We start from the raw sequence: 72,089 nt of genomic DNA on the forward strand, positions 1-72,089 counted from the left end.
TTCACAGTGTCCAATCAACATCGCGTACGATCTCACGAGAAACATCAATTGGGAAGAATAAGCGAACGCGGTCCGTGACGGTTCAGAATCGGTCGACGTTCTCTCTCCGTTGGATGAGTACTCCTTCCTATCGCGGCTCATAGTGGATTGCGCGCTTCAAGCACAAACGAAGCCTGTTCCTGGCACTACCATTCGCAAACGTCCTCCCACTGTGTGGTGGGACCAGGAATGCACCGACGTGAATAAAGAGAAGTCTACCGCGTTTAAACAGTTTCGTAAATACGGTTCCCGCGAATACTTTGAGCGGTATACGGAGCTAGAGGAAAAGTTTAAGAGCTTGGTCAGGGCCAAAAAACGCGGTTACTGGCGTCGGTTCGTCGAAGGGCTATCGCGAGAGACTTCCATGCAAACGCTCTGGAATGTCGGCAGGAGAATGCGTAACGCGGCATCGTCGGTCAACGAGGGCAAGGAGTACTCTAACAAGTGGATTTTCGACTTCGCGCGTAAGGTTTGTCCCGATTCGGTTCCGGTCCGATGCAACACTCGCGATCCGCCGCTGGAAAACGATGACATGGACTCCCCGTTTTCGATGGTAGAATTCTCAATTGCTCTTCTTTCATGCAATAACTCAGCTCCGGGAATTGATCGAATCAAGTTCAACCTGCTCAAGAACCTCCCAGAAGTCACAAAGAGGCGATTGTTGAACTTGTTCAATCGATTCCTTGAGCTCAACGTTGTTCCGGATGATTGGAGACAAGTGAGAGTTATCGCCATCCAGAAGCCCGGTAAACCCGCTTCGGATCATAATTCGTACCGTCCCATCGCGATGCTGTCGTGTATTCGGAAGCTGTTAGAAAAAATGATTCTTCTTCGTCTGGACAAGTGGGTCAAGGCGAATGGCTTACTCTCAGATACGCAATTTGGATTCCGTAGGGGCAAAGGAACGAACGACTGCCTTGCGTTGCTTTCAACTGAAATCCAATTAGCCTATGCTGAAAAACAGCAGATGGGTTCAGTTTTCTTGGACATTAAAGGGGCGTTTGATTTTGTTTTCATCGACATCCTTTCGGACAAACTCCATGCGAGTGGGCTTTCTCCTGTTTAATTTGTTGTCCGAGAAACGAATGAGCTTCTCTCATGGCAACTCGGAAATTGCACGAATCAGCTACATGGGTCTTCCACAAGGCTCATGTTTAAGTCCCCTCCTGTACAATTTCTATGTCAAAGACATTGATGAATGTTTGGCCGAAAATTGCAAGCTAAGGCAGCTTGCAGATGACGGCGTGGTTTCCGTGGTTGGACCAACAGCACCGGACCTGCAAGGACCATTGCAAGATACCTTGGATAATTTATCTACTTGGGCAATGAATCTGGGTATCGAATTCTCTCTGGAGAAAACAGAGATGATTTTTTTTTCTAGGAAGCTTTATCCAGCACAGTTTCAGCTTCAACTTATGGGTAGAACAATCACTCACAACACAGCGTATCTGAGGCAGAGATGCCAACAGCGAATCAATTTCCTTCGTTCCATTACCGGCACTTCATGGGGAGCCCATCCGGAAGATCTGATAAGACTCTACTAGACTACCATTCTCTCGATTTTGGAGTACGGTAGCTTTTGCTTTCAATCGGCGGCGGGGACGCACATATTGAAGCTCCAAAAGATTCAATATCGTTGCATTCGAATCACGCTAGGTTGTATGCAATCGACGCATACCATGAGTCTTCAAGTTCTTGCGGGCGTCCTCCCCTTAACAAATCGTTTTGCGGATATATCGTTCCGGTTCCTCATCCGCAGTGAAAGTCATGAACCCGCTGGTGATCGAAAACTTTGAGAAGCTGCTAGAGCGGAATCCTCAAACACGATTCATGAGCTTGTACTGACATCGGCCCCTCCTCGTTCAACCCCAATCGCGCTGTCTCCCATCATTTCAGTGGTTCTTCCGTGAGATTCGATCTCACAATGAGGCAGGAGATTCAAGGAATTCCAGAGCCTCACCGTGCCCTGATTGTCCCAACTATTTTTGCGAACAAATACCGCCACGTCCCCACCGAGAAGAGATTTTTCACAGATGGGTCGGTGATAAATGCGTCCACTGGTTTTGGAGTATTCCACGATCTTCATAGCGCCTCATACAAGCTTCAAAAGCCGTGTTCGGTATACGTTGCTGAACTAGCAGCTATATCGTACACGTTAGAGCGTATTGCCTCACTTCCACCTGACCATTTTTTTCATTTTTACGGATAGCCTAAGCTCCCTGGAGGCTATGCGTTCAATGAGGCCGATGAAGAACTGGAGGAAATACGGTCGTCATTGAGTGCTTTATCAAACAGCTCGCATATCATCACCTTGGTATGGGTCCCTTCTCATTGCTCTATCCTGGGAAATGAGAAAGCGGACTCGCTGGCCAAGGTGGGCGCTATGGAAGGCGATATTTACGAGCGACAAATCGCCTACCACGAATTTTTCACGATTTCTCGTCAGCAAGTCCTCGCCAACTGGCAACAAAAGTGGAATGATGGTGATCTGGGAAGATGGCTACATTCTATTGTCCCACAGGTGTCGATCAAACCCTGGTTCAAAGGGTTGGATATGAGTCGTGATTTTATTCGTGTAATGTCCAGGCTCATGTCCAATCACTGTTCGTTAAACGCCCACCTCTTCCGTATTACGCTTGCCGACAGCAACTTGTGCACCTGTGGAAACGGTTATCACGACATCGAGCATGTTGTTTGGTCCTGCTCCATGCATCATGAGGCGAGATCCGTTCTGTGTGATTCCCTTAGGGTCCGAGGAAAACAACCCTTTAAGCCAATTAGAGACGTCTTGGCTTGCCGTGATATCGACTTTATGAAGCTTATTTACGACTTTCTTAAAGCTGTTGATTTATGTGTTTAGTGTTTTGTGTTTTAGTCATCCTTTACGTTTAAGTTTTAAATTAGTTCAAAATGCTTTCCCTTGTCCTCCCTCCAAATGATAAATAAATGTAATCCCTAATCTCGAGTAAACCGCGAGTAATCGGCCCCCGTTCTACTAACATTAGTTGTAAGAAAATGATATTCACACACAATTATGTAAAAATTATCGGCTCCGCAAAGCTAACGCATTTGAGCCTTGACAAATAAATGGATTATAAAAAAAAAAAAAATTTATCAAAATGTCACTATTGAAAATCGCACGAATGTGCAACTGTTGCTATGATAGTTATAATTATCACCGATTGCCTTCAAAAAGCGATTTCGCTAACACATAATTCAATATTGAATTCTATCCGGTTTCACCAAACGGTGCTTATTCAATCACCGCGGGGTGAGTGGTGGTGTTGTCCAGTACACAACCAAAAGCTGCCTGCAAACAGTGAGCTGCAGCCCATATGAGCATCTAAAGAAGTAGTTGTAAAATAATGTTTATTTCTGTCGATTATGGTAGTACATTGATTTATCATTTTAATTGATTAGCCTACTTGGCTCATCATCTTTGTTTAATTTGATATTCTAATATAATATTTGCGTTTTTCAACTAGTTTACAGAATATCCCTTTGGGGATGTGTTTTATTTGAATTGAAAAAAGTGATAACCTACCTAACTACGAGTATAACTTAACCTAACGTGCTAGATCACGTATGATCTGATGATTTGATCTCATACAGGTGTCTCTGAACCTTTCCAGGATGAATACTCTCCGTTCTTCTAATGGCTGAACTCCAGCCAGGAGGTGGATCTCAGAATTTCTAGTCCACGGGTGACTGTTTAGGACCATCTTAAGGATCTTGTTTTGGATCCTTTTTAAGGTGATGGCATTTGGCGCAACTCTCCCAGATTGGCATACCGTACTCGATTACAGGAAGGATGATTTGTTTATAGACAACAAGCTTATTTTTCAGGGACAGGGTTGACTTCCTGTTGTCAAGTGGATACAACGATCTTATCAAGATGTTGCACTTGGTTTTGTTTTGTCAACGTGCTCCCTGAAAAGAAGCTTGCTGTCTAGTGTTAGCCCGAGGTACACGACCTCTTTGGACCATTCCACCACTGTGTCGTTCAGGCAGATCTTGTTATTCTCCGACGGAACAAGTCTGGGAGATTTAGAGTGTGGAAAGAGCTCCGATGACCCTACCCTTGTAGACGATGGATGTGTCATCTGCGAACAGAGACAACGATCCACCATCAGGGAGAGCCGGCATATCGGAGGTGAACAGGTTGAACAGGATGGGGCCAAGAATGCTTCCTTGTGGAACCCCGGCACCGATGTTGAAAGCATCCGATGTGATGCCATTCAGAGAGACTTGGAACGTCCTGTCTGATAGATAGTTGTTTATGATCCTCACTAGGAAGATTGGAAGACCGTACTGCTGCAATTTGAACACCAGTCCATCATGCCAGACATTGTCGAATGCTTTTTCAACGTCCAACAACGCCATGGCAGATGTTTTCGAAACAGACTTGTTCCGTCTGAGAATGTTTGTTACTCGAGTCAGCTGGTGGACGGTCGAACGACCTTTCCGAAAACCAAACTGTTCCTCGAGTAACAAGTTGTTTTCATCGGCAGATGTTAGGAGCCGGTGGTACAGTGCTCTTTCGAACAGTTTTGATAACCCTGATTGACTGATGGGTCGATAACTTGAAGGAGAGAACGGATCCTTCCCAGGTTTCCGGATGGGTATGACTTTAGCTGACTTCCAACACGAGGGGAAGTAGCCAAGTCTGAGGCACTGATTAAAAATCAGTGCCAGATGGTTGTAGAATCTGGAACTCAAGTGTTTGAGTTCCAGATTCAGGATGTTGTCGAAACCTGGGGCCTTCATGTTTTTAGATGATTTGATATAGGCCAACAGTTCGTCAGCCGTAATCTCGGATTCCTCTGGAAAAATGTTAGGAATCTGAAGAAGATTGGTTGCATTTTCAGCAACCTCAGATTCATGAGGGCTGACGATGTTTTGTCCGAGATTATGGGAGCTGACGAAGTGTTGACCTATCGCGGCAGCCTTCTCCTGCAGGAGTTATCAGATGAACCACTGGGTCGCCGGGACGATCCAGTGGGGTCAGTGGGGGAATGGGCCTAGGCTTGCTTTTAAGAATTTTTGTAAGTTTCCAGAAGGGCTTAGCACAATCTGGGAGAGAGCGGATCTTACTAGCAAAATCGTTATTTCTGAGATCCACCAACCTGGCCTGAATGATCTTTGTTAATCGATTACAATTGGTCTTCAAGTTAGGCAGGCCAGTACGCCTACGAATGGTGTTACGGAGTCTAATGAGATCTTTGGTAGGGCTATCAAGGCTCAGAGTGTTACTCACCTGTCTGGATACTGGCACGTGTTGTTCCCTGGCCCGGGAAATCGCCTCCTCGATGGTTTGTAGACACCGGTCAACATCTTCCGACGTCCCCGGTTGGACATCGTATTCGATGGTTGTATCGACGCAGTGTTGATATTGCGCCCAGTTGACTCGATGGTAGTTGCGCCGGGAAGCTTCGAATCGGTTTACCGAGGATCCAACTTCGGCCACCACCGGGTAGTGGTCCGAGCTCAGCTCCTGGAATGCCACAGGTTGCGAGACGTTGTGTCCCATGTTGCTTACGAAGATGTCGATGGTCGCATGGACCCCAGATCGACTCAACCGGGTGGGAGAGTCCGGGGCCAAGATGGTACAGTGGCCCTCTTGCAGGTCTTCATTGAGGATGATGCCGTTTCTATTGCTACGACCGTTGCCGCAAGCTTGATGTTTTGCGTTCAGATCGCCAGCGATGATAAAGTTCCCGCTCCTCCGGGTGAGTTTGATGATGTCTTTGCGGAGGGCCATTGACGACCCGTCCCTGATGTTGGTTTGCTTGGGGTAGTAGGCCGCGATGATGGTGATTGGGCCAAGTGATGTGCTCACCTCCACTCCGATGGCTTCAATTGTTTTCAGCTGGAAGTTTGGTAGCAGCAGGCAACTGATGTTCCATCTTGCAGCGATGGCCACTCCTCCACCTCCAGAGCAGGTGCGATCAAGTCTGACGAGCTGGAAGTCGGGAAGGAATACGTTCAGTTCGGGCTTCAGATGCGTCTCGGTGATGATAGCAATGTCGACCTCCTTGGTGTTGAGGAAATCGAGTAGCTCTCTATGCTTGTTCATCAGTGAGCAAGCGTTCCAATTTGCAATTTTTATAGCTTCACGGTCCATACTTGGTGACGAGTGACATGAAGCTGTTCAGATCGAGCATGAAGCTGTTCAGATCGAGTCTTGCAGGTACGCATGATGATGATGACCTTGGCCACGAGCGTCACAAGTTCCTCCGAGGTGAACGGAGAATCGTCGACAGATTCACCTGAGACAGCACCAGCGCGCTGCAGCGTATGATAAACCAGGGGTGGTGGATGAACCTGGAATTGGCTGGGCCCGCAGCAACAGCGAGACGATGCTGAACTGTCCGACTGTTGGGAACCATTTGGATACTCGCGGGATTGGCTTGTTGGTTGTTGAGTGGAAGCGGGGCTAGGTTCGGAACATGTCGACGGGGCTGGAGAGCTGGGTACTGGACTTCCGTTAGTACAGGAGGCGAACGATGATCACGAAGGCGACTGAGGTGGTTGTTGATTGTGGCCTTCCGACGGATATTAATGAACTCCACTCGCTTGGGACATCCACGATTGGAGGCTTGGTGGTTTCCACCGCAGTTGACACACGTTGGCTCGATGTCATCGACTTGCTCACAGGACGCAGTTGAGTGAGTTCCAGCACACTTGCCGCAGTTTGTCTTCATGTGGCAGTTTTTGGTGCCATGGCCATATGAGAGGCAGTTCATACACTGCGTTACATCACGATGTTGAGGTTTGTAATGCTCCCAACTGATGATGACCTGAAACAGGTCCCGGATTTTGGATCTCAGAGCCGCAAGACTGGTGGATCCCTTCGTGAATGCACCAGGAACAACTGATCACGGAAGCTGGTGTTTTGGTTGGGACGCCGGTTCATCTGGAACACGGCCTCAGGTTGGAGCCCAAGCCGCTCCAGCTCGGACTTCACCGCAGCAGCCTCGAACGACGGTAATCCACGCTAAACCACCTTCAGTGGCTTGCTCGATGGCAGATCATGCGTGAAGAAGTCCACGTTGTTGTTCTTCAGGAAACTTCCTATGTGTTTGTACTCCTCCAGGCTGGAGCACATGATTTTGGTACCGATGCTGCAAAGCTTGAAGCGAGGCAGCAGCTTGTGTTTTGCCAGTTCAGCACCCAGCTTGGCAACATCCTTCACCGGCGTGAAAAGCGGGGGAATCCGCTCTCGTCTTGCAATGGGAACGGCGTCACCATCGCCATTTTCTTCCGGGATTGGCTTGCAGTATTCGTTTTCCGGCGTCATCCGGCGTTTTCCGTGCTGAGCACCAATGCTACCGACGTGCCAGGAAGGCAGCTCCCACACCTGGACCGTACCGTTCAGCGAAGTTCTGCGGAAGTTCAGAGAAGTTCTGCTGAAGTTCAGGGAAGTTCTGCCGAAGTTCGGGGAAGTTATGCTGAAGTTTGTCGAATTACCTTAGTATCTTTAAAAATACCAAGATTTATCAGCATACCTTCATCAATAAGGCTGAAATTTTCACAGAATATCATGAAATACTTGTGATACAACTTGATAAGTTTTTTGATCAAATTGCTTTAAAAAATATTTTATTGATCAATGACAATATGGTGGATGATTTCTACAATTTTAGAAAATATAGTTCAATTTATCTTATAATCTTTAAAAATACCAAGATGTATCAGAATACCTTCATCAAATAGGCTGAAATTTTCGCAAAATATCCTCAAATACTTGTGAAACAATATGTGAAAATTGTGGAACCTTTTGATTTGAAAAATATTTCATTTAGCAATGGCAAAGGTGGGTGATTTATAAAATAGTTCCATTTATCTTTAAAAATATCCAGATTTATCAGCAAACCTGCATCAAATAGGCTGAAACATTCACAGAGTATCCTTCAATTAGCTGACACATACACACACTTGAATTGTTTTTTTTTATTTCACAAATACACGCGTTTCCAACACGACTTAGAAATACTTTCAATTTAGAAATATTTTTACTATTTACTTTCAAGCACTTTCATAATGGAGATCTTGCGATAGAGCAAAGATGACATTGCCGAATAGCATCCGTTTTCAATTATCAATAATTTTCGCAAAATATTTCGAATTGAAATACCAAAAGATATCTTACAATATGCATCCTACTGACGGTGCTGAAGGTTTTTCTTGCTAATTCTCAATGAACATTTCAAATGGTCCTATCTGCTTTGATCGATTCTCTTCATCGACTTTCTCTTTTCATAACCACTGTTATGCAAACAGATTTCGCACATAGTTTGATAATGGAGGTTCTTATTTAGCGTCCAAAACGTCAAATGCAACAGGGAAAGGTTCGGCAGCTGAGTTATTGATGAAAGAGAAAGTCGATGAAGAGAATCGATCAATGTGGATAGGACCTTTTGAAATGTTTATCTAGAATTCATTCATGGATCGCCCCGTCGTGTGGCTTTTTTCACTTCTCTGTGTTGTGCGAGCGTTCCAAATCACATTGTTCTTCAACCTGGAGCTTGCTTACGCACATATACATGCAAAAGCCAGTTTATTGCTTAGGAAAACGAAATCTAATGCTTGGAATTGCGTTACAAAAAAAATGGTTTGCATTGAAATAATGCATTTTACAGTAGGGTTACCATATGGTATCCTAAAGCAGGACATGTCCTCCTTTTTCGAATGTTACTACATGTCCTCCTTTTGCCTCAAAATATCCTCCTTTTTAATCCATGAATATTTTCAAGCAAAATGTTAATAAATAAATTTTCCATTTTATTTTGACGCAACCTCATCCAGGCTTTGAAGTTATACAACTGATGTTTTCGTGCAAAACAGTTCACTAGTTCATTTTCAAGTATGTACAGAACCGGTCATATTATAAAGGGTCTAGTATAAGAGAGGAGCGGACTGGCTGGTTTTGAGCCAAAAGGAACTGTCAAAGCCAGAGCCAGAGCTGGTAAATATAACGGCCGTCATGTGATGATGAGAAAATAGGTTCTCTCACTATCACGAGACGAAACTACCTATCATTAGCTTTCTTGTCATTTTTCAATGTTCAAGCACTCATGAGAATTATTCTTATGCGGTTTTGACATCAATATTTCTAACTGATTTAGATGAATTGAAGCAAACAACCGTATGTAATCGGTAGAGTGAATATATTATTAAGATTTCCTCGGTATAAAAAACTTTAAAAGCATTAAATAAGCTAGTAATTACGATGATCACAACACTGTCACGTTCTGTCATGACAAAAAAATCGATGAGATTTTGAAGAAAATCTCTATCATCATTTTCTCATGCAATGATAGTGACAGAAGTATCTCTGTAAATATCACGTGAGATCACCAATCGAACAGCGACTATCTTGATCTAAGAGAAGAGTACACAATAAGGGGACGAAAACGAACCACTTTTCTGTCAAACGCTAACCAGCTCGTGATTAGCCGATTTGAAGTCCGTAAGAGAGAGATAGAGGTAGAGAAAAAAAAAAGTAAGAAGCCAGTTGTATCCTCTTCCTCTTAGATCTGGATTGCATACCAGGCAGAGGTTGCCAAGGCAGTTTGTTTTGAATCTACTCCTCTCTTAAGTCATATTAAAGGGCTAATTGTAAAGTGTTTGACGCTCCAAAAACTGTTCAAAGAGCTGTAATTTTTTAGTATGTGCATTTAAGGTAATACTCTAAGGAAGCCTTAGTGTGAAACTTTAAAGGCACAAATGTCAGTTTCCACAAAACATACAAATTTGAAATTGCTACTCCTTGTTTGCTGTGCTACTACAGCTGACATTTGTGCCTTTAAAGTTTCACGCTAAGGCTTCCTTAGAGTATTACATTAAATTGCTGAAATTTGGGCTGCTGGTTGATTAAATATTCAAAATTTACCGGTATTTTTAGGGCGATGATAAGTTGACTCTGCATGAAGGATGAATGATTTCGGTAAAGTGGTAAAACGCTTCATGTTTGAAAACCGTTTTTAAAATTGTAATTTCTTGAAGCACAATCAATCAAATCAATCATACTTTTTTTTTTATAGTCTCGTCTTCTCTGATCTCAAAATACTCATAATGTAGTGTATTTTAACCAATTTTTTAAACATGAAAGTCACCATCATGGATTCAGAAATGATACTATTCGTTGACCATAAATTCTGATGCTTTCGAATAAAATAATGTTTCGACTAGAAAAAAATAGTAGTAGTTCATTCTGCTTGACGAGCGAACAATTTGAAAAATGGTAGCCAAATAAGATACGTTATACTAAAATCATTGGAAGTTTAAGCTGATTCAACTGTTAAGGCTCACAATAATTCCGTTATTTTTTTTATTATTTAACCAACCTGCAGTAAGAATTTCAGAATTTTCAATACTCATATTAAAAAGTTGCAGTCTAATAAACTTGTTTAGAAGGACAAAAAATCCAGCATTAGTACCCTAATTTTACCGGTACTGTATAATTAATTTTGAAGGCTAGGTAGTTGTATCCTTTTGAAAGGATTATTGCTTTTTAATATTACGTAACCCAATAGACAAACTGCCAATTACCAAAAGGGAAAGTCATTAATTTTCAAATATTCAAAATCAGTTTTTTCGTTCAAAACCAAAATAACGTAAACGAAAATTTGTTCATTGGATTCTACTTGGCTACTGAAACACAGTGAACACTTTATCATTGACAGAATTTCGGTTTTATTCGAAAAAACTGCTTCCCATGCTAAACATCGATTTCAGTGACAAGTATTCTTCGTTCGCTGTGTTTCATGACTTTGACTATTCGGTCAGCGACAACTTCAACCCCAGTTCCTGTTATGTTAAGTACTATCCACGCACTTAGTTTTTTCTACCGAGCTCGGCTGAGCAAATCTCGGCAGGCTATTACCACTTGTAACTGTATAACCTATCATCAATTTCCGGCCTCGGTATGTCGTCTCGGTTCCAAAATTATCCATTTTGTTGGCTATTTGACAGTTTTTCACAAAACCGGAAGCCGCCATCTTGGATTTCAAAATGGCGTGAATCATCGATTTCCAGCCTCTACACGTCGTTCCCGTTTCGAAAATATCCATGTCGTTGGTTATTTGACAGTTTTTCACAAAACCGGAAGCCACCATCTTGGATTCCAAAATGGCAGGAATCATCAATTTCCGGCCTCTGTATGTCGTCTCGGTTCCAAAAATATCCATATTGTTGGCTATTTGACAGTTTTTCACAAAACCGGAAGCCGCCATCTTGGATTCCAAAATGGCAGGAATCATCGATTTCCGGTCTCTGCATGTCGTCTCGGTTCCGAAAATATCCATATTGTTGGCTATTTGACAGTTTTTCACAAAACCGGAAACCGCCATCCAGGATTCCAAAATGGCAGGAATCATCAATTTCCGGCCTCTGTATGTCGTCTCGGTTCCAAAAATATCCATATTGTTGGCTATTTGACAGTTTTTCACAAAACTGGAAGCCGCCATTTTGGATTCCAAAATGGCAGGAATCATCGATTTCCGGTCTCTGCATGTCGTCTCGGTTCCTAAAATATCCATATTGTTGGCTATTTGACAGTTTTTCACAAAACCGGAAGCCGCCATCTTGGATTCCAAAATGGCGTGAATCATCGATTTCCAGCCTCTACACGTCGTTCCCGTTTCGAAAATATCCATATCGTTGGTTATTTGACAGTCTTTCACAAAACCGGAAGCCGCCATCTTGGATTCCAAAATGGCAGGAATCATCGATTTCCGGTCTCTGCATGTCGTCTCGGTTCCGAAAATATCCATATTGTTGGCTATTTGACAGTTTTTAACAAAACCAGAAGCCGCCATCTTGGATTCCAAAATGGCAGGAATCATCAATTTCCGGCCTCTGTATGTCGTCTCGGTTCCAAAAATATCCATATTGTTGGCTATTTGACAGTTTTTCACAAAACCGGAAGCCGCCATCTTGGATTCCAAAATGGCAGGAATCATCGATTTCCGGTCTCTGCATGTCGTCTCGGTTCCGAAAATATCCATATTGTTGGCTATTTGACAGTTTTTCACAAAACCGCAAGCCGCCATCTTGGATTCCAAAATGGCGTGAATCATTGATTTCCAGCCTCTACACGTCGTTCCCGTTCCGAAAATATCTATATTGTTGGCTTTTTGACAGTTTTTCACAAAACCGGAAGCCGCCATCTTGGATTCCAAAATGGCATGAATCATCGATTTCCGGCCTCTACACGTCTAGATTATACCATGCAAGAGTGGAAATGGCTGAATTCCAACACAAACCTGGTTCATTGTCTCTACCGAACAATTACAATTGAGGGAGTTAGAAGGAAAGGGGTGTAAGTGACTTTGATCGATTCTCTTCATCTCTTTCGTTAATAATTCAGCTGCAAACAAATTCCTTGATGCGTGTGCCATTCTGGATGCTAGATTAGAAGCTGCTTTATCAAACTACCTATGTGGCAGAAATAGCGCGAAATCTGTTTATAAAGCTGCTATCAAAAGAGAAAGTCGATGAAGATAATCGATCAAAGCTTAATGTAATTCTGAGGGGTAAAATCTGAAAATCGTTTAATTTTTCGCTACTTGGCGGAATTTTGAGGATCACCATTATCAGCAAGTTTGTGTGTACAGTAATGTACCCTAATTCAAGAGCAAACTTCCATTACAAAGCAATTAGTTTTTATATTCAAAAGTGTGTTTGCCCTCGTCGTTTTGCTTTCTCATTATTAAAGTGAATAAATCGAACTGTTTGTTGCTAAGATGATTTCGGTGGTCTTCAAATGATGAATGGGCTGCACGTAAGAAGACGTTATTGATAATTCTCCCGAATATCCTGGTAAAAAGACTTTGACTTAAGTAACCTTAGGGGGTCACCAAACGACGTATAATAACTTTTGACTCGAAAACCAGTACTTTTTAGCATGAAAGCTAGTGATCTGCTTTGTATGATTAAAACCCTGCTTAATATGTTAAAAATTGCTATCACTATGAATTGAAATTAGGATGCACCACGGTTTGCACATTTGCACCACGTAGATATGGAATTCATACACAGATGTATGTACCTACAACGTTTTACTGTTCATTACTCAGCTACGGGAGCAGCTTTGTGCAGCTGCTTTCAAGATGGTTAGGATTTACAAATGAGGAAAATTTCCGAAATGGTGTGAACAGAGCATTCGGAAGGTCTTTACCTCCAGAAGAACTTTATCATGAACGAATATGTTCTAGGTGATCATGACTTACAAGTACCGAATAAAATTCCATGCACACTGCTCAGTTTTTTGTAATGATGAATTTTGAAATAACACGGGTTTATCACACAGTTTTGTGACACACATGGTTTTTTAAACGGTTTTTTTTTTAAATGTCACGGTTTTTTTTACACGGTTTTTTGAAACAATGCGGTTTTTTCACACGGTTTTTTGAAACAACGCGGTTTTTTTACACGGTTTTTTGAAACAACACGGTTCCCCGTGCAAAAAAAGACTTGAGTGTATTGCTTGCCTGCTTTGTTGCAATATACACGGATGACATAGCTTGATCCGAATCGTGAAAAGGCATAACAAAAAAAAAAAATCCCGTTAACACACGTGTATCATCTTCGGCTTTACTTCGTGAAGCAGCTTGTCAACAATTTGCTTGTTACCTTCTACCGCCCCGAGTGAGCTGTATCGCACAGCCCGCTTGTCATGAAAAAAGGAAGAAATTTATATCATTATTACTTTCCACTTCTGACATAGCGTTATCATTCGGCTCGTTGATCGTTTGTCATTTTGTCATTTGGAGATATTTTTGATTCCTTGCACTCTACGAAAGGGCGGAAACGAAATCTGCATTCGCTGGACAGAATATCGCATCAGTCAGATCCAGGGTTCAAGGCGGCGTGGAGCGTTAACAAGAATATCAAGCAAGTCAATAGAAACTTGACAAGTACCCAGGTTAAAGAAAAAGGCAGCAGCCACTCAAGATGGAAGGCTTTCATGGTGGCCACTGAAGGTACCCAGGATCCTTAAGTAAATTTGCTGAAGACACCACATCTCTGTCTAGTTGAACTAGAAGAGTTTGATTTTGCAGCGGCAATTAGTGACATAATTTCCTTACTGTTCAGTGTCAAACTCATAAAGCCAACTGTGACACCCATGCGTGCATAATCACTGACCCATTTTCCGGAGCTAGAAAACAGGAACCCTTTATTACTCCTCCAATTAAGCTACAGCCACAACAAACGAAGCAAGAAGGGTAAATCTGCTTGATGCCACAATCAATCCACGTCAAAGTCTTGTCAATCAGCTACCATTCGCTCCGTAACGTTCTCTTTGAAATACGTACCTGAATGTTAATTTATTGAAGTCCCTAAATTGTTATTCACAGGGTGGAAGGGTGGCCTCGTATAATGCAACCAAGGCAATTTTCTTCCATTCCTCCGAGAAAAAGTTTTCAATAAAAGTCCCATCCTTTCGCTACGGGTATCTGATTCTATCCCACAGTAAGTACGGGAAAACACGAGGAGGGCAGCCGTGCTTTCAATCAGAGCGTGGAAATGTTGATTTTACAACAGCCTCCCACTCAATTCTCAACCAGGGCCCCACCCACCGGTTTCCCCCTTCGAATGAAAAATGCATGAAATAGTAGTGGTAGTTGAAGGAAACACATGTAAGAATAAGGTACATATTTTGGTGAACCATCATTGCTCGGTCGGAGGTTTGAATGTGGCCCGCCTGTTCAAACACCAGTCGTCGAAATCAAATTCCTGAAGGGGAGAATCCTTCACTCATCTTTTGACCTGGAAAAAGCATGCAGCCAAGCTGGGGAAGGGGGACAGCAATAAAATTTATATCGCTCTCGATTACAAAATAAACATGCTGAGAAGCCCCGTCGTCGGTGGCGGAAGTACTGCTGATGACAGAAGAGAAATCACTTTTTGATGAAGAATCTCATTCCGGGTTTGAGGGGTGAAAAAATGAATGTACTCGGCGGATGCGTGTCTTCCGCACTTGTCCTCCCCCGTGGTTCCAGTTCATAACTGTCACCCATGCTTTTTGTAGGGGAATCTCCCTTTTTTCGCACTTTCCGGAAGTGAGCTTCATGCTTCCTGATAATTTATTTAAGACATAATTACTTTCTAGCCTCATTATCGTATTTCTTTCTCGTTCTAACATTTCCTCTGGCTTTGTGAAGACTTTGCTTTAAAGATGAGAGGTAGATAGCTAATTTCTGATTCAGTCAGGTTGAAAATTACTTTCCAATGAAAAGGACTGGCAGAGTCAGATGGTCTCCGGTGGAACTTCAAGGAAGAGGACAACTCATTTGCATGCTAATTAGGTTGGTAGAGCACCAGCTGTCAAGTGGTAATACTTTCCGGTTCAACTGAGAAAATTGTTTAATTATGAAACACCCCCACAGGATGCAGCAGTGGCAATAATCAGAGTTCGACTTCACAAGTCATGAATACAACTTCAACCTTTTGTTACAGACATATGTACAACATATATTACTCTGACAAATTTAGCAACTAAGAAATGATCATTCACTACCATTTCTTCTTCTGGGGCTTCTTTTTGATTTGTACAATCACTGGCACTGTCTTGGTGATGTACACTGGTTTGTTGATGTATACTGGAACTTTCTTCTCCACATGAACTGCGTATGGTTTTGGCACTTCGACGTATTCCTTCTTGACAACTGGGACCTTCACCGGGTATGGAACTGGGCGGTCAATGTGAACTGGGACCTTTTTCTCGATGTAAACTGGTACTTTCTTCTCTACGACGAATGGAACCTTCTTCTCGACATGCACTGGGTATGGGACCTTCACTTCATAGGGCACTTTCTTTATGACTTCGACTGGGTATGGAACTGGGACATGCTTGGTGACAGTTTTTACTTTTGGCTTAGGTTCCCATTGATCCTCATCCCAGCTGCCACGTTTTTCTCTTCTGGAGGAACCGTCGACTGCCGCGCAGGAAGCAATGGCCAACGCCATGGACAACACAACGAACGCCTGGAAGGAAAACAAATGGAATCGAATGAATCTCACTGGTGAGCTGCAACATACGTTATTTTTTAAATATCTTTACCTTCATGTTTGTGATGCCGTAACTAATCGAACAGTGCCTCAGTAATTTTCTAGCTGATCTCAGCTGCTGTGATGGTAGTCGATGAATGATCTCCTGCCGTTCGGCAGGCGTGATTTTTATATTGATGCACCAAAAAGCTACAGTGAGTTGAAATGAAGCGAAAAAATTTCGTAAGCATATCTGCGCTGCGTAAACATCTATGCGACTATTCAGATCATGTTGGGTGGATCGTATGGGTGGAGTAATGCAAAGCGAATTTTACCAATCGGTGGTAAACAAACTGTTTTCATTAGATGGAGGTCGCCTCTCAGCGTGATCTTCGAAACGGTGATGAAAATGCCATTGGTTGAAGTTTGTATACTTATCGATGTTTCCATAGTTGTTATGATGCAGCAATTACTCCATGTTGGGAAATATGTTTCAGATAGGTCCGGTGGTTGGTTCTGAGCTTGTGTTCTGAGGCTTCACTTTTCAAATTTCAAAAGTGACTGAAAAGTAATTTTGAAACTCTTGCGTAGACAATCGTTCATACAAATATTTATACAGTGTCTGTTCGATTTCGGCAACACATATGCAGTGTCTTTAATTTACTTGTGTTCTGCAGTTTAAAATCTTAAATCGTGTTAAGAATCTTTCTTAGACTGTCTGGATAATCATACTGTTATGAGATGGATAATAACTAGGTAGGTCATGACTTTTCTTACACATCAGGCATAACATTTGATAAAGGCACAAAAGCATTTGTAAACAAACTTTCTAAGGCCATTTGCACGCTAATTAAAGTACGCCCACGCAAACCAATACCACTTGTGGAAAGGTGATAGTTGCCCTTGTCCGATGATGTTGTTGGTTTGCGTGGGCGCACTTTGGTTTGCGTGTAAAGGGCCTTAGAAAGTTTGTTTACAAATGCTTTTGTGCCATTATCAAATGTTATGCCTGACATTTCCTGTCAGTTGGTGAAAGGTCATTTTTGGATTCAGCTGCTGCACGGGTAAGTTGAACAATAATTAGCTGCGCCGTGGGTGATTTGCCCATAGCTAATATCGGCGGATTTTCACATTTCTGGCGATCCTGCCAGGAGACGAACCTGGAATCTTGGAGACCACCGATAGGTAATAAAGGGCAAATCACCCACTTGCAAGGAAAATTGGAAATTTGAACGTGACCGGGACGGCCGTTCTGAGAAAACGAGTGAGGACGGATTTTCACAGGTGTGACGCCGGTAAAGCCCAGCAAAATTAAGAAATCGGAAAAGAAACGGATTGGTCAGGCACAGACAAGGATGCAAAAATGAAAACACTAGCTTCTCGGATATTTGCATCCTCTATCCCCAGATTCCGGTCCAGTATCTGTGGGATTCGATCGAGAATTGCAATGGGCACGGTGATTGGACAGCAAATCTGTTGCTGACATACGAATTCGAGACAGCGGATAATTTGGAAGTCGGTGCGGTTGGCGGCCTACTCGCGTTTGAATATGATTGCCATGAAACAATGGTAGGGTAGAGAACTACTTCGGCCTAATCGCTCATTTTGAGCCTAGAGAGCAGAAAACTTCAAATAAATCCATGATTTCAGAGTTAATAAGTCAAGTATGCGTTTGGTACGATACTTTAGTTAATAAGCTACCGAACGACGTCAATGAGAACGCGTGATATGAAGGTTTGAACCCATTATTCCCAAAAACAAAAGAAGCGCTCCGACCGAATCAATTTTTATCTCCATCCGATAGGCCGAAGTGAATTCATTGGCGTTTCAGTTGCGTTTCAATGCGTTAGGCCGAGTTTAGAATCCGTAGGCCGAATTTGGCGTCAAGAAGCAGTGTTAGACTTTTGACAATATCTCAACGATTGGTTTCTCTTTATCAAATCTTACGGTACGTACGGAAGGGTAAATAAATTTGGAAGCCATCAGTAATAATAACATTCCGTTTGGTGCTAAACTGTGCTAGATTAAGAAAGACTTAGTGCGGGTTGTGCTTAATAGGCCGGAAATGGGGTAGTTAACCCTATCGCAAGTGCCCTCCGGTGATCCCTCCGGTAGTGGTGATGGTGGAGGGGGGGTTACGAAATCGATCAGTCTACCGTCAGCTCGAAATCACCCCGGAACACAACGAAAAGAAAAGACAAAGCGGAAGATTTGCAAAACGATCCCGAAGTGCTGGAAGTGACGTTGGGAATTAATCTCAAAAGCCAGCTACACGCCACTTTCAAGGATAAGCATGGCTCGGGTGCCATCTTCTTAGACGAACTAACCAATGAACGAACAAAGGTTTTCATGGCTACCGAAATGGCAGAACAGTTGTATTTGACGTTCTTGGATTCCATGTACAGCTGCAGGGAGAAAGCAAGATTATATGAAAAAAGATGCTCGATTGGCATAGCAAATGGAAGCGAAGGAAAAGTATCCCGTTTTGTTCAAAAAGACCATCGAGGATTCCCCCAACCTGAACGACATTATGGAAATGGAGTACGCCCTAACGGCGTACCGAAGCGAAATCAACGGCTGGGCTAAGCAAGCTCCGCAAGATCTGGCCTCGCATATGACTCGTCAAAAGCTAGCCGAAATGTATCCTGTTATTGACGAGGAAGTCCTGGCAGAAATCCTACATGCCTACAAATTCAGCGACACTATAACCGTCCTAAACAATTCTATTCCGGAAGAGCTGAAAAACCAAATCGCCCGCGAACGGGAAGCCCTTATGAAGCGACCAGAAGCTGAAAAACAGAAACCACTTCCTTCGTGCTCAATGTCGCTGCCTCCAACGGTCGAGCAGGTACCGTCATTCAGTGAAGACGACATCAATCTTCACCTCAAAACGGCCGAAGAATGCCGCAATATGTCCCAGGACCACCAGGAACTGAAAAACGCATGCCACGAGAAGGCACGGAATGCCATTCAGCGGGGCATGGCCGGTGTGGCCGAGTACTATATCCAGGTTGCCCGGCTTCATCGAACCAAAATCGATATGTACAGCAGTAAGGCCTCGAATGCCATCATGGAGGTGCACAAGCTGACGCTGAACAATGTGGACGTGTTGGATTTGCACTATCTACACTCGGAAGAAGCACTGCAGTGTTCAGAGATTTTCCTAACAGAGCACGCCAGAAAGCTGACCCACACGAAACGAAAATCAATTATTTTATTCATGTGTTTCACTTATACATTTTTGCCAAAGCATCAGCCTTATACATTCCATAAGACAAACCACATAGGTCCTACAATAATGCATTAAAGGTATGTGTGACCGCTTATACATTTCATTTGACACATGAGCTTCATTAACTTTTTGCAAGGCGTCTGCTTATTAGTTGACTTATACATTTTATGAATAATCAGCAATAGAAATTTGCCAAAAGGTATAAGGAGATTTCTATCCGTGCACCGGACGCAGCAGTTCAAAGAACTGTTCATCATTACAGCACGCGAGTTGCACTCGGCGGATGGCATACCGATCATCAAGCACCAAATGAAGGCTATACTGCGGGACCTGGGATTACGATAACAGAAAGCGATGGATCAAGATTCAGTAATTAATTATCATAAATTATTGTTTAAAAATACTTTTTATAACTTTTATACCAAAGGAGAGGGAAGATATGAGATGGATAATAACTAGGTAGGTCATGACATATCTGACACATTTCCTGTCAGTTGGTGAAAGGACATTTTTGGATTCAGCTGCTGCACGGGTAAGTTGAACAATAATTAGCTGCGCCGTGGATGATTTGCCCATGACTAATATCGGTGGATTTTCACAACTGTTACTGTTCATAGGTTTTATGATTTTCTATGTCGAGCTTTTCTATTGGTCAGTAATTTCTGTCTACTCGGGATACGCTTCTAGTACGTCCAATCTCGTCTGGTAGCTATTCGGTATTGAATATTATTAAACAGAAATCGATAAACCAAAAACACACCAAGCTGTTGTATGACAGCGTTAAAACAAGTGAACGGTAATTAATTATGTTGCTTTTTTTATTTGTTCACTTAAAGTTTCCCTCCATTCATGAGATGCGGAAAAAGGAAAGCGACTGTCTCAATGAAACAGGAGGAAAAAGTTTTCTTGCTATTACATTTGAGAACGAGAAAGGATAAGCCCTTCCTCTGTTGGTCTAAAACGTGGTTGGCTTGCCATCAACGGGTTAGTGCCGGATAAAAGTTAAACCATTCAAGTGCCGTTTGGGTGCACCAAATGAACTGGAAAAGTCGACAGAATGAAAAGTTAAAAGACATAAATAACCCTGCCCGGAAGTAACGAGAAGTCGAAATGGAGCTAGAGGCATTCATTAAATGAGATATGCTGGACGTGAAATGGTGGAAAATTCAACTGATTTGTTACGAAAATTTTAAGTTTATCCACAATTTTGACGCGGTCTTCATGCACAAATATTTATTTTCAATAACCTAAATTTTCATGTTTTTCTTCAAGGACCGCTGCTTTCTCCAGAAATATTGTTTCATTCTGTTTGCCAAAAGCAAAACTGTTGCACTTTGAGGGGGGAAACAATTTGGCATTAGTGACGTTAATATTATATGAGAGATTTGTTTATTGCTATTGACCAGGGGGCAACGGGGAGGGATGTTATTGCTTCGCAGTCATGGGGACAATTCCCCGGAGGTTGTTTCTTTGCGTTGCATTTTGTTTTTCTTGGGGATTTGCGAGATTTCTCTCTACGCTTTCTTCATCTTCATGCTCAATACGAAGGGGGGAGTCCATGGTAACGGGATTGTACGTGCCCTTTTATCCTTTGCATTCACTTGGGTTGGACTTATATATTTATTCAGTTAGTTTTGGATCTTTCAATGGATTTCTTTCTTTATTGTGTGGACAGGGATTGTTATGATTGAACTGTGAAACATAATCTGGCACAATGCAGGAACTGTGTTTTGACTCTTGCTGTTTGGGCATATTTTCTATATTCAATTTATTGGATGCCAAAATCAGCTTAACCTTACACTCAACAGAATGATTGACGGCTAAACCGAAATCATAACCATTAACATAATTCTTGTGAAAAATGGTTCACCTGGAATCAGGTCCGTTTTAACATTCTTGGAAACTAGTTTTTATTGTGGGCCCCCTAGGATTTCTTCTCAATTTTCATATTCTAGCAAAAATGATATAGCAATTCTTGCGACAAACCTTATTCGTAACAAATTTTATTCTAACCTGCTTCAATTCAAACATACATTTAATCTAACTAAACTAAAGCTGTTTATGACTCCTCATGCTTGCGAACATGTTGTTTATAGAAGTGTTGATATCAATTTTCTTCAATTTATCTTACTCAATAATCGTGATCAGTAACTTATTAAGTCTAGTTTATAGCGGTGCCGGTGGTGTAGTGGTAAGCGTGATTACCTCTCACCCCAGCAGGCCTGGGTTCAATCCCAGTCGGCGCCGTCGGGATGTTCTGAGGCATAACATCTCTGATCACGCCTTCCTTCGGAAAGGAAGTAAAGCCGTTGGTCCCCGGTTCATGAGTTGATGGGTCGATAGGTAGGGTCCAGGTCTGGGAGCTGCCTCCCTGGCGTCGGTAGCATTGGTGCTCAGCACGGAAAACAAGATCGACGAAAAACAAATCAAGAAAAGAAAAAGTCTAGCTTATAGCATCCTGTAGATTATTCCCATATTTGGAAAAACTGATTTCTTCACTAGCAATTTTGGATTTATCGTAGCCTTATAACCCATGTTTGGTACTTATAGAATATAATAAAACCTTAATAAAAACATACAATGCTACTTGCTATCAATCCATTTGTCGATAATTAGTTTGTACAGTGAATTTAGACTAATTTAATAATTGTCATCCTTTTCAACATAATGTTTAAGCTGTGGACATTCTCAAATCAATTTCTTTACCTTCATGGTCAATTTTCATCATATTGGACTCTTCATTGGATTTTATTAATTTGTTATGACATTTTTCGTTTGACAACTAGTTTTCGATACTCCTCCGCTGACTCGAAATTATTCCCCCTTATTTTATATTAAACCTACCTTATTATATCTAATCTAATATAACACCATCCCAGCCAGTTCTTGAAAGCATCCTGGAAAATGATATATATTCCTACATCAGTTTTCTTGTCTATTTGATATATGTTTCACATCGAAGATGCGTAACACATATCAATACGACCAGGCCTACTGTGCAGCATTTAAGGGGCAAGATGATTCAGGAAACATCGGCCCTGTTTAAATCGAAGAAGATTTAAACACGATGCTTCAGAATCCAATACATGGATGAACTGTGGACATCTAGTACCGTACGTTTCGATTTTGGTAATTATATAATTGGTTGGTCGTTGGAAGCATCAAAGCTAGAAAGGTTAAGTGATGCTCCATTTTCTTCTGACGGTTGGGGCATGAGCACTTACTCTTGTGACTTATGGATATAGCGCCATTACTCGCTTTCTAAAAAGAGAAGAGGGAAAGGAAAAGGAGAAAGACAAAGGGAAAAGGATTATGTGAAATCTATGAACACAAAAATATTTTTGATTTGAAATATACAATATAGAAATGCATAACGGCGGTGGTCACTACCCGAGTCTTGTCACTATTATCAAGTCATAAAAAGTAACAAGGACTAAAATGTGAATGTGATGAAATGTGATAACTGAAAAATATGAATAACGAGAAGTCTACCGTGTTTAAACAATTTCGTAAATACGGTTCTCGCGAATACTTTGAGCGGTATACGAAGCTAGAGGAAAAGTTTAAGAGCTTGGTCAGGGCCAAAAAACGCGGTTACTGTCGTCGGTTCGTCGATGGGCTATCGTGAGAGACTTCCATGCAAACGCTCTGGAATGTCGACAGGAGAATGCGTAACGCGGCATCGTCGGTCAACGAGGACAAGGAGTACTCTAACAAGTGGATTTTCGACTTCGCGCGTAAGGTTTGTCCCGATTCGGTTCCGGTTCGATGCAACACTTGCGATGCGCCGCTGGAAAAGGATGACATGGACTCCCCGTTTTCGATGGTAGAATTCTCAATTGCTCTTCTTTCATGCAATAACTCGGCTTCGGATGGATCGAATCAAGTTCAACCTGCTCAAGAACCTCCCAGACGTCACAAAAAGGCGATTGTTGAACTTGTTCAATCGATTCCTTGAGCTCAACGTTGTTCCGGATGATTGGAGACAAGTGAGAGTTATCGCCATCCAGAAGCCCAGTAAACCCGCGTCGGATCATAATTCGTACCGTCCCATCGCGATGCTGTCGTGTATTCGGAAGCTGTTAGAAAAAATGATTCTTCTTCGTCTGGACAAGTGGGTCAAGGCGAATGGCTTACTCTCAGATACGCAATTTGGATTCCGTAGGGGCAAAGGAACGAACGACTGCCTTGCGTTGCTTTCAACTGAAATCCAATTAGCCTATGCTGAAAAACAGCAGATGGGTTCAGTTTTCTTGGACATTAAAGGGGCGTTTGATTTTGTTTTCATCGACATCCTTTCGGACAAACTCCATGCGAGTGGGCTTTCTCCTGTTTAATTTGTTGTCCGAGAAACGAATGAGCTTCTCTCATGGCAACTCGGAAATTGCACGAATCAGCTACATGGGTCTTCCACAAGGCTCATGTTTAAGTCCCCTCCTGTACAATTTCTATGTCAAAGACATTGATGAATGTTTGGCCGAAAATTGCAAGCTAAGGCAGCTTGCAGATGACGGCGTGGTTTCCGTGGTTGGACCAACAGCACCGGACCTGCAAGGACCATTGCAAGATACCTTGGATAATTTATCTACTTGGGCAATGAATCTGGGTATCGAATTCTCTCTGGAGAAAACAGAGATGATTTTTTTTTCTAGGAAGCTTTATCCAGCACAGTTTCAGCTTCAACTTATGGGTAGAACAATCACTCACAACACAGCGTATCTGAGGCAGAGATGCCAACAGCGAATCAATTTCCTTCGTTCCATTACCGGCACTTCATGGGGAGCCCATCCGGAAGATCTGATAAGACTCTACTAGACTACCATTCTCTCGATTTTGGAGTACGGTAGCTTTTGCTTTCAATCGGCGGCGGGGACGCACATATTGAAGCTCCAAAAGATTCAATATCGTTGCATTCGAATCACGCTAGGTTGTATGCAATCGACGCATACCATGAGTCTTCAAGTTCTTGCGGGCGTCCTCCCCTTAACAAATCGTTTTGCGGATATATCGTTCCGGTTCCTCATCCGCAGTGAAAGTCATGAACCCGCTGGTGATCGAAAACTTTGAGAAGCTGCTAGAGCGGAATCCTCAAACACGATTCATGAGCTTGTACTGACATCGGCCCCTCCTCGTTCAACCCCAATCGCACTGTCTCCCATCATTTCAGTTGTTCTTCGGTGAGATTCGATCTCACAATGAGGCAGGAGATTCAAGGAATTCCAGAGCCTCACCGTCCCCTGATTGTCCCAACTATTTTTGCGAACAAATACCGCCACGTCCCCACCGAGAAGAGATTTTTCACAGATGGGTCGGTGATAAATGCGTCCACTGGTTTTGGAGTATTCCACGATCTTCATAGCGCCTCATACAAGCTTCAAAAGTCGTGTTCGGTATACGTTGATGAACTAGCAGCGATATCGTACACGTTAGAGCGTATTGCCTCACTTCCACCTGACCATTTTTTCATTTTTACGGATAGCCTAAGCTCCCTGGAGGCTATGCGTTCAATGAGGCCGATGAAGAACTGGAGGAAATACGGTCGTCATTGAGTGCTTTATCAAACAGCTCGCATATCATCACCTTGGTATGGGTCCCTTCTCATTGCTCTATCCCGGGCAATGAGAAAGCGGACTCACTGGCCAAGGTGGGCGCTATGGAAGGCGATATTTACGAGCGACAAATCGCCTACCACGAATTTTTCACGATTTCTCGTCAGCAAGTCCTCGTCAACTGGCAACAAAAGTGGAATGATGGTGATCTGGGAAGATGGTTACATTCTATTGTCCCACAGGTGTCGATCAAACCCTGGTTCAAAGGGTTGGATATGAGTCGTGATTTTATTCGTGTAATGTCCAGGCCCATGTCCAATCACTGTTCGTTAAACGCCCACCTCTTCCGTATTACGCTCGCCAACAGCAACTTATGTACCTGTGGAAACGGTTATCACGACATCGAGCATGTTGTTTGGTCCTGCTCCTTGCATCATGAGACGAGATTCGTTCTGTGTGATTCCCTTAGGGTCCGAGGAAAACTACCCTTTAAGCCAATTAGAGACGTCTTGGCTTGCCGTGATATCGACTTTATGAAGCTTATTTACGATTTTCTTAAAGCTGTTGATGTATGTGTTTAATGTTTTGTGTTTTAGTCATCCTTTACGTTTTAGTTTTAAATTAGTTCAAAATGCTTTCCCTTGTCCTCCCTCAAAATTATCAATAAATGTAATCCCTAATCTAGAGTAAGCAGCGAGTAATCGGCCCCCGTTCTACTAACATTAGTTGTAAGAAAATGATATTCACACACAATCATGTAAAAAATTTGAGCCTTGAAAAATAAATGGATTATAAAAAAAGCTGGAAAATCCTGATTCCCTAGATTGAAGTTGTCACGACTAGGGTTCGGTGGCAGATCTTATACCAGTAACGCACCACAAAAAGGTGATCTCCCAACGTTACTACTTTGAAAAGATAAAAATTTACAAAATGGAACGAACTCACCAAGTTTAGCCAACTGAACCTGAAGGCTGCCTGACATGTGTTGATGTAGAAGTCCAAATTGTAGACGAAGCTTGACGAAGATCAACATGAACTAGTCCGGTTTATGGTAGTTGCGCGGAATGTCTTCCTTCTCATCCCGTAACCCTATTAGTTTTTTTTTTTTTCATATTCAGTAATTCGAATAAGTTAAAGTCTCAGAATCGTTCTAAAAGCTAAAAAAAAACGTTGCGTTGCGTTTGCAACGGAGTAATTCGTAGATTGCATACTGGCAAGTGTCATGTATCTACTTCAATTGCGGAGATGAACCAGCCTGCGGCTGAAAATCTCCTAAATAGAGATAATAATAATAATAATAAATCTACTTCAACGTTCTTATTCTAATTTCTTAAGGAAAACTATTTGGGGGTGAATAGCTTTCCATTCAGAATTCAGAACAGGAAAAGCATGACATTGCTCGTCAGCCGTTTTCATATAAAACTTCGCCAATAACTGCTTCTTCACGGTATCGATTAAAGTTTGATCCGTCGAAAACAGCAAGAAGTCATCCACGTAGACGGCGATTACACGTATGTATTGTGCTGCCTTCTATTTTGAAATACACATACAGATCGTAGCTAGATTTCTTCAGCTCCACGTCCAACTTCAAATTTCAGACTCGGCTTGCTTGGTTTAATCCATACAGTGCCTTCACCAAACGCAAAATTTTCTTTGATGCCTTCCTGTCGATGAATCCTTTCGGTTGCTCCATGTATAATTCTTCGACGGATAGCTCTCCCTGAACAAACGCCGTTACCGCAACCATTTGGTGTGTACGCATTCCTTGCTGCGCCGCCAGAGCCAACAATAATCGGATGCTTGCGTATCTTACCACCGGCGAGTAGGTCTCTTTGAAATCAACTTTTGTCTTCTTGATGGTCAACGAATGCATCTCAGCTTCCATAGCTCATGATCGTCAGCCTCCATTGCCTAACCGACTGACTGCGACTCGATTACCCTCTCATGCTCGTCGACTACCTATGTATGGTTCAACACTCGTTTCAGGAAGTACACGTCATATCAAAATGTTGATACTTACCTGGAGTTCAGTGCTCCCGCTCGCTGCGCCTGACAAAATTTTGCTGTTCGTCTTCAAAATCGTCCTTTTCCAAGATGCTTTCCTGATCTCTTCCATTGAGTTCGGCAAAAACTGCTGGTGAGCCGGTAACTTACGATTTCATCATTCAATAACTCCATCATCATTTCATTTACAGGTTCAACTTGCGACCCCAGTTCAGTATTTCTGCTACCTTTGGTCAGAAAGACTTTGCCACTCTTCAGATTGAAGATCCGAAGTCCTTTCGAACGATCGGAATATCCAACGAAAACGCCAGGTTCAGATTTCGGATCCCACTTTGATCGCTTCGCCTTGTGCAAATGGCACATCATTTTCAGGTCTGACCGCACACCAGTGAACCGTTCTTCCGAGGTCACTTGCAAACCAGTGCCTCCACCCAAAATCGCTTCTCCAGATACGCATCAAACAGTAGGCATCGCGCTCGTTCAACGATCGTTCGATTCACTCTCTCAGCTAGACCGTTCAGCTCCAGATTGTACGGCACCGTACTCTCGTGGTGGATCCCGGATCTGCGAAGGAACTTTTCAAACTCCCCGTTTACGTATTCTGTGCCATTTATCGGAGCGCATGTGCTTGATCCGTTTGTCTGTCTGGTTTTCCACGATCGACTTGCAATCTTGAAAACACTGCAGATCTTCCTAAAGATTTCTAGAACATAATTGAACTAGTAGTACAGCCAGAATAAGAGTATTATTCAATATCAAACTCACTTACTACAACAATAAGATCTTCAAACCATCCTGAAAAACTAATCTTGAAATTCTACATGCTCATTTAAGTTTATCTCGATGTCCCGACAATATATATGCACGTCTCCAGATAGTTTTATAAGTACTTATTACATCAGGGAAAATGTGTATTTGTAATAACCAAATATCTTAGACTCCCCTAATCATCCTAGAGTTTAGATCTTGATGTTCTACAGACTTAAAGATATATTGTACGATGTCCTGGATAAATTTTGGCATCCGTAAAGCCCCGTTTGAATGACAAAATGATGGTTTATGACATGTAAAACATGTAAAACATGTTAAAAATATCAATAAATCATATTCAGAATTATCATGAAATTATCATGAAGACGTCATCAATTTTCAAAAATTCAAAACCAAAATTAAGCTCATGAAATTGTGTTCATTGCATTCTACTTGCCTACCGGAATACAGAAAACACATTTTCATTAACAGAACTACCTTTGAATTTCTAAAAATTAATGACGTTCCAATTCCCCTTAAACTTACCAATTAATCCCTAGTTAATCTCCTCATAATTACAATGGCATTTTTGTTGGAATTTCACAGAAATTGGAATCCTTATAATTCCTTTGCAACTACATGTTTCAATAGTTAAATTCCGTTGAAATCCTACTAATTAACGCTCCTCCGAAATTATTTAGAATCAGAAATCCCTTGTAATTTCCTTCTGAATTTTTCTGAATCATTCCTCAGTATATCATTTAATTTCGACTCTGGCATCCTATAACTGATGTAAGAACTCAGCACTCACCAACTACCCCCTCGGAGATCAAATATACAGCACTCGGTCGACTCAGGCGACAAGAGCAAGCTCGGGAACACCCAGGGTCGGCTAGCTACCGAGTAATCAGAGGGTTTCACGATACAAAAACGAAGAACTTTCACTTTTATTTAAACGCATTTATTCGCCACTTTCTGTATTATGTGCGTGTTGTTCTGTTGTTCATAATTTCGTGTAATATGTGTCGTGTAGCCTAATTGCGTTGTTCGATGTACCGGTACATACCGCTGCTGCCGTTGATGGTGAATCGGGATGGCCGACACAGTGACTCCTGTCCTACTGTGCGGCCGGAACTCTCGCCAGATTGGCGAAGCGAGCGGATGACAGGCCAGCGGGCGTTGCTGGACGATGGGATGGCAGGCGTCGTCCTTCGTTGGCACGATCGGCCGACCGTGGCAAGGCCACCTTGATCAAGCCGAGAAGGGAAAACTATTTTGCGATTATGGCCTACGTTTGGCCAGATAGTAGTATTTCGGCTCGGAAACTGTTTCCAATATTTCTCGAGGCGGCCGTGTGCTGACGGATGACCTTTTAAGGTCCAATATAAAAAGAGGTCCTATCGGACGAATACGTAATTAATTTACGGTTTTGGTGCAGGGTATTTAGTTACCTGAACGTTAGCTTGCCCTGTCTGTGGTATACTGCTGTTCTTGCACAAGAAACGTGAAGGTTCTGAATATATAACATAAATGACAAAAACCTATGAATTTGTGACCAAACGGTTAGAATCCTCCTCACGATTCAAATACAAGTCTGTTCAGAAGAACCTAGGAATCCAATTCAGAGCTTCATTTTCTCCTTGGAATTTTCCTCAGAATTTCTAAGAACTATATCTCAAATTTATCTTGGAACTATAGACAGGAGCTCCTTTAGAGTTTCAAGATCCCACATTTAGAATGCGCTCTCAGTCCCAGATTGATTTGTTCTAAAATAGCCTAAAGCCCTAAAAGTACGTCAAATCCACTCGTGGAAATTTTCTTAAATCCCAAATTTACCGAATTCCTTTCGTTTATTGCTGAATACAAACGAGGAATTTTTCGAGGTTTGCACCGGAAAAACCGGGAATTTCGAAATGAAAATTCTCTGGCCACCCATGGTATTCTTTTTAAGCAGGCCTACTTTTTATAAATCGAAGATCTTTGGGTAGCATTTCTCAATATCATGAAATGCACAACTTTACCCAAGAAACCATTTTCCTAGGCCGGTCAATTTCAAAGTTAGAATGCAGTGGCTTTTAGGTGATGAGAACAAAAACTAAGTAAACAGAAACTGTCAAAAGTGTGTTCTTTGTTAATCTATGTAAATCTGTAGGAAATGTGCCCACGGCGCTAGAGATTTTGGCCACGATACCGACCTAACTGCCCCAATGTTCTTCCTTCATGAGAAAACGTAATCCAAACACTTCAAAATATGTTAGCTTGTGATGTATTGATTGGTTGGCCGAATTTTGGGCGTTAGCTTCAGAAAAACAACACAACTTTTTAGGAGAAGAATTTTAAGTACAATCCGAAAACTTTAGGGTAGATACAAGAACATAAAACACGTTTAGAGGTACGGGGAAATTTAAATATGCATCTCGAAGAGTAAGTTCCGATTGCAATACGGTCTTATAGCCTTCACAAAAAATAACTTAATCGAATGTCAAAGAGCTTCAGGGCAGCTCCATTAAACTTCAGGAAATTGCAAGAACTGTATCGTTCAGCTATAAATTTAAAGATTGTGTGAACTTCAGGACGAAGATCAAAGTGAACTTCGGGGTAGTTCTGAAAATTGCAAGGCATTTCCATGAATATCAGGAAAGTAGCGAGACCTTCAGTTGGATTTCTACAACTTTTGGGCAGTGTAAGTCATTTTAGGAGAATATCGGGAACGTCTAAGAAGCTCCAAAAATTAAAGTATAGTCCATAAAACTTCAAGAAATTCCATTAATGTTCCAAGGAATTATGATATATCCCGAGAATTTAGGAAACTTCATGAATGTCAGAGAAGTTCAGGAACAATTAGAATTTTTAAGTGATATTCCGTAAGCTTTAAGAAAGTTTTCAAAACTTAAGGATTATCATGTGAAGTTCAAGGAACTTCAAGCCAATTCAATTAACTTTAGTAAAAATGCGGGGACTTTTAAAATACATTGATAAATTGAGGGAAATCTAGAGAATGAAGTTCATATTTGTATCTGGTAGTCCCAATAACATAAGAAAAGCATATTAAACATCAGGAAATCCACTATTGTGAAAATTTTAAAATGATGATGAATTTGTTTCCATAATTTTGGGGCTTCAGGAAGTTTTTTTTTTATAAATTAAATGAAAATTTTAGAACGACAATTTCCGGTAAATTGTGGGGAAGCTACAAACATTTCAAGAAATTCTAAAAAAAAGTCAAGGGAAGATAAGACATTTCAAGAAAACAGCGTGATCTTCATAGAATTCAAGAGAACGTCAGGAAAGATCAGAAAACTACAGAGAAATTCTAAGAACATCAGAAAAATGCTGAGACATTTTGAAGGATGTTCTGTAGGCTTCAGAGCTGTTTAGAAAATTGAGAGAACGTGAAGAAGATCATTGCAAATCTACATATTAATTCCAGATTTTCAACTTCAGAGAACTTCAGAGATGAACTTTTGGGAACTTCAGAGAACACAGAAGACCAATAATTGCATTAACTTTGGACAAGCTTCTAGAACTTTAGGGAAGATCAGAGAACGTTAGGACAGTTACATTTAATTCAGAAAATTACAAAAAAAAAACATAGGACTTTAGAGAACTTCATGGAAATCGCTAAGACTTCAGAATGTTCCTGAAATTCTTGAAAAATGCGGTGACTTCAAAGATGATGCATGGCCGTTAGGGAAATTGAGGGAACATTAGGAAAGCCCAGAGACGTTCAGGAAATTTTTCAAGGGAAGCACCATGAGCATCCAATTTTTTTTTCTAAATCTATGGAAGAATTTCAATGCAGTTTAATTAACTTCAGGAAAATTGTGTAGCGTTTGAGAAGTTCAAATGACTTATAGTGATATTCAAGGAAGTCCAGAAAATGTATGGGAATCCTTAGTACTTCAAGGAAGTCTAGAGAATTTCACAAATGTTTACAGATTTTTAGGGCAGTTCCGAAAACTACGCCTCAGATAGTTTTATGGCGAGCTTAATTCATACATTTTTTGCTCATATCTCAATGTCAGTTTGAGGAAACTAAATGGTATGTACATGCAGATTTACATAAATTCTTATATTAGAATTAAGGACATTCTTAAATTGGGGTCCCTTGGCTTTAAGGTGGGCGTGGTGCGTGCATCTAAGAAATTAGTGACTGACCAGCTCTAAAGGACAGTACTGTTTGTCACTTAACGAAAATTATCAGAACTTCTCATTTTATTCCTCCAGAAATATTTTGAAATTTTAAAGTTATTTTTATGGGAATACTTTTAAAATTGTATTAATTGCTTCTGTTATATTCCTCAAGAGCTATTTTCAGTAATTATGTTGTAAACATTTAGCTAAGTTCATTTGGTGATGATTATAAATTATTTTCCACCGTATTGGAAGCCAGTAATAGAGGTACTTAGAAACTTTATTAATTTAAAAATAAATTAACGATGCACATATAATTTGTATACTTCAATCTAAAGCTTTAAATCTCCATCTCTAGTAAAATATTACATCGTAATTAAATTCTCTACTTTTTCGAAAAACTGTCCTCCATTTTTAAAAACACTGTTGCGTTAGTAGTGTTATTTGCTAACGTTGTTACCTATAATAGTGGAAAGCACTGGTTTCTTATGGGTTCCATAACTATAGGAACACTATCGTAACTATAGGTGCAGAATAGTCAAAATATTAAGGAAAATCAATTAATTGTTTTTCGTCATTCATGGGCTAATTTTAAGTTTGCGATTTGCAAATCTGGTTTATTTTAGGAGAGCTACCGATGAAAAATAACCTTATCCGGTTTTCCCTCACTATTCCGGCACGTCCCTCATACCGCAACTACAAGTACACCACTATTACTGGAACACCTACCCTTTATATGTTTTCTTTTAACGACAATTTAAAGCATTTGTTTTTTTTTCTGCTGTGCGAAAGACGAATATCTCCAAACTTGTTGATTTGTTTCCTTGCATTGACCTAATAAGTGCTGGTTAATGCTGGTGCACATCTGAGAGTTAGAAAACTGAGATACAAGACATAGAGGCAAAGATAAGAGAGGAGATTTTTCTCATCAACCATCAACAAACCCGAAACGCATCATCGCACCCGTAAAAGTTGCACAATAGACGGAACAAGCTCATGGCGTTCGAACGAGAAGGAATCAGTAAGGATGCCAGGAAGCATTCCTCCTCACCTTCTCGACCCGTCGTCAGTTCGGAAGGGGCTTTTCTCGCTTTCACAGCCCAGTGAAAGTGTGCTCGTGTGGAAGAAATGAGTTTTTCGCAATTCTGCTGGAGAGATCTTCGAGTGCTGATAGATAGCAATCATGCCGAAAGTGTGCGGTGAGGGAAGTAGGTACCCTTTCCTCCGCACTACCGACAAGCAGAGGATGGAAACTTTTCGCAATATTTCGCCCCCAAGAACAGATGCCCTTATTTTATCGCATCATGGATCAGGAAGAAAGGATTGATAAGGACCGAAGAAAACTCACATGCCACAAGTATGTATTACGTGTATGGGAAATTGTATCATCTCCTCTCCAGAGGCGGATGGACTGCATCGGCATTGGAAAACTTTTAAAACCTTGTAGTGTAGGAAGTGATATCCGAGAGGCGAAACGAGAACTGAATTCAGCAGAAGATTCATACAATGATGCGGTTTCGTAGTGGGTACTTGATAGGTGCTTTCTCGGAAGCTGTGGTTGAGGGAACCCATTAGAGAATCGACTTTTTCCTCTCGTTCTTCTCTGTTCTTCCTCAGTTGTTCCTTCCTGAATATGCGAGTGCTCTACATTTCTCTAAGCTTTCAAATATCGATGCGCTGATTCCAGCTGCAACTGAAGTCGGAACTCGGAAAAGGGAACAGTTCGATAAATACTGTTAACGATATCCGACGGGAAACCAGAGCAAAACGAAAAATGTTTGCATTCGAAACATAATGTGGTTTTGTTGTTGCGGGAAATTGGAACAAGTTTGCGTATGTGTTGTTCAATGTTTTCCGAACGGAACAAAGAATGAAACGAATGTCACTGCATAATAAATTTCTCGAGAAAGTTTCACCGCATATGTTTCGATTCGCTTGCTTAACCAATTGGTGGTGGTGGGATGTTATCGGTTCTTCTGCTTCCTGGATTATTACGTACCTACTGGATATTCAACTAATTTTTCATTTATTTGCGCATTTCTAGAGTTGTTAACTGAGAGTTTTCTTGAGTAGCACAGCATTTTTGTAAGCCTAAGTCTTCCGTGGGCCCATGTATACATTTCTAAGGAAGCATTTTCTGACAATGTTTCACTAGCAGTTTTTGGTAAAATCAGGTAAATTATACAAGATAAAGCAATTTTGGGTGAACATAAAAAAAAATTATTGAATTTTATGTAAAAAAAGATGTCAATTGCAATGCAATGCAATTTTCATTAAAAAGCTGATAAAAATTGAATCTACTGTGATATTTTCGATTTAAAAACTAAGCTAAACTAGCAAGCATCTTATAATATACTCTTTTGGACAAATGTTTGATCTCTTTGTTTAAATATTTTTTGGTGAAATGTGCACAGGGACCCAATAACGTTAAAAATCGTTGCCCGTGTAATATTTTAAATTTTTTTTTGAAATACTACAAGTTGTTGTTGTATGAATTTAGTTAATTTTTAAGTTTACAGCTTTTTTTTTATCTAGTTCGTTTATTTGGAAGGCTCAATCGCATTAGCTTTACGGAGCCGATAATTCATTGTTCACTGTGTGTAACAAAATTCACTTAATTCTATGTCTAGTAGGAGTTGGGCCGATTACTCGCGGCTTACTCGAGGTTAGAAGGGTACATTTTCGAAGGATAGGATCAGGGGAGGAGCTTGGGGTAGGGTTTCGTTGTCTCATCAGAGCGTTGTCGCCAGTATGAACGGTAGTGCTGATCTAGCTTCGTCCGGAGTTCGACCGGCTATGGTGGGTGACCAGTGGGCGACGATGAGACTCATCGAGACGGGGGGACAAGACAAACAAAAACTAATAAAGAGAGACAAAAGACAACGTTATTTTGTTCAGCATCTTCTAGTCTACTGTTACACTACGTGACGTTACTGTATGCATTGGAAACAACTCATCGTACTGTTTCTCGAACAGATCAGGAGTTCCACAGGGTAGCACTTTGGGCCCTCTGCTCTTCTCTTTATTTGTGAACGATGTAACGTTTATTGTACTACGTGAAGGTAAATTGGTTTTTTGCCGATGACTTGAAGATTTATCTAGTCGTTCGAGGCTAAGCCGACTGTTTAGAAATACAAAACCTTCTTGAAATCTTTAATGATTGGTGTGAACGTAATTGTATGGTCCTGTGCGTCTCAAAGTGCTGCGTAATTAGTTTCCGTCGAACTAGGACGGACTGCCGTTTTGTTTGATTATAACGTTGCTGGGACTGCAGTTCAACGTGTCGATCACGTTAAAGACCTCGGTGTCATGTTGGATGAAAAGCTCACATACACTCGCCACTTCTCAACCACGATCGACAAAGCTAATCGTCAGCTTGGATTCATGTTCAAGATATCTAAGGAATTTCGTGATCCTCTGTGTTTTAAAGCCTTTTACTGTTCATTGGTACGCTCACTACTGGAATTCGCGTGTGTTGTCTGGAATCCCTACCAAGCAGTATGGAGTGGACGATTCGAAGCTGTTCAACGCAAATTCGTCAGATACGCACTGCGCTATCTTCCATGGAGTGACCCGCTGAATTTACCACCTTATGCTGACCGCTGTCGTTTACTGGGTTTGGATACTCTTGCTAAGCGACTAAATGTGTCGCAGGTCGTCTTCATTGCTAAAGTCTTGCTCGCAGAATTTGTTGTAACTGGTCAAAATTAATCTGTATGCTCCTGCCCGAACACTCCGTCCGAGAGCCTTGCTACATGAAGAAGTACATGCAACCAACTATGCTGCAAACAGTTCCTTTGTCACCATAATTCATCAATTCAATGAAGTATCTGACCTATTTGACTTTGACATCAATGCCTCCAGATTTCGTCATCGTTTGATGCCGGTCAATTTTTAATTTATAATGAGTGACTGCATTTAGCTTTAAGTGTTTCACTGAGACTACCAAGTCAGATGAACTTTAATAATAATAATAAATAAAAACTTTATATTCACATGGGGATCCAAGGGGATGCATAATTAATTTTCTAGAATGTACCTCAACGTTTTGATACGTTTAGCTGTTTTCATAATCATTTTTCAAAGTATTTGCATTATAGTGATCTTTCAATGCTTATTCTGGTCCTTAATAACTGGGCAAAATTTGAACGTATTTGGTAATAATCTCGATTTGCGGGAGAATTTTAAATTTTGTATGTGAAACGGAACGATCCTATTCATTTGCTTACCAAAAATCCAAATATTACTCAAATTTCACCACAACTCAGACTTAGATTGCGAATACTATACCAAACCACTTTGTTCAAACTACAACCCACTCTAATGTACATACTTGGAAAAATAGTCACGAAAACAGCAAAACGTATCAAAACAATGAGGTACTTTATTAAAAAATTCATTAGGCATCCCCTTAGATCCCTCTATGAATTGTATATGTTACAGTAGGGTATAAGTTGCTGAACGAAATTACGTCGAGTTTAGCTGCTATACCTGCTCACCTGCAACCCGGAAAAAAATAACCATACAACTACCATAAATCAAAATACAATTACATCAAAATCTATTGCCAACAATCGATCTTATTGTACGTAAATTGTACAAGAAATTTTAACATATTGTTGTTACAATAGATTTACAATACGACCCATAGAGTCAAAACGATAGAACAACAATAAAATTAATGGCGAATGGCTCATATCTTTGTTGCAATGAAATTTACTGTAACCATACATTAGAATTTATTGTTTTCACAATAAACCGTACTAAATAACCATAGAATTTATTATTTTCACAATAGAATCTATGGTAAATGGGGGATATCTACAAAAGAAGAAGGGGGTTGTTATGTATACATATGCACATATATGGATATATATCTTAATATATATGAATATTTATGTAGATATATCTCAACCATAAGAAAAATCATTTTTTTCCGAACAAACTTTAGCCATTTACCCATATTTGTAATGTTGTTTTATTGTTGAAAACCCTTAAAATATGGTACGTTTTGTACATCTATTGTAATAACAATATGTTAAAATTTCTTGTACCATATACGTAAAATAAGATAGATGGTTGACAATAGATTTCGTTGTAACTGTTTTTTATTTTATGGTAATTGTATGGTTATTTTTTTTCCGGATAATCCCGTAAAAAAAAGAACCATAGAGGCACAATGAAAGGTATTGTAACCATACAATATAATTTGTTATATTTACTATAAATCATATTGTCTACAACGATAAAATAACCACAGCATGTACTATTTTCACAATAGAATCTATGGTAAATGGGGAAATCTACAATAAAACAAGGGGGTTGTTATGTATCTTAACCATAGGAAAAACCACTTTTTCCCGAACAAAGATGAGCCATTTACCATTAATTGTATTGTTGTTCAATTGTTGAAAATTCTTACTATATGGGACGTATTGTTAATCTATTGTTACAACAATATGTTAAAATTTCTTGTACAATAGACGCATAATAAGATTTATTTTTGGCAATAGATTTTGATGTAATTGTATGGTTATTTTTTTCCGGGAACAACCCCCTTGTTCTATTGTAGATTTCCCCATTTACCATAGGTTCTGTTGAGAAAACAATACATGTTATGGTTATTTTATCGTTGGAGATAATATGATTTATTGTTAATACAATAAATTCTATTGTATGGTTACAATATATTTCATTGTACCTCTATGGTTCTTGTTTTTCAGGAATATACACCCCTTTAAAGTTAGTGTCGTAAAATTATAAATACTAATGTAAATCCTTTGCATGAAGTAATAGCGATTTGTTTTGTAGAGCGAAAATGTGCTATTTTTAGCACTTCTAAGTTTGTAGAACATTGAAAAAATCGGAAAAATCAAACTTAAAAGTTATGGTAAAAAAGCTTTTTTAAGGGGGTACTAGCGTTAGTACTCCATTTTAACCCTATTACTTCGTCCACTGAGAGATAGAAAATGGATGTCTTAGGCAAAGTTTCTTAAAATGACTTCATCTACAATGTTTCGATAGATAATCATCAATTTAAACAAGACATAAAAAAGTTATTTTTTTTATCTTAATCAATAATGTTCACTTCTCATTTCAAGTACTTAAAAAATGAAGAAACATTCTACAAGACATCAAAATGATACACCCAGTAGTTTCGAAGCAAATAGCCATGTTCCACTATTTTTGATTTTGACCCACTGTGCGGCGCCGAAATCTTTCAAAGTTGAAAAACTTAATATATTATATACATTATCTTGAATTATCTTTAAAATACGATTCCTTTCATATTTTTTACAAACTTCTTTTAAATTTATTATGTAAACATTCTTCAGTAACGCATGCATTAAGACCATGGACCGATTGTACAAATTTTTCATGCGATTACCCAAGCGGTGCCGGTGGTGTAGTGGTAAGCGTGATTACCTATCACGTCAGCAATCCTGGGTTCAATCCTTGTCGGTGCCGCCCGGGATGTTCTGAGGCATAACATCTCTGATCACGCCTTCCTGGAAGTGAAGCCGTTGGTCCCCGGTTCATGAGTTTATGTGATGGGCTGATGGGTAGGGTCCAGGTGTGGGAACTGCCTTCCTGGCGTCGGTAGCATTGGTGCTTAGCACGGAAAACAAGATCGACGGAAAACAAATCAAGGAAAAAAAATGCGATTACCCTGCCACATAGTGGTCAATCCATCACCAATCATAGCAACCCTGTTGTGAACAGAATAAAATTGACAGGGTTATCAGATGATTTACAGCAGCCATGGCCAGGGCTGGCAAATGTCATTTTCAATGAAAGATCTCACGCGATATTTATAGAAATACTTCTGTCACTATCATCAGATGCGAAAACGATGATAGAGATTTTCTTCAAAATCTCATCGAATTTTTTGTCATGACAGAACGTGACAGTGTTGTGATCATCGTAATAACTAGCTCATTTATTACTATTAAAGTTACTTGTACCGAGGGAATCTTAATAATATAATCACTCTACTGATTACATACCGTTGCTTGCTTAAATTTATCTGAATTAGTTAGAAACGTTAATGTCAAAACCGCATAAGAATTATTCTCATGAGTGCTTGATCATTGAAAAATGACAAGAAAGCTAATGATAGGTAGTTTCGTCTCGTGATAGTGAGAGGACCTGTTTTGTCATTGTCACATGACGGCGGTGATATTTACCAGCCCTGGCCATGGCGAAAACAGTCAAGTAATTCCGCTTGATGGTTTGTTCGTACTACCAGCTCCACTCCGGAGCGAAGTGGAACTTCGTGTCCGCCGGATATAGCCGATCCGGCATTTACAACATCCTCTCCCTTTCCAAGAAAGCCGAGGGCGCCGAACAAAAGATGGTGCTGCGCGACCATAAAGTGCAACAGAAGCTGAAGAGCAAGACCGAGGACGAGGTGGCTTCATCGTTCCGCGCCTTAGGCCGGGAGGTCGGATCAACAGGCCAATCAATGAATAAGTACCTGGGCAAGATGGACATTGCTATGTGGAAGCGTCAGTCGAGGCCGGTCGTGTATGAGCAGCAAGCAATCACCCAGAAGAAGCGACTGAAGGTGCTGTTGAAAAACATCTTTCCGGTGAAGCGTGACGTCGTGGTCGTGGAAGACCGCCAACCCTCCCAACGTCCCCCAGCTTTGGGCGATCTTCATAGATTTTTGGGCAATCCTCAAACAGACGATTTCTTTTTAAAAAAAATATGCGGCAAATTCTAAAAGAGATGTGATTCACATTTCAAGATAATATTCAGATAAAATTCTAAGAAATTCTGAGATGAATTCCAAAGGATTTCCGTTTAGAAAAAAATTAAGTTTTGAATTGAATTCCTCTGTGATTCAGAGGAAAATTAAATAATAATCGTTATGAGAACATCAGGAGAATTTGGATAAGAAGTCCAAGAGAATTCAAAGGAGAGTTCTGAAAATATTATAAGCAGAATTGAAAGAGTGTTAAGTAGTTAGTTATAGCGGCGTCGGTGGTGTAGTTATAAGCGTAATTACCTCTCACCCCAGCAGGCCTGGGTTCAATCCCAGAAGGCGCCGCCGGGATGTTCTGAGGCATAACACGGAAAACAAGATCGATGGAAAACTAATCAAGGAAAAAAAGTTCTAGAATTGTGTTAACATTATTTCAGCTGTTTATTTACTTCCGATACATCCTGGTTACTGCGATTCAATCTATCCAGTGCCGTCGGCGACTACTTAGCTGCAAACCGAAAAAAATGATTACAAAATAGATAAAATACAGCAATCCAATAAGATAAAAATCTCACCGCAAATGTTAAATTTTAAAAATACACTGCGCCTAAGTCAGTCCCCTCGAACACTTGCACCCCCAATCAACAAGTTCGACGAGAAGTTTAAAAAATACTGAATTTCAAATAACTAGCGTCTGATATACATGCTCAGGTAAATTTAAGAATCAGTTAATTTGTAATGACAAGCGCCCCTGTAAGACAAGTTCAAAGAAAAATTTGAAATGTTTTGCACCCCTGGTATGATTATGTTTATGTATTATGTATTATGTATTATATATTATGTATCATGTTTAAAAGGATTGAAATCGTTCAATTTAAAGTCGATAGCGCCTCTAATATAAATGTTCAAGGAAAAATTTAAATGTAGAAAATTTTAAATAACTAGCGTCTCTGGTAGACAAGTTGCGGTAAAAGTTGAATAAAAATGTTACCTTTAAAGTGGCTTGCGCCCCTGATAGACAAGTTCCTGTGAAAATTCTTGCGCATTTCCAGGGAAAATTGAAAAATAATGTTAATTTTTAAATGGCTTGCGCCCCTTGAAAAAATGAAAAAACGTATAATGCTCACTTTGGGACTGCTGAATCTCTTCAGCAATGTTTTCAATCTCTTCGAAAACTACTGAATCACTTTGGAATGTATTGTATCACTTTAGAAATGTTCGGAATCCCTTCTGAACGTACTGAATCGAATCAGAACAGCCTGGAATCACTGCAGAAAGTACTGCATTACTTCAGAAATATTAACAGTCACTTCACAAAGTACTGAATAACTTCATAATGAGACCGGAAACACTTAATAAATATTCAAAATCACTTTGGAAAGTAATGAATCAAAGTTCACTTTGAAAATAATTGAATCACTTAGGAATTCCTAGAAATAATCGAGAGAAGTCATTGCTTACAAAAGCTGTTAGGCCCTAATTCCAGCTCTATCTAGATATAACCATAATAAAAATGAGTGACATGGCTACTGCGATAGCGAATTTGTATTGGATTGTTATTCTATAACTCAAGTGGTAGAGAGTGCACTGTAGTTACGTTTCCAAAAACGAGATCTGTCTATACTGACATTACATTACATTAGGAAAGTTTTGAATCACTTCAGAAAGTACTGAATAACTTGAGAAAAGCTTAGGATCACTTTGGAAAGTATTGGACCATTTCAGAAAAAATATCACGTGCAGAACAACTTCGGACAGCACTGAACTTTACAAAAGTTTTAAATCACTTCGGAAAAATTGGAAACACTGGATCCGTGTATTCAGCTCATAACATATTTAATAACTTCAGAAAAATTTGAGTTCAGTAGGGAAAATGTTGAATCACTCAAAGGATTCACTTCCAAAAATGTCAAATTCTCTGGACTGATTTAACACTTTCGGCAGTATTGAAAAACCCGGCACTGAAACAGAAAACGTATTACCTAAATAGGTTTACAAAGGTAACATCAATTCAAGACCAACAATTGAAATGGCCTTAACTCCATTTTGTAAACAAACCTTGTAAGGCCATTTTCTCGCGAACCGAAGTCCGCAAAGGCAAACCAACATAATGAACAGGTAGGGGAAATTCTCCTCTACCCGATTGTGGTTTAGGTTTGCGAATGAAGGTTTCGGTTCGCGAGAAAATGGCCTTACAAGGTTTGTTTACAAAATGGAGTTAAGGCCATTTCAATTGTTGGTCTTGAATTGTAACAGCACAAACATCTCTGGTTCATATTTCAAAGATTTGTGTAGTGACGATTGCGTTATTGACACGCACACATACACGAGGAGTTTAGCATTCTACTTTTGCTAAAAGTAGCAAAGGTTGGGTTCACGAGGTTTCCTTTTCGAAAGTAAGGTTTCTTGTACGAGAGCCACATGGGATGTGCTATTTTGCATTATTCTATATATACGTTTATGGTTGCTGTTCTTTTATGCTGGCGATTGATTTATGCTATTTTAACAGTAGTCATAATTTATTACTACTCAAGATATCACAAATCCACCACCTCCAGCATAAATTGAACAGCATCGTAGAAACCAAATTGGTAATGATTTATAAAACGCCATAGGTATTCTGAGTAAAACGCATAAAGCGAATCCATGTATATGTATCTATATTTTTTTCGATTTTAACTATCATCATATCCATAATCTTCCCCTTATTTAGCCTAGTACTTGTGACTTAAGAAGGGGACTTCGGAAAAACAAAAGTCCGTTGCGCCATTGCTTCGGTTAGCGCAGTAAGGGCTTTATACTGCGGAGGTTTTAATTTGATAAGATACTGGTAGTTTTGGGAACTTTGGTTTGCCCATGAATGTTTAGGAAAATTCTAGAAATTATTCACGGTTTTCCCTGAAATTAGGAGAAAGTCAAGTATGATATGAGATAAAACAGAAAACACACACTATGGTGCTTATAAAATGTTGACGGAACTTTCGGAAACTAATCATAATTTCAAGAAGAAAGGATAAAGGGACTTTGTAGATATTCAGGGAACATTAAAGCGATTTTCCGCCCCTCGGGTGTTTTGTTGTGTAGCAAATGCCACCTTCACCATCTGTTTGGTATGGTGCTGCTCGATAAAGTGCAAATGTTTTGCAGCGTACCATATAAACTAGATAATGCACTATTTGAAACAACGTCATCAACATTGGGGGGTGGACGCATCGTTATTTTAGGCAGATTTATATTTTAAGGGCACTGGTCAATATTGGGTGCGGCTACTTAGCTCAAATTTTAGGAACACAGCACTGAATCTACCGCTCAATGGTAAATGTTGTAAATTAAACTTATAGCAGTGCTTACAACCTGGAAACATAGGTTTGTAAATTAAATATAATAAATCATAAATTAAATTATTTTGATATTTGTTTTCTGTTTTTCAAATTGGTGGTTCCTCGTTTTCATTGCTCCTAGCGCAGTGTTACTTTGTTTGACCCTTAAATTTTGGCAGTTTTAGCGATATGTAGTCTTCATGTGCAAAGGTTCCATAAGAATAATCGCACATCCTCATACCAGTAATCTAAGCAATTTTAAAGAATGTTGAAAAGAGATATGAAAGCATCCTAAAGCGTGGGTCAAATTGATCGATATTATATTAAAAGACATGCCCAATAATCATTATTCATTGAATTTTATAAGTTTCTTTACGACAATGTATAAAACTACACGAGACTTTGCTTAGGTTAACTGGAGCATGTATTTTGTTTTGTTTTTTGCAAGTTCAAGATTGAACTCAGGGCTGTAAAGATCTGAGCATAACGCCCAACAGGAAATGAACCTTATCGTATAACATCAACATTGTAGTGTTTGGAAAATGTTAAGGGTGCACTGGAAATACACAAACACACGAATTGCAGGAGCGAACCATGTCCAAATAGCTTCTTTTCGTGTCTTGTCTATTCATTCCACCTCGTCCTGCCTTTCCTACCGTGTCAAAAGTTTCCGAAATGATACACTCTTGTCATTCCGGTTTCTTCATTCCATGGCAGCGCTTGCAGTAGTTGTTGATGTTGTTGTAGCCGGATCGTCTTTTCTTCTACTTTTTGCACTAGGGGGAAATTTTGGACAAGCCAACGAAAATCAAACTTAATTAGCCGAGATAACAAGCTATCGTCCGGAGGGTATTGCTGCAATGATGACGACAAAATGTTGACGTTGATTGCTTCCGGTTATGTTTTTTTTTTGTCTAGCAATACAGAAGCTGTTGACTCCTAGGGATAACCGTAATAGGATGATCATTTATAATGAAAACGATACGAAAATGTTAGCTTTCTGTTTTGTTTCCCATCATCAGCAGTCACAAAAACAATTCGATCGACAAATATTATACGGAGAATTACAATTTGATTGAAACAAATGGTGAAATTTATCATATGCTGACAGAAACAAACAGTAGGCACTTTCCTCTTACTTCTGAATATCATACGTGTTCGATGTTGATTGGAAACGGAAGCAAGCAGTTTTTCCTCGCATGTGTCGTCCCTCAGTCAGAACACGGCACGATAACCGATGAACACAGAATTCAATCAAAGCCAGCCAGAAACACGATTACTCATTTGCAATCTGACAGTTGCATTCGGAATTTGTCCAAGCAATGTCATCGGCTCTGGGTTGCACCACACTGTGGAAGGAAAGAATGGGAGAACATAGTAGCCACATTCACCATTTGTTCTGTTGCCTGCCAACCGACATGGTCTGCGTCACGTTGGCGCCTCACTTCCTGCTTCATAGGCTACTGTGATTGTTCTATCCCGATTCAATGGGACGCCGTGGTTCGTATTTGATCGAAGGTGTGACTTGAAACAGTGCTTCCAGATGTACGAATATTTCATCTCCTTTAGATCTCGCCTACAATCTTCTGCCAATGCCATCACTGCTACAGTTGAATCCTGCAGCAGACAGAATGAAAGACCCAAAGTGATAATCAACTTTCGGCACCCAACTGGGGTAGGGACAGGGCAAAGGCTCTCCTCTGTTGTGTCAGTCAGTGAGTATAGTCACAGAAATACGATTCGAAAATACGGTCAAAGCAAATAGGTGGACAACTTTGGGTGGGTGGTGCACTGTACACAACGGAACTGCATCTGTTCGAAGCAGGAAACTGGTTGCAATGTTTCGCCAGTTTCTATGAACCGGAGAATCATCAGGATTTGTCGAATCGAAATCGAATTAGTGTTAGAATGGAAAACATTTTTTCCATGTTTGGCTTTGTAGTTTACGAACGTGTTGAATGTGTTTCCTTCGTGTACAATTTGGAGAACAGAAGATGTCTACCTAGGATAGTCGTGGAAGGCTCCCAGCAGTGTAGACCTACTTTAATGGATTGTTTAAAGAGTTCGAGAAATTTGACTCTTTAAGGCGAGTGAGTGTGCAAGCGACTGCGGTCAACCACGTCAAAGCACTCCCGTTACCTATTGCTATCTGAAAAGCCCATCGTCGTCCTGATGACCATCGGCCATGTCAATCTATTTTGCATCCCATTCTGCCGATTTCCCGTTTGTTCAAGTTGCAACGGACAGGCAGACTGGCAGAGGGACGTCCGGAGTAGAGCGATAGTCGTGTCATGATAAACGAGTAATTTGCTCGCTATTGACATGAATGGATGGACTGGATTACCAGTTTAAAACGCCTCCTATGTAAATATCGCACCGCACAAAAACTGCGGCAGAGTGCCCGGCTCTTGTGACGAGGGTTGCTACGTTGGGTTGCTTTGTTCCAATGCCGGCACCGTGTAGATCGCAGATAGCCATGGTCCTGCTAGAACAGAGTATCAGAGAGGGGACACGGTACTGCAGACTGTGGCAAAAAAACTACCGGTAATCGAATGATCTGATACACGTAATTTTTTCAGGACGGAAATTTAACGCGGATATTGCAGATTTAACACTTTCTTTAGCGGAAGTGATTTATTACCATTTTGCAGCAATACACTCACGAAGGCTTTGGTATACATATGGTGGAGAATTTGACTGAGCAAAAAGAATGTGAATGGATGGAATACAAATTTTAATCAGAGATCTGAATGCAGTGCTTCTATTTATTTAAAATAACTTTGATGACTCTTGCAAAAGAAAAATGTAAAGATTTCCAACAACAGTAATAAGGGTTTTTAAAAAGTAAATGGTCGTATTAAATTGATGTTAGTTGAAGCGCAATATCGCATAAATCAGCAATGTTGTATACAAGGTTTTAAACAATTTCGATGTTTATGCTAATTTGAGCTCAATATTAAACGAAGGAAGATTTTACGCGTTGGTTAAAATTCAGAATTTTTTGTCCTGGGAAACGAGAAACAGCTAATGTCCCGGGAATCGGGAAATATTTTAACTCAGAGACCAGAAAAGTATAAAGTTGAATAAAATCTCGTTAAGGTTTTTTTTATGTTGCTTCTGTCATTGTCACTGCAACTATACAAAAGAAAATTTGTGCCTATGTGTTGAATGGACCATTTAATGATAATCCAGGAAAAATTAGTGATGTGTGCATGGAAGATTGTGAACAGTATCTGCTGTAAAATAAGCATCTATGAGCAAGAGAAGGAGGACAATTGTGACCTCAATGCCTTGAGTCAGAATCCATCGGAGCAGAATTAGGTTATCTGTCCATATTATTTTACTCTGATTATTGAATAATTCATTATATGTTATATTCATACCTGTGATGAGGTTTGGTACGGACCATCAGAGACATTTGACATTTAAATGATCTTTATTTCTTGTATTTGTTTGGTTGACATGTATGGATTATCAAGTGACACAGATGCGTCTTTTCAACTTTAGTACATTTGAAATTTTTGATTATTATTTACAGTTCCTAGGCCTATCAGGCCTGTTATTAGAGTATGACAACCTTGGTGGGATTGGTTTGTTTTGAATTTGAAAAAGGAGACTACTTATAACTACTCTTTACAACTACAATTAACCTGTAACTACTATATACACCTACCCTACAATATACAAATTGCTTATCAAAGCATGTTCTGATGTGTTGCATTTCTGCATAAACCTAGTCTTAATGTCATCAATTTTGAAATCTAATTTTGGAATGTTCGCCTCTTGGTGGAGGTCTGAAATTCTTGTGTGAAAGGGACGATCAAAGATCATCCTAAGCACTCTGTTCTGAGCAACCTGGATTTTGTTCCTGTGAGTCTGAGCACATGATTCCCACACCGGAGCTGCGTAGAGGATCGCGGGTGCTATGATTTGTTTGTAGACAGCCAGTTTGTTCACCCTTGAGAGGCGGGATCTACGGCAAATCAGCGGATACAGAGTCCCAACCAAGGTGGAACACTTGATTACGGTTTTCTCCACATGCGAGCGGAATAGGAGCTTTTCGTCAAACAACATCCCGAGATAGGTTACTTCGGCGGACCACTCAACCCTTGTGCCATCCATGATTACAGTACAAGAGGGAGCTGGTTTTAGTTTGGGAACATTATTGTTTGGGTTTTGGAAGCATTGATTTTGATTTTCCACGTGGTGGCATAATCAGCAAAGGCGTCAAGGCATCGTTGAAGCTTGTTTGTTATTTCACGAGGCATCCTTCCCTTGACGGTTATAGCGGTATCATCTGCGAACAGAACTAACACGCAACAGTTACCCAAGGGAGGAATGTCGGAAGTGTAGATGCTGTATAGCAAAGGGCCCAACAGACTTCCTTGCGGAACACTTGCTGGGATGGAAAATGTGCTTGAATTGCAACCATTCAACGATACCCTGAACGACCTTTGCTGAAGGTAGTTACGGGTGATTTTAACAAGATGCAAAGGAAAGTTGAAGTTACAAAGCTTGTATACAAGCCCATTGTGCCAGACATTATCAAACGCTTTCTCAACGTCTAACAATGCTGTAATAGTCTGATTAAAACAGGTGGTTTCCTTCACATCAAACAATCTTTATTCCCCGCAAGGCACGATCATCTCACACTCTGTCTCTCGTGTGTCTGTCCTTTTTCTCCTTCGTTCCCTTCTCTCGTTCGCTCTCTGTCATTACTGATTCAATGTTAATCTACTATCCAAGGTATGTGGATAACGATAGAACAGTAGAACCCTACATCCCTACTTTTCCTTAAATTGAAACAAACAATATTATGTTCTTAATAAGTTACATAATCCTTCAGTCGACTGGATTCAACTCTAGCTCTCTTAGATACTACGGTTGAGCTGTCCTCATGGTGCAGTGTTTTCGGTTGACCCACTGATTCATCCTGACCAGCGAATCCAAACACATAAAGCAACCAAAGATACAGACAAAACGGTTGCTACGACTACCATGACAAACTCGCTCTATAACATAGCTCGATCCGAGTGGTAAAAGGATAATGATATATTGCTTGCCTGCTTTGTTGCAATATACACGGATGAGGACATAGCTTGATATGAATCGAGAAAAGACATAACAAAAAACTTCCCATTAACACACGTGTATCATCTTCGGCTCTACTTCGTGAAGCAGCTTGCCAACAATTTGCTCGTTTCCTTCTACCGCCCGAGTGAATTGTGTCGCACGAGCTGCTTGTCATGAAAAAGAACGAAGAAGATTATATCATTATTGCTTTGCACTTCTGACATAGCGTTATTATTCGGTTCGTTGATCGCATGTCATTTTGTCATTTGGAGATATTTTTGATTCCTTGATCCTGACGGTCCAATGTATCTGACGATTCTTGTCGACGACAAGAACCACTCGTATTCTCATTCGGCTGACTCTCCTGCATCGATTTCCTTGGTAATGACTTCAGGTGAGCAGCGCTTCTTCGGAATTCCTTGCCAGATGACGACCTAATAGTGACATCTGTTCCCCGCTTTTTGATCACACTATATTCTTCAGGCGAGAAATTCGAATGCAGTTTGTTGTCCTTCTTCATCCGCTTCGCCAACACTTGATCTCCAACTTCTATAGTACTAAGTTTTGCTTTGCGGCGATTATCAGCGTATGCTCTACCCTTTTCCTTTTCTATTGCGTCTCGGTCCCTTATCTCTCCATCGTCATAAGTGTTGGTAGGAACTCTTGGCAACTTTGTTCGCATCCGGCGACCAAACATCAAATCCGCAGGTGGTTTCCCAGTAGTTGAATGGTTTGAAGAATGGTATACTAGCAGATATTGTCGCAGATCCTTTCGCCAATCTTGTCCCAACTCCTGGGCTATACGCAATCGTTTTAAAATGGAACGGTTCTGCCGTTCAACCTCTCCGTTCATCTGCGGCCAGTACGGAATAGTGCTATCCAGATGTACGCCATATTCATCACAGAATGCTTGAAACTCTTCAGAAGAAAACTGAGGGCCATTATCTGCACGAAGTAACTCTGGAACTCCATACCGCGAAAAAATGATTAAAAGTTCTTTAATAGTTGATGCTGTTGTTATTTCATCCATTTCTACGACTTCCATAAATCTGCTATAGTAATCAATACACACTAACAAATTTTCGCCATTCGGAAGTGGACCTAGAAAGTCTACCGCGATTTGTTCCCAAGGCCGTGATGGGAGTCCCTTTCTGATCATTGGCTCTGGTTGACTGGGAGCAGCAACTAAAATACAGCCACGACATTCCTTTACATACTTTTCGACGTTCTGGTCCATTTTGGGCCACCACACATTTGTACGCAAATGGCTCTTCATAATCCGTATACCCGGATGGCCCTCGTGTGCTATCTGCAACACTTGTTGCCGAAGAATCTCAGGAATTACAATTCGGTCTACTCTTAGTAACACGTCATCTAGGCGGCAAAGCTCAGTTGAAATCATTTTGAATGGCAGCGGCATGTCTTCTTCTGTCCCGGAATCAAGAGCTTCAATTATCTGTTGTATTTCTGCGTCTTCTCTACTAGCGCGCCCAATTTCTTCCCACTTCAAAGCCATTGTTGTTGCTGAAGAGGATACGATTTCTCTCACAGTCAACTCTTCCGCTTCATCAAATGGTTGAGGAATCAGTGTGGAAAGACGAGACAGAACATCAGCTATGTTAGATTGTCCTGAAATGTGAACAATCTTGTACTGGAAACATTGAAGCCTCAGTACCCATCGTTCGATACGAGCACACGGTCGAGATGTTGGTGCAAATAAGAAAGTCAATGCTTTACAGTCCGTCAGAAGGTTAAATTCACGACCGATCAAGTACACCTGAAACTTCTCAACGCTCCATACCAGTGCCAACGCCTCCTTTTCAGTTTGGCAATATCTTCTCTCGGTATCTGTGAGAGATTTAGATGAAAAACTGATCACCCTCGACAATCCTTGAGCATTTGTCTGAATTAGTACTGCTCCCAAAGCAAACGGACTCGCATCTGCCAAAACCGACGTTTTATCTTCCAGTTTGTAAAACCCGAGGCTTCCAGCATTCGCTATGCTGGCTTTGACTACACGAAATGCTGACTCCTCCGGTTCATCCCAGTGAAATTTCACTCCCTTCTGCGTTAACTTCCTCAAAGGCTCGTCCACCGTCGCTAAGTTAGGAATGAACTTTCCCATGTAATTAGCGAGTCCCAGGAAACTACGAACCTCGCTTTCGTTAGCCGGTTGACGGAAGGTTAACACAGCATTTCGTTTTTCATCAGATGGCCTTATGCCATCAGAATTAATTTTATATCCAAGAGACTGAAAAGGAGGCGTTTGAACCGATAAAGGCCACGATGAGTGATAAAGACTGTGGCATCTCGAGATTCTTCCTCCAGTTCCAGCTGGAAGAAGGCGTCCTTCACATCGAGAACACTCCACACGTTTCCTTTCCCAATCCTAGTGAGCACATCGTCAATCACAGGCATCGGGTGACGATCGCGGATTACCGCTTGATTAACTCGTCTGAGATCCACACACAATCGAATTTGACCGTTGGCTTTGTTTGCTACTACAAGCGGAGAAACCCATGATACCGGTCCACGTTTTACTTCGATTATATCCCTTGCCAACAGCTCATCTAATTTTTCGTTTACAGCACTTTCAAGAGGAATCGGTACCCGTCGTAACGGCTGGTAAACAGGAGTCACAGTTGGGTCCATCTGAATGCGAACTTGGATACCAGCTATCTTGGAAAACGGCACCAGCTTCCAATCCTTGTTAACTTGATTAATCTCCAAGCCTATTTTGAGAATTCCAAGTTGCTTGGAGGTGGAATCCCCCAGCAGGTTTCTCTGTCCTTCTTCGGTCACAATAAATTCTGCCTCTGTTGAACGATTATCGATTTCCACTGAAGCTTCGAATGTCCCCACGATACGCAAAGGCTCATTACATCCATACGCTTTGAGAACTTTGTTGCTGCCTTTTGTACAATTTGACACGATTACTTGCTGTGCTTTAAGCATCTCCCATGTGTTCACTGTGATTAGATTTACTTCAGAGCCAGAATCAATAAACACTGCTGTCGAAATTCCTCCTATCTTACATTCGAAGGAATTTGTATCGTTGCCTGTATAGAAGGTGTAATACACCTTCTTTTCCGAATCGCCGGACGAAACCGGAAGTTCCGGTGTAGCATCGTTATCTTCTACCGAATGCACTTTTCTCGTATACTGCGTAACTTGAGAATCAGATGGCCTTTTCCGACAGACTTTCTCGAAGTGTCCTGATTTCTGGCATCTTCGGCAAGTTTTGCCTCTCGCAGGACAGGATGGAGTCTTTGACATGTGACCGTATTGACCACAGGCAAAGCAAATGATATCTGCCTCATTCCTTTCCAAAAATCTTCCTCCTGAAAATCGGCGCACAATCCTATCCTGCTTGCGTTCACTCCGCGTTTTCAATCCTGCAGGGGGCTCTGACTTCTGGATTTTGAAGACCTCCGATTGACCACCTTCATTGCCACTTTTCAGCTCTTTTTCCTGCAAGCGAACGCTTTCTAATGATTCCCCGAGAGATTCGATTTCCCGCAAGGACTGATCCTTCTCCAAAATTTTCCTTCGCAGTTCCTGGGAATTACACCCTTCGACAATAACATCGACGAGCATAATTTCTTCAAGAACGTTTTTGACTTCCTTTGTATACTTCTCAAAACCGCAATCTGACAACTGTTGACGTAAACGTAGCAAAAAGTGTGAAAATCTTTCATTCGATCCCTGTTTCATGTTGCGTAATTTATGCCTCTCTAGCACATCCTGATTGCGAGGTTTGAAGTACAAATCCAACCGTTCAACGGCTATGTCATAAAAAGGCTTCTCCAACAGCACTAATGGAAAATCTTCAGTCCCATCCAGGCTTCTAAAAACTTTCTGCAGTTGTGGACCACCCAAGTGCAACATCTTGGAGCGCTTCATCTTTTGATCCGTTATTTGATACGAATCAAAGTAGCACTCCAGAGCACCTTTCCACTCTTGCCATTCTTTTGCAAGTCGTGCACTTTCTATCTGCTCACATTTAAACATAGGTATCGGACGACTTTCATCCATCTGAAACCATAATCAAAATAAAATGCACTGGTTACCATTTTATCACCTTTTTTTTTTTTTTTTTTGTTTTACGGCTGTTGTGGGTAATTCAACCTTTAATTAATAATTTCAATAATCGAAAATAAGAACAACAAAAAAAACCTCTACTGTGATTTGTCAATATACTCATGTCATACTACTCATACTACATGTCAACCTTGCCGGTTTGCGTTGGAAAGATCACCAGACACCCTGTCTGAAGTCGTTCACCTTGGCCCCCTAGCGCTAGGCAACATCTGTCGGGCACCCTGCCTCGGATACATCATACAGGAATTCCACCAGACACCCTGTCTGTGATCATCCGCCTAGGCCCCCTAGCATTAGGTAACATCCTGCCTCGATACCGTCATACAGGCCTCTCGCACTGGGCAATTAAAACACCATCACACGTCGTCCACATCACGTCACTTTTCATATTTCCTGCTACTTGACCGCTACGATTTAACTTTTTTTTTTTTAAGATTCGCACAGTAAACAAAAACCCAAATAACTGCTTTTACTCCTGCTCTTGAACTCCTTCGCATCACCAGAATGAGGAAAATATTCCGGAATACAAGGTTATTTATTTCACAGCAACAAAATATGCAGCTCTTCTACATGTCTATATGTTTTATTATTATCCACATCCTTCATGACAGTCACAAAACGAATCCTGTGCAACATAACCAACATTCTCTATGAATGAGTGATTTTTTCATTGTGGTATCGGTCTTCTTGTTTTCAATAAAAAAAAAATCGTCAGCCATCTTGCTGTATTTCTACCGCCGGGGGCTTGGGCTTCACCCCCGCTGATTTTTCTCTGAATCTCGTTTTCGCTGAAATTTAATTAGCAAATAAATTAGTTCATATTATTTACCTCAAGTAATGACTCCAATCTCGTCGCCAGGTGTAATAGTCTGATTAAAAAAGTAGAAGGGTCTGTGCCTAGGGGCACGAACGGAAGCTTGACGTAGGACCGCTAGTGGACGGAATAAATGTGAAGAGCATTAAGTTCTTTTAATTGATCAAATCAGGCATAACATTTGATATCGGCACAAAAGCATTTGTAAACAAACATTCTAAGGCCCTTTACACGCGAACTAAAGTACGCCCACGCAAACCAATACCACTTACAGAAAGGTGATAGTTGCCCCTATGCGATGATGTTGTTGGTTTGCGTGGGCGTACTTTGGTTCGCGTGTAAAGGGCCTAAGAAGGTTTGTTTACAAATGCTTTTGTGTCGTTATCAAATGTTATGCCTGAAATATCTATTATCTCAACTCTTTCCGGTTTTGAATTGTAGGCGATCCAAATTTGTAGTAATCTTTTTCAAAAAGAAAGTTGATTACGAGAATCAATCAGGGTGGCCAGTGAATTTTCATTTTGAAAATCCCGGTTTTCCCGGTTCAAATCTTAAAAATTCCCGGTTGTTAATATGCAACAAAAAAAAAAAACAAAATTTACTGATAGGATAAAAAAAATGTGATTTAAGAAGATTCCCAAGATTCTGGAGCTTTGAAATTTGTGTAGAGTCTGAAACTAGAACTTTTCTTCAAAATTTGTGATTAATAACATGCTTCGTGATGCAAGATTTGGAAAAACAATAATTAAAATGTGAAATTTTGAATTTTTTTCAAGAACACAGATTTATAAAAAAAAACATCATACTTATGAGTCGTGGAGTCAGAATTGTCACGCTCTGAGACTTGGAAGCATTTTAAGGGTAATAACAAATTACATAGCAATCTGTAGAATCTGGCGGACAAACCCTGGAATTTTTAGTAAAATTCAAAAGAATTCAAAGTGTTGATTAAAAACAAATATTGAGAAGAGCAGATTTCCAGAATTATTCTTAGAATTATTTATGAAATCCATAGAAATTGTTAGATGAATTTGGAAGGATTTCTTTGGAGAAGAATGCAAGTTCTAAATTAAACTGTTAGGTAATTTGATTAGATTTAAAAAAGAATTGTGAAAATAAAAATAAAACATTGCAGAAAATTCCTACGTGGTTCTGATGAGATTTGTATGGGCATCGTGAGGAACATGACAGATGAATTTTAAGAAGAATTCCAAGAGAATTATGATCGGAATTCAACAAGAAACAGAGTTCTTAAAATGTTCTGGCAATAATTTCAACCCTAGTGCGAATGATTCCAAAAAATTTGCTGATAATTAGAAAGAAATTCTTTAAAATACTCCAAGGGGTTTATAAATTAATTTTCGAAAGATTTCTTTTGTTTTGAATAGAGTTAAAAGAAATGTTTGAAAAGATTTTTAAAGGAATCAAAGTCTCCGGATAGGCGGGAACGGGAATTATATGAAGGATTCCAATAAATTCTTAGAAGGGGTTGGAAAAAAAAATCCTAAAAGAATTCAACAGTAATTATTACGCGGAGTGTTTTCTGGTTTATTTCAGAACAATTTCAAGATAATTCAGAGCAGAATTCCAAGTTAATTCTGGAATTCATCATGAGAATTTTGAACAACGAAAAATTAAAACCCCGGAAAAGTATAATTCAGTTTCGGTTTTTACAAATATTTGTTTCCAAACTCCAGCATCTTCAATATTTTCTTTAGAGGACCATGCACTTTACACCTGAAATTGAAACGACAAAAATCAATTTGCAATATTGCTGAGTGATTAAATTCTAAAAACAATAAGACGGTATACTGAAGAAAATTATGCAACAAATAGAGCAAGACATTCATTTGCTAAAGAATCACTCTGTTATAATGGTTTATTCTGAAATTCTGATGTAAAAATTTGTTCCTGATATGGTTAATTTATTTTCCCGGTTCTCTTGCAGAATTCACGGGTTTTTCCCGGTTACTTTGCAAATTCCCGGATATTTCCCGGTATTCCCGGATTTTCCGGTTTGCTGGCCACCATGAATCAATCAATCAGAATCACTTGCACCCCTGCTTCCAAGTTTGTGTGGTCGTTGGGGGCTTGTGGTTCTGAATATGGACAAACAAGCATAGATAAATTCTATTCCAACTCTTTACTGATGTAAGCTTGATGGCCCTGAAAAGAGCCGTTTTATTGAAGAGGACATCCATGGCCACTTACGCTTGGCGTGTTTAGTGTAGGTGACAGCATCACGGACCTCATTTTTCACGAACACCTTCAGCACACCTCGTAGATCAGACCGGAGATACGTCAGACACTGCGACGGCGAGCCAGACGACGGATGGTGGTTATCTCGAAGAATTTGCGATGACGATTGGCACCTCCTTTGCCACGACCAGCCACGACCTACTGCTACTGTTGCTCACCACGCCGTCCGAAGCGAAAATGAGCTGATACCACACAGCAGCGCTGCTTTATATCTTTTTAAGTTAAAGCAGAATGATGTGCAACCAAGTGGTATAAAAGCTACAAAGACTCCTCCCATTATGTGTAGTTTGCTATCAAGTAGCGACACTGGCTATTTTCTTTTTGCGTACACGGCGAATGAGAACGACCCAAATTTGAGTTTAGTCGCCAAAAGTGTAGGAGCTCAGCGACGAGAAAATTTGTCCCATGGTTTCCTGTGGAAAACCTAAAAATCTGCCAGAAAATGAGGAAATTGACGAAAATTTTATTCAGTCTCGGAGTAGTACCAATAGACTGAGTGAATTCAATCTTTACTTTTCTCAAATTCGGGAATTTTTTCCTGGAAAATCCTGGAAAAACTTGGGAAAACATGAGGCAAATTTACTCATCGCTGAGTTCCTGCACTTTAATTCTTATTTCTGAGATAAGTAAACTCAAATTTGGGTCGTTCTCATTCGCCGTGATAGATATCGGCACCGGTGGTTAGCGTGATTAACTCTCATCCCAGCAGGCCTGGGTCCAATCTCAGTCGGTAGCATTGGAGCTCAGTACGGAAAACAAATCTCGCGTCACTTTTCAATAGGTCCTATCTACATTGATCGATTCTCTTCATAGACACTCTCTTTTGTAAATAACTTGGCTTCACAAATCTGGATCACCAATAGTACAGGGCCCATCAGCATTTGTAAACAAACCGTTCCAAAGCCCATTCCTCATAAAGCGAAGGCCACCCACACAAACCAACACCATCATCGGATAGGGGAAACTTCTACCTACACGATGATGGTGTTGGTTTGTGTGAGCGGCCTTCGATTTGTTAGGAATGGGCTTTGGAACTGTTTGTTTACAAATGCTGATGGGCCCTTTTCTATTGTTGATCCAGAAATGTTTCCTGCCGTCTTCGTCGAATTAGATGCTAGATTGTTGCTTCTTCCATCGAAAATATCCGGCCGTGGCGATTCAAAGATGATCAAGGTTGATCAAAATAATTTGTACCCCTGCTTCCAGTTTGATTACACGAGCATTTTGTGTGATCGTTGGTTCTGAATATGGACAAACAGGCAGAAGAATTCTATTCCTACTCTTTTTTGTAATAAGCTTGGTGGCCCTGAAAAGAGCCGTTTTGTTGCCAAAGATGATTTAACCTCCGAAACCAAACAGAGTGCGTTTCTGTCACTTCAAAAACGTAGATGACATCCATGGCCGCTTACGCTTGGCGTGTGTACGTCAGACACCGCCATGGCAATCCAGACAACGGATGGTGGTTATCTTGAAGAATTTGCGTTTGGTTCTGAATATGGTGATGAGTGTGCAAAATATTACGCAATTCCATCTTCCCTATTCGCACGCGCCCGAGGATCGGAGGCGAATGCCACTTCGACTTGTTTCGTCTACTTACTACTCTCTGACGACTGTGCTGGGGAAACAGCATATGCATGTAGGTAATTGGTCAATTTGATAGTTAATTTGACGCTTTTGGACAATGCTGGACATTTACCAGTTTTTCAATAGTTTCTTGTTGAAAATCAACATTTGGAAGCATTGTTTTCGATGCGTAGCCATATTTCTGATCGTTTGGTGATAAAATTATTGAAATTGGACCTGGGGCAGCTGAGTTATTAACGTTCAAAATCTTTCTAAATTTGTTACATGTTCCATTTTCAGTTTTCACAAAGTGTACCCCCATATAGAAATCAAAGACGTAGTCCTACGTCAACAGGTGGTTTCCTTCACATCAAACAATCTTTATTCCCCGCAAGGCACGATCATCTCACACTCTGTCTCTCGTGTGTCTGTCCTTTTTCTCCTTCGTTCCCTTCTCTCGTTCGCTCTCTGTCATTACTGATTCAATGTTAATCTACTATCCAAGGTATGTGGATAACGATAGAACAGTAGAACCCTACAAATGCCATGGCTGTAGACTTGGATACAGCCTTGTTACTTCGGATATTATTCATCACCCGTACTAGCTGATGATTTTTGGAGTGCCCCTTCCTAAACCCGAACTGTTCCGGTAGGAGAATGTTGTGTTCATCGACAAACTTGAGCAAACGATTGAGAAAAAGTTTCTCGAACAATTTGCTCAGCTCTGAAAGGAGGCTAATTGGTCTGTAGCTTGAAGCTAGCGTTGGGTCCTTCCCGCGTTTGCGGATAGGTATGATTTTCGCTGTCTTCCAGATACTTGGAAAGTAGTGCAGTTCCAAGCATCTGTTGAAGACAGCAGCCAGCAGAGAGTGAACCTTCATGCTGAGATTTTTCAACACTAGGTTGAACATTCCGTCAAACCCGGGGGCCTTCATGTTTTTGGTGCATTTCAGCGTTGAGCAAATCTGTTCCACTGTGATTCTATCCTCCGGAGGGATGGCACAAGGGGAGGAATCAAGGTTGAGTACGCATTGCTCAACCTGAACTTCGAGCGGACTTTAGATGTTGAAGCCAAGCAAGTGCGATTTGGCAATATGCTCACCAATCGCATTTGCTTTCTCCTGAGGGGTGATTATGAGCCGATCGTCATCATATTCATCTTTGAGTGGAGGAATGGGTTTGGGGTGCGTCTTTAGGACCTTGGCAACCTTCCAGAATGATCTGGAGCGGTCGTCCAGATTCTGGATGAGCCGCCCGAAACTTTCGTTCCAGAGTGAGACCATTCTGGAAGCAATCTCCTTGTTCAGATCGGCCATTTCACGTATCCACGCTAGATCTCCGGTCCTTTGGAACTGGCGTCTACGAACATTTCTCAGTCGAATCAATAGTTGGGTGTGGGAATCAATGGCAATAAACTTACCCCTCACAGGAACTCGTCGGACGCACGCCTCGTCAGCCACGGTTATGGCTTGGTGAAGTCCCCCCAACGCTCGGTCGATGTCCTCCACGGAGTCAAGTGGCGGGTTGTCGATGATGTGCCTGTCTACCACGCGTCCAAACTGGGCCCAGTTTACGCGATGGTAGTCCTTGCGCAGGCTTGGAGCAGTAGCTACGTTGTATCCCAGTTCAGCCACCACCGGTTGATGGTCGGAGCTGAGTTCGTTCAAGGCTACCGGCTTGGACAAGCCAGTATTTGTAAGAAACAGGTCTAGCGTCGATGGGTTGCCTGCCGGTGAGATGAATGTTGGCTCGTCCGAGAACCAAACGGAGTACAGCCCATGCTGCGAATGGTCGAACAGCAGACGACCGTTCTGGTTCTGCTGGTAGTTCCGCCAGGCCTCATGGCGAGCATTCAGATCTCCTCCAACAACGAGGCGGGAACCGGTACGGGTGATGGTGGCCAGGTCTTTCTTGAATTTAGCCGCTAGTCCGCTGCTGGCGGCACACTGTCGAGGGCAGTAGGGCCAAGGGCCTCGATGATAGAGGTGCGGATATGGGACAGACTGCGGTATTTTATCCCTTTTCTGACGATGATCGCAACATCACCCCCCCCTGGAGCTGGTACGATCAAGCCGAATGATGTTGTGGTCCGGTAACCAGCAACTGTCGCCGGACTTGAGGTGGGTCTCGGTGAGGAGGCCCACGTCGATGGTATGCTTGCGGAGGAAGTCTGCAAGCTCGATGGATTTTGCTCTTAAGGAGCAAGCGTTCCATGTGACTATGCATAGTGGTTTAGACGCCAAAATGCATAGCCAGTTTCACGATAGTTTCAAACTGTTCGTTCTTGTTCGGAAAGCGCTTGCACTTGCGGAAAGCGCTTGTAACATGGACGAACATGTTCCAACCTTCGTCCACCGAGTACATACCTTCTAGCGTTGGCGGTGTTCTCCAGGATCCAGGGGGGAGTGGAATTTGTTCACCGGGCGTTGGTTGGGGGGGAGGGGGGAGCGGGTTGCACTCGCGGTTGCTGGTTGGTTCGAAGAGGCGGAAAATCGCCTGGCCCGAAAGTCGAGGACTTATTTTTCTTACGTCCTGGTTGGTTGGAGGTCGAGGCATCCTTTCGGATACGCTTGAACTCCTCGCGTTTGGGGCACTGCCTGTCAGAGCCCTGATGAGCACCGCAACAGTTGACACACTTGATAACCTAAGGACTGTCATCTGGGCAGTCGGAGGAGGCATAGTCCTTGGTGCAGAAGCTGCAGCGTGGGTTGATGTTGCAATTTCGGGTGCCATGTCCGAGGTTGAGGCAGCACTGACACTGCGTTACATCGCGGTGGCCACCACGGTAGGACTCCCAACGGATGATGACGTTGAAGAGCAGATTGCTTGCAACGCATTAAGCGTCACCGTCCCCTTCTTGAAGTGTACCAGGAAAAGGCAATCCTGGTACTTCCTCTGGCTTTCGTTCCTCCTCTTGATCCGAAAGACGGCAAAGGGGGCCAGCTTGTACCGGTCTTTAATTTCAGCTTCGATCACCTTCGTTTCGAAATTCGGAAGGCCTCGGATGACTACCTTAAATGGCTTGTCGCCCGGGATGTCGCGTGAGAAAAATTCCACTTTGGAATTCTTCAGCGAAGCCAAAGCTTTGTTGTAGTCCGCTTTGGTGTGGAGGATGATTTTCGTGCCAATCCCGCACAGCTTGTACTCGGCAGCGATGCCAAGGGATGCCACCTCTTGATCCAGCTTGTCGAGTGGTACTGACTTCAACAACTCTCTGTTGTTAACATTTTGTGGATAATGGGCGGGCTCTTCTCCTCACTCATTGGGGCATCCTTTTGTTTAACGGCTTGTTTTTACCAATTGTATGATCATGCTACTTGAGTCGCTACCAAATTTCCCAGATATTTTCCTCTGATTTCATCGGAAGCTTCTTCCAGGAGTACTTCTGACTTCCACAAAAGATTCTTTGATGCTGAAATTTTCATACAACTTTTTCAGAAAGCTTCTTAAAACATGCATCGAAGTTTTCTATTTAATCGTTTGAAACTACACCAGAATTCCAACTTCCTTGATTAGTCTTTTGGCATCGTATAGAAATGTCTTCAGATTTCTCCTAAAGCTTTTCTGTCTTCCCCCGGAAAATTCCTCCGACTATTTCTGAAAAAACTTCAGATTTCTTTCGAAGCTAGTCCAAACTTTCTCCTTCAAGCATGGTCCACTAAGTAATGGAACAACATCATTCAAGTCTATTTTGGATTTGAAAACTGTCTTCACTCAAGTGCATATTATTACTTATATTTTAAGAAAAAAAAAAGTACGAAACGAATTTTCGAGCTTTTCCCTTATACGACCCATCAAGTGGCGCTCAACGGTCTCGTCCACTGTTTTAGCGATTTTATCCCACTAATTTTTATCTGAGCTGCCGTTTTGATGACTGTTTCCTTCTCATAATTGTCCAGTAGTTTTCAATGGGCCTGAACTGGGGACAATTGGGCGGATTGAGGGTTTTCGGTTTTCATTGTACCATTGTTGTACTTTCCGGCTGTAGTGACAACTCGCAAGATTCGGCCAAAATTCTCTGCCAGAGCATATATTTGCGTGCACATTTATGCACAAAAACAAATTTGAAACTGCCAAGGACATATCCTCGAACGTTCGCCTTGTCAAATTTTGTTCCTGGAAGCTGTTTAAAGTCGATCATTACATAGGTTTCACCATCCATAAGTATGTATCCATCAGACTTGGTCAGCGCTTTGTCATACAGCTTTCGAGCACTGGTTCTAGCTACGGTATTCTACTTGAGTGATCGATTAGGTTGCCTACTGGTGCAATATGCCTGTAATCCTGTAAGCCTTCGCAATAGCGAAAATCACTGCTCTGTACTACGGGCGGCATCATACTTTCTACTCATATCACGATCGGACATACCTGGGCTGCTTCTGATGAACCTCAAGACCTTTCCATGGAGCTGACGGTTGCCAGTTCTACTCTGGCGTTTACTTTGAGGCTTCCGATTCGTCGTCAAGGTTTCCCTGTACGTTTTGAGCACGCGCCATACGGTCTTCTAGGAAAATTTAACAGTTTAGCCAGCTTGGATAATGGATTTTCCAGGTGACTGTGAACGATTTTTTTTTCTACGCACCTCTTGCATGTCACTGTCTCCAAAACAAGAGCGAACTGGAAAATACACTGTTGTTCTCAACAAATAGACGTATAAAGCTTCCAAAAACGTCCACTAGGAGCGCTGTTATTTTGCTTATTTATGTATTTGATAAGGTTCTATTGAATTAACTTTACAGAGCCGAAATTCTTTGTAAAAAGATACAATACAATAAACACTTTCGCTATATATTCAATAAGCCTCCTCCATCAAAACGGGATCCGCTTCCAGTGGTTTCATTGTATGGCTGTATCGCCAACTAGAGCGCTTCCATTGCAACAATGGACGCAAACGTGGTCATCACTCACACACTCATCACGAAACGGATACTTTCCAAAGTCGACGATGCATCGACCGAAAGAACTGCTGATGAAGAACAATGAGGAGGACCACACAATGGTTGCTGCCAAGTAAACAGACGATCACGTGAGAATCATCGAGAGTGGCCTGCTTCTGTCGACTAGCGAGTGAATACTGTACTAGGAGTGCTGTAATAAGCAAAAGAGTTTGTTCCATTACTAAGTGGGCCATGGTTTATTATAAAACAGACTGACCCTCTACCCTTGTGCCTGCTTGGATATTGATTAAGCACCCTGTGTACTCAAGCTGTGGTGTGACAATCAAACACCCTGGTGTCTGAAACCATTTGAACGCCCCTAGCGATCGAATTGGATTTGGATCCATCAGTACTCCTAGTGATAACATGCCATGAAACATTCTGCGATTGCATCCATATCTCGATGTAGAATGTAGGTGATATTGGATAATGGTAGGTGGTGATATTGGTCCATGCTGAACAATTCGTGATTCCCTTCCGATATATATCAAACGATCTTCAGACCAGGCATAGAATAAAGACCATAGTGATCGACGCAACTCGATTGGTCAAACCTTCGTATGGCTTCGTAGAATTCGAAATACCGGTTGTATAAAAAACCATTTCGTGTGTTGTCCTTTCACAGATCAGGCAGAGTCAGCGCAAATTGAAATCCTCTTCAAACGATCATCTGATCGATGAGCCGTTTGCCTGTCTTCATACCAATGGAAAGCGAAATTGTTCCGTGTGTTGTGTTGTCTCCAAGGTTACCGTGGTAGTATGCCAAACGGTGGTGACGTCACGTCGTAGATGACTTTCGGGAAAGGATGGTTGGTGTTAGTGCCATGAAAGTAATGCCTAGCTCGCCCACATAAGCGCGAACCATCACATGACCTTACTGATAATGTTTATAAATTGTTTATAATCCCTGCTAAACTTCAACTGAAATGGTTATGGAACTTTACATGAACGTTTATGTGATAAAGTTTTAACCTTATGTATTATGGTTTTTTGGAAGCGGACCTTACAAATAATGGGTTGTTAAGAACCATTACCATTCCAAATTCTTGTTTTCTCCATACATTTTCGGAAAGAGAACTATATTAGAACGTTTTTACTTATGGTTTGAGAACATTAATGGTTATGGTTATGGTAGTCAGTAAGGTCCATTAATGGTTTTGTATTATCACTCAACTTTAAGTGAAATATATCGTGAATTGGTAATCAGTAATTTACAGGTAACCAATTCGCGATATATTCCACATAAAGTTGATCGATGTTACAAAACCATTCATGGACCTTACTGGTTACCATAACCATTACCATTAATGTTCTCAAACCATAAGTTAAAAGGTTGTAGTATAATTTTCTTTTCGAAAATGTATGGAGAAAATAAGAATTTTGAATGGTAATGGTTCTTAACAACCCATTATTTGTAAGGTCCACTTCCAAAAAACTATAATACTTAAGGTTAAAACTTTATCATTAAACGTTCATGTAAAGTTCCATAACCATTTCAGTTGAAGTTTAGCAGGGATTATAACCAATTTTAACCATTTTAGGTAAGGTAAATTTATGGTTCGCGCTTATGCGGGTGGCTAGACATATCCCAAGTAACAATTTTGCTTTTATGAGGGTTCAGTAGACCATGATTTAGACTTGTAGAATGCTATAAAACCGCGATAAAACCTGCAATGTTACTTGGGATACGTGTAAGCTGCTTACCTGACCAAGTAGGTGCAGCATCCTGATTCCACCCGATCCGTGATTAGAGAGAATCCGTAGGTGTGACGTCATCGTAGAACCAATATTGCTCCAAGTCCGAAGTCCGATCCGAATCTTCTCCGTGAGCTACTATACATATGCGTGAAATCAATGCTTGGCTCTCCTTCTTCGTGGCTACAGAGGTCCAAATCCAAAATTGAACGGAAATCAACCAATCTTCCACCGATCAGTTGTGTACCGTGACGTTTGTTGTTATGTATGGCTGCGGTGTTCGTTCTTCGATGCCTGTCCAAACTGTATCCGATCGCATCGTGGGTGAACCAAGTGTATTCTTTGGCTCGATTTGTTTCCGTGACGTCGAATTCGAGAAAAACAGCTGACCAGATATCAGCTGTGATCGTTGGCTGTTGTGGAATCCATACTGTTCGTTGTGAGATGTTATTGTTGACATTCACTTCAAGTAGTGTTTTGTTGGTGAACAGTGAAAAAGTACCAGTATTTGCATTGCGTGTTGTCCATCCGGCTGGACATACCCTCTTCAAGTATTTACCTGGAAAACCAGGCCGTTCGCCTAGGTTCAATGCTGTGAAATCCATCCAGGCATGTAGTAGAGGTAGGTGATCCTTTGTAGTGTGAATGCAAATCCACTGCCGATTGGAGAGATTTCGGTATTCACACTCCGTTGTCCGAAGGATTTGGTTTTGCTTGCATCCGATGGTGTAGTTTGTATCAGCCATCATAGACGATAATTGTGTCATATCGATCCAAAATTGGAATGGAGATGATGAGGTAATAGATTGTACCACAGTGATGGCTGCTAATTGTGTGCCTCCACAATAGCTTCTTATGCCATAATTCCATTTTGGCGACAAAGCCATGCGGTGACCAACGCTGGCAGTGTCCTTTGTCCGGTTTTCAGGATAATCCGGTTCGAAGGACCATAATGTTGGGTTATCAGACCCTTCCCAACACCGTTTAGGGGGGTAATAAAAGGCACTGCCGTTTCTGGAGTGGGACCTTCTTGGGCGCCTTTATAAGAGCGGATGTAGGCGCTTCGATTGTTTTCTTTTTGAGATTTCTTCCATCCATCCATCCAGCACTGCACAATGACAGTGGCATAGCTAGGGTAGAGTGAGGTTACTCCCGAACACAGACAAACAGACACAATACATTGGACATTTCTCATTTTAAACACTACCACCATCTGTCGTATACACCCAACTGGTGGATGTAAGATTCGCTTACAATTATGTGGGATTCATCATCAGAGGATGTAAGTGGAGACCGCATGAACCGAGGATGCGATATACCTAGCTGCGGTCCAATGCAAGAAAATTGCAGACCGAAAAATGTAGAGTGTATTATTGAGGTAAATTAATTATGTCGAAAAAAAAAATAGGACCAAGGTTGCCGACTGGACTCGAACAACGAACGTTGCGATTATCAGACCTGCGCTTTCTCCACTGCTCTCTCCATGCTTCTGATTAAGGATAGCCTAAAAGCAAACAAGAAGCGCTCATTTCCTCTCACACTCGACTTCGTATGCTTTTTTCTGCTGGAGAGATTCGAGGCAGCTGTGTGCGTCGTTCTACCATGTTATACATAAAAATCAAGGCAAATGCTTGCTTGTGTAGGTGACACAGACAGAACACGACATAAAAAAGGCAAAAAACCATTACATCGCCTGCAAGGTCAGCTTCTAACATTTGCTGTGATGTTCATAAACGGAGGATGATAGGAAATGGAACTAACATTCACTGTAATAAATTTTTGGTTTGCGTGTACACTTAACAAATAACTGTTGTGTGTAAACGTCAAACGCTTGTCTGTTATCATATCTTCACTACCGCAACTTCGGGTAATCCGCGAAAGTACTTGCATTTTCTCAGTTACTTTTGATCTAACTGCACTGAAAATAAAATTTCGTTTATGCTACGAACACGTTAGTTTGTGCCACGAATTCATTCCTTGTTATCTGCAACGAAATATATTCATACTATGTATGAAGCGAGATTCGTTTAATGTATCAACCTGATTGATTTCGTAGCATTCTTGCATTTTACGAATCGCTACGAATTATTCGTATGTAAAAATGCCAATGACGAAAAAGGGTACGAATCATTCGTAGACCCATAAAACAGCTTTCATACATTGTACGATAAACAATACATACCTACGAAAGTTTTGTTGAAAAGTAAGAGTAAATTTCTAGCCATTGTTGTATGTACGAAAAAGTTAGTACATTCGCATCTGCCCAACAATCAGTGCCAGCAGAAACAACAATAATTAATTATGGACACCTGGGAGGACAACAGCAGAGTACTCATGGAACAAACGATCATTATCAAAAATACAAAAAAGCAAACCACAATCATTACAATTTTGCTTCTTTATTTGTCGCCCTATCACTCAGCGTTGAACAAACCTGCTGATACGCATCGTACAATCATTTTTCGTTCATATTCGGGGCACCATCACTCAGAACGTCTTTAATTCTGTGGGTTGTTTTGTCGCTGGATTTCCGCTAACGCTGATTAATTGGGAACAAATCCATTGGGTAATTTCGTTTCGTCACTTGCATCCATCCACCGTGGGCAGCACAAACATCGATGCACACAGTTTAATCCTACGATGAAGGAATTTAAAATGAAATTCAAGTGGATTAGCTACAAACCGAATGCCATACGGGAACCACATCCTGCAAATTATCAATTGGATTCTTACCCGAAATAGTATCATCAACACATCCCATCACATCAATGTACTTACCGTTTTTTTTATATTTAGCTGTCTAATGATGATGGTCGAGTTCTTCTAGCTGTCCAGGAACTAAATTCTAAGCTATAAACTGATTTGCACAGACGACCAAAAGGTAGTTTTAATATCCGTACGAAATTCAGTTCGTGTATTCTACGAATTAAATGTAATGTTGATATTTTACATAATGACATGCAATAGGAATGTTTCGCAGATCAAACGAAATAATTGTTTTATCTACGAAACCCATTTTTACGAAATGAGCAAAAGAGAGTTAACGAATAAAAAAATTCAGTGTGCAATGACTCTCTCATACTCAAATTCACGACCAAATTGGCACAACGACGCCCTATACGCTCTCTGACCAAAGCGCAGGGCTACAAGATGATCATGTTCACTGGTACCCTAATGTTGGCGCCTCTAGAATTTTATGTAATGTCAGTACCATTGTCATTTACTCTCATGCCAAAATTGTTAGTTCAAGAAATGTTTAAACTAAGCATTGACCTAATACACAAACCCGTAACTACGGCAAAGACTTGATTGAGCAGTCCATTTCTGATTGATTTGAATTGTGCACCCATTTCGCCAAATGATTTACAAAGCAATCAGTACATGAAAATAAGCTTCACTGCCAGTACCTATGATCCACACCATCCCTTGATTGGATGAACTTACTGACCAAGCAACTTCATCTGGCTTTGCTTTTCACCTATCTCTCAATCGTGGGAAATTTCCGCATCATAACGCACTTGAAAGACGACCTCAAACGCAACTGACCACACGCTTCTGCTGGAGAAGATGCCGAGAAAGGTGATTAATCACCACCAATACATCATACAAAAAATGGACACGTATGCGGTTCATCTATTTCAATGGTAGCGGCCTTAAGGCGGGTTTGAGATCTCGTTACCGTCCGGCGAAGGCGAAGAAAACGAACAAAAAGTCACAAGGTCACTTTTGTTTATTCAATCAAAATGGAAAGTAAATTGAGCGTGAAAAATGGAAGTTAGTTCTGAGTCATTATGATAACGAGATTCAGACGAGGATGAAAATCTTTGTCACGTTCCATCCATGAATCCGATTCGAATGCGGACAGCCTTTGGCTTTTCGTCTGTATATACGTTCATAAATTACTCACAGAGGAGACATTCAAACCCGAAAATGCTCCTACAAATCTTCCAAACAAACCAAATAGAGCTCTTCCGGACAGTATTAGCCTGTGAAACAAGTTCAGCACAATCTCAAAAGTTGCACGTCCTCTGGAACTCGGAACGAGTGAGACATTTGAAAGCTTTATGTGCTCTCCTGACTCCCCAGTGCGTGGTGAACCTTGAACACTGATGGAGCCCGGAAGGTTCGGATCATCATGATTGAGAGCGTTTACTATACTCATCCCAACCAATGAATGCGTTCAGTTGGAGAGATCGGATGCTGAGATATTCCTACATTTCCTCCTGAAGCAGGGGAATAATTTAGGTTTAGCTGCTGTTTTAATGTTTGTTTGTTTGAAAACGGATGGACTCTGTAGTTTTGGGACGACTGCGAACCATGTCATCGGAACGAGAACAAACATAAACAACCTTCCTTCACTCTGCTGTAGGAGTTACTGCCGCGTGTCGTGGCCGAGAAGAGTCAGTGGCAACTCTGTTCTGCTGTGAGCTATGTGCCGGTCGAGTTGGATGAAAAGTTCAAATCTCTTGTCCTCTCGGTGTGGCGTGTGGGTGACCATGTAGTCGGTTGTTGGTGTATAAATTTTCATCCAATTGTTCCTCGATAAATAAACTTCGGCTCGGAGGTTGGTCATTGTGAAGAGAGAGAGAAATGGTCCTTTCTCTTTGAAGGACATAAATTCCAGTACGTCTGGTTGATGGTAGCATTCTGGCCTCTGGTCAGTGCTGCAATATCTCGACAGTACACGGTGATATTGACAATTCTGCTTTGGTCACTCATTTTAGCTAACAGTCATAGTCAAGGCAAACCATGTCAATTGTCAATGACAATGGTGTCAGTGACGAACATGTGCAGATTTGTTTATTAGCTAAATTTGGAACAAAATTAAATGACTTGAGCAAAACAATTACATGGATCCATTTTAGTGAACAAGTATCTACGTCCTGAGCTACTTGGATAACAATAATGTGACACATAATGTACTAAATTTCACTTTTTGTTACCAGGTGAATCTTTGTCATTGACGAAAAAATGAATGAGATTTTGACGAAGGTTTTTTTGAGGATCAAGTCTGTCAGTGACTATGTGACGAACAATTTTGTCAATATCGCGCGAAAGTCTGTCAATGACATTGACAAATCTCAGCACTGCCTCTGGTTCAAAGATGCCCTTCAGCATAAAATAAACATGTTCTAATCAGGAAAAACATCTCGTTCCGGGACGTCCTGTGTGTAATCCAGACGGAGCAGATCCGTTCATAGGTCCTGTGAAAAAGGTCAGTTGATGTCAATTACTGATGGCAAAGCGGATGGCACACGGATATTCAGGGGAAAGGTCACCTGTGTGCCGGTCGGTGGTTGTTGTGTGGTTTTCATTGCCATTGACTGCCAGCGCCCTGAAATAGGTTCAGTACAGCCAGCTGCACAGAGGGGGTGTAAATGTTGTCATTAGCATTTATTTCCGCATGATGAAGGCCATTCTGCTCGGCGACCAACTCAACGACAAGTTTAGAAGGATGCAGCTCATACCGACCCATAATAGAACGGAGACAAATTAAACACATCCTGTGAAAGTGTCATATGGCGGTGCTCTTTGTGTGTTTATGCAAGGAAATCGAGCGCAGCGCTGTGGCTAGTAATTTCGAGAACAATTTGCTTTTGGAGGGTATTAATTTTTATGCAAAATGCTTTGGCTAGGTAATATGGTGTAAACGCATGCATTTTGTTATTATGGTACGTTGTATTACGAGCGAGATGGGCGCATTTAGGTATTATAATTCCAAAATTAATATGCTTATTTTGCAGCACCTGGGCATATGGTTTGGATGATATTCAAGATAATGATGGTGGGCTCATGAGGAAATATTTACTGACAGTTGAATAGATCAGAATAATAACTTAATAGGTCGCATTAGAAAAAGCCGAATGCAAATGGTCGATAGAACAAGATGTCAAAGGAATAATTGGTCGAATGCAAAAGGTCGAAAGGACCCATGGATGCCCTCAACTTACTGTTCTACATGCACTTATTAATTGGGAGCTTTCGATGCCTGTACCAGTTTTGCATGAGTTTAATTGTGAGGCATGTACAAATATAGGGGAAATGCAGGTAATGACGGCCTATGGGTCCCTAATTTGGGCCCATACATGATGCTGATGGTCCCACCTCTTACCCCTACAAAGGTTTGAGCTGGACGATTTATCTTTAAGATAATTGAATATGACATTTTAACCAGGTTGGCAAACAAAATCGAACTGGTTTCAGTTACAGATATAAATTCCCTCTAGAGTTTACAGTTGCTTCACAGCGATATAAATGTGGAAAAGCTCAGGCGTCCACCTCTTAGTTCGCCTTTTTGTCCACCTAAAATATTCATAGGCATTACAAGCAATCAAGAGTTAATGAACAATCAACAAAGCATCCTATTACACTAGCAACCCCGCAATCTGATGCTATCATAATTTTCAGCAATGTCAGGAATGCTCACGAACCCCTAACATTTGCCAGAAAACTTATTACTAACTCAAGGTATCTTTCAAATAAGCTTCAAAATTGCATTTTTTTTATCAAATGTTCAATTCAGTCCTCTATATCCGTAATACACGCGCGAGGCTCAAACCTTTGTAGACTACTTTTTTTTTTATTAATCTACTATTAAATCAAATATTAAAAATCTATCATCACCCTCGTGGCGAACAGAAATAGTTTTTGTAGTGCTACAATAATTATTAAAAAGTCGTTATAACAGCTATCCATACAAAATAATCCCATAAAAATAACTAAACGCAAGGTAATTTTGTGGATTTGCTGCCCCCTCGGTAGAGATGAAATTTTGTGCTCTTTTTTATCAAAACAATCACACCAAAATCAGAGATGTACCATTTTTTTAATTATTATTAATTTTTGTTCGCTGTGCTGTAATTTTTCCATCAATCAGAGTGCAGGACATGATTGAAACGATGGGTGATGATTATCTGGAGAAGTTAATGCTTACATCAGCATGATATAACCGATTACAAATATTTTACATTTCGGTTCGTTAATCGATTAATCGATTATTCGAGTGCAAAATTGGCCATCACTAGATAAATGCGAAATGTCATTTCAAATATAAAGGCCGTACGCAAATAATGATACAATTTGAAAGGGACCGGGGCTAATCACAAATTACGTCCCCACGGTAACTGAAATAATCACGAGTGCTGACCGGTTGTTTTCATGTCCACATCTATCGTAATGGCAAGCTTTGCTATAAGAAATGCTCCTCGTGTTTATTAGCGAAATCACATCAAAGGTTGATTAATTGCGTAGGAAATCAGTTTGGCACGGCATTTGTGACCAGCATACACATTCCGGTCGTCTGAATCAGGTAAAAAACCATCCAAATCCGCCCATAAATTTTTTTGTTTTGAATTTCTGTATGGAAAAATAGTGAACTTTTCGTGAATATTAACGGCAACGAACTCACCAACACTGGAAGGCCGTGAGCTCCTGCCCACCTGTGATAAAACCATCTCAATGCAGTATATTATTCACTACACCCTTACTGTGTGAGTAGTTTTTTCAATGAACTGCGCGGTGCACTCAAAAAATTCCACACGTTTGATCGAAGTGTAATAGTGTTGATTTTTTTAAACGCACACTCACATTTACTTTAAGTGTATTTCACCTTGGTTCAACGTTAATTTCTAGTGTTTCAAACTTTGAAATGTTGAAAAATTTTCACTATCTATACAAGTGTATTGCACATTGAATCACACTACTGTTCAAAACAGATGGATTTAAAGTGTTTTGCAGTTCAATGCGATGTGAATTGCTTGCTCAGAAAGGTAAACACAGAAAACAAGAGTTGTGACTTTACAACAACCGTGGCACAGTGAGATCGAACAAAGACTCCGGCAGCTGCACGTTATGAATGTCTTAAATCTAAATTTAAAGGATTGGAACCGATTAATCGCGGTCTTCTCGAGGTTAGTGGATGACAATTGTTTGGATCGGGAGAGGAAAAAGGAGATTTGGAATATGATTTATGATTCAAAAATTTCACTATTTCTAAAACATATACTTAATCCTATCGACGTTATATCAACTCTGTAATTATACAATTGTTACAGAAACAAATCTACAAAAAAACATACACACACACATACAAAACACAAACTAAACACAAGGTTAATCAAGCTTACAATCTATGGTTAATATTCTTCAAGAAAACATATATCAGTTGCATAAACTCCAGATCGCGTCTAGCCAAAATATCCCGAACTGGAACATTAGGTTGTCTACCTCGAGCCCGAAGGGAATCGTACAACTCGGATCTGACTCCACGGTGCTCAGCACATGACCAAATGACACTACTCCGTCATCTGCAAGTTGTCTCAACGTGCAGTTGTCACTTAGACAATTGTCAATTTCTCTGACGTAGAAATTATACAGAAGGGGGCTTAAACATGAGCCCTGGGGGAGACCTATGTAGCTAAATCGTGAAGCTGTAGAGTTTCCATGAGAAAAGCTCATATGTTTCTCTGACAGCAAATTGTACAAAAAGTTATTAATTAATGGAGAAAGGCCACAAACGTGGAGTTTGTCTGAAAGGACTTCAACCGATACTGAATCAAAAGCCCCCTTAATATCCAAGAAGACAGAAGCCATTTGCTCTTTTTTAGCAAAAGTCAACTGAATTTCAGTGGAAAGCAACGCGAGACAGTCGTTCGTTCCCTTGCCCCTACGGAAACCAAATTGAGTATCTGAGAGTAGGTGGTTCAACTCAACCCATTTGTCCAGGCGAAAAAGGATCATTTTCTCCAACAATTTTCGAATACACGATAGCATCGCAATGGGACGATACGAGTTGTGATCTGACGCGGGTTTTCCAGGCTTTTTAATGGCTATAACTCTCACCCGCCTCCAATCATCCGGAACAATATTAAGCTCCAGGAACTGACCAAACAAGTTCAACATGCGCCTCTTAGCGA

General features: G+C 40.9%; 1 protein-coding gene and 1 pseudogene across 1 annotated transcript; one reads left to right on the plus strand and one right to left on the minus strand.

The window, feature by feature from the left end:
• Window positions 1-15,561: 15,561 nt before the first annotated feature.
• On the minus strand, window positions 15,562-16,129 carry LOC135714747 (uncharacterized). The gene is made up of 2 exons (XM_065238118.1): window positions 16,109-16,129; window positions 15,562-16,032 (listed from the first exon to the last, which is right to left on the minus strand). The coding sequence occupies exons 1-2, from the start codon at window positions 16,112-16,114 to the stop codon at window positions 15,562-15,564; spliced, it is 477 nt and encodes a 158-aa protein (XP_065094190.1). The 5' UTR covers window positions 16,115-16,129.
• Window positions 16,130-17,040: 911 nt separating this feature from the next.
• LOC135714534 (uncharacterized) lies at window positions 17,041-19,612 on the plus strand (annotated as a pseudogene).
• Window positions 19,613-72,089: the final 52,477 nt, after the last annotated feature.

The sequence above is a fragment of the Ochlerotatus camptorhynchus genome, unplaced genomic scaffold (assembly GCF_037179485.1).
Source record: "Ochlerotatus camptorhynchus isolate MF236.1 unplaced genomic scaffold, CSIRO-AGI_Acam_v1.1 ptg000045l, whole genome shotgun sequence".
NCBI lineage: Eukaryota > Metazoa > Arthropoda > Insecta > Diptera > Culicidae > Ochlerotatus > Ochlerotatus camptorhynchus.